The sequence below is a fragment of the Oreochromis niloticus genome, linkage group LG3, assembly GCF_001858045.2.
Source record: "Oreochromis niloticus isolate F11D_XX linkage group LG3, O_niloticus_UMD_NMBU, whole genome shotgun sequence".
In the NCBI taxonomy this organism is placed as follows: Eukaryota; Metazoa; Chordata; class Actinopteri; order Cichliformes; family Cichlidae; genus Oreochromis; species Oreochromis niloticus.
Genome location: NC_031967.2, coordinates 76,005,078 through 76,077,166, shown reverse-complemented (window position 1 = coordinate 76,077,166; position 72,089 = coordinate 76,005,078). Strand labels below are relative to the sequence as shown.

At 41.7% G+C, this 72,089-nt stretch overlaps 2 protein-coding genes and 4 long non-coding RNA genes across 7 annotated transcripts; 4 read left to right on the top strand and 2 right to left on the bottom strand.

Moving 5' to 3' along the window:
* Nucleotides 1-16,653: 16,653 nt before the first annotated feature.
* Nucleotides 16,654-17,046, top strand: LOC112846454 (uncharacterized). Its single transcript, XR_003219419.1, has 2 exons — nt 16,654-16,810; nt 16,912-17,046. It is a non-coding gene; the product is annotated as an uncharacterized LOC112846454 (long non-coding RNA).
* Nucleotides 16,730-17,548, bottom strand: LOC112846455 (uncharacterized). Its single transcript, XR_003219421.1, has 2 exons — nt 17,149-17,548; nt 16,730-17,030 (listed from the first exon to the last, which is right to left on the bottom strand). It is a non-coding gene; the product is annotated as an uncharacterized LOC112846455 (long non-coding RNA).
* Nucleotides 17,549-17,659: 111 nt separating this feature from the next.
* LOC112846453 (E3 ubiquitin-protein ligase TRIM39-like) lies at nt 17,660-18,406 on the top strand. Its single transcript, XM_025905978.1, has one exon. It carries the CDS (start codon nt 17,769-17,771, stop codon nt 18,318-18,320), a length of 552 nt encoding a protein of 183 aa, XP_025761763.1. The 5' UTR covers nt 17,660-17,768; the 3' UTR covers nt 18,321-18,406.
* Nucleotides 18,407-18,421: 15 nt separating this feature from the next.
* Nucleotides 18,422-37,810, bottom strand: LOC109199855 (uncharacterized). The gene is made up of 2 exons (XR_002060147.2): nt 37,493-37,810; nt 18,422-18,460 (listed from the first exon to the last, which is right to left on the bottom strand). It is a non-coding gene; the product is annotated as an uncharacterized LOC109199855 (long non-coding RNA).
* LOC109199859 (uncharacterized) lies at nt 29,881-31,208 on the top strand. 2 transcript variants are annotated; one of them, XR_002060150.2, is made up of 3 exons: nt 30,075-30,103; nt 30,357-30,577; nt 30,915-31,208. It is a non-coding gene; the product is annotated as an uncharacterized LOC109199859 (long non-coding RNA). The 2 variants fall into 2 exon arrangements; XR_003219422.1 differs by having other exon boundaries at nt 29,881-30,577.
* LOC100709018 (zinc-binding protein A33-like) lies at nt 34,888-37,135 on the top strand. The gene is made up of 2 exons (XM_019355180.2): nt 34,888-35,173; nt 35,275-37,135. The coding sequence occupies exon 2, from the start codon at nt 35,292-35,294 to the stop codon at nt 36,711-36,713; it is 1,422 nt and encodes a 473-aa protein (XP_019210725.1). The 5' UTR covers nt 34,888-35,173; nt 35,275-35,291; the 3' UTR covers nt 36,714-37,135.
* Nucleotides 37,811-72,089: the final 34,279 nt, after the last annotated feature.

Genomic DNA, 72,089 nt, shown 5'->3' with positions numbered 1-72,089 from the left:
TAAGAGTTCAAATAATAGTCTGCAAAAGCTTGTAACTGCAAAATTGTGTCTGCATAAGGGACAGTTTGTTCCAGGAGATAAGCGAGAGTTAGAAGATTAACAGGAAGCACCTGGCATCGAGACGGAGAAAATGTTCTTTTTAAATGTGTCAAAAGTCGTCAACAGAACATTTGTGGTTTTGAAACTTATGCATGTATTGTATCTGCTTTGACGCAAGAGGGGACGTCCAACCCTGGTGTTATAAAAACAACTGCTTGTGTAGTCTTGGGCGGAGATCTACAGCTGGCGTTGCAGTGTTCATCTCCCCACGCATGTGTTCATTAAAAATCATTGTTTGACCAACTCTTCTGGACCATTGTTGTTTTTGTGCTCATCCTCAATATTTGAACCCGCAACATTTTGGGGGCTCGTCCGCGTATTGAGGAGGGAATGAGTTTGGAGGTGTAGACGGAGAAATCCGGGGTCCGAGGCAGTCAGACAGGCAGGCATGATCCGGCAATCGAACTGAGTGGACAGGCGCCTTTATAAAAAGAGGTAGGCACAGGCCTGTTGATTTTATCCAAATTGTGCTGAATTGGATGACAAAATTAAATGTCTATTCAGTAAAATTGCCGGTGAATGTCTGTTTTGATTTTGGGGAAAGTCTCATTAGAATTGAAAGTTGAAGTAAGGATAATGAAACTTTGAAAATGACCGTACTGAGTTAAAGAAATAAGGAAATGAAAAGAGAAAGCAGAGAAATGTTTAACCCTCTGGGGTCCAGGGTATAATTGGCCGTTTTTACCTACTTTTTATTTTACCTCTATATTTCACCTTTAAAAACTGTTTACTTTGCCTTGTTTGGTATCTTTTTTTTCAGCACAACCTCATGTGTCTGAATTTACAGTTAGTTTTTCATTTTGACTAACTGTATTGGCACAATTGATATAAAATCAGACAAAAAACATAAAATCCGAGTAGGAAAAAAGTGATATTTGTTATTGTAAAAACCACAAACATGTTTAACGAATGATTTTCAGAACTTAAAATGAAAATATAAATAGTAAACTTTAAAAACCTATGTAGAATTTTTGAAACAACAAACTTATATGGAACTATTTGCCTAAAAATGCAGCCAATGCCTCAGGCGTTTTTTGTCCATCTATTTACAAGATGATCAGGTGTCACAAAAAGACTTCATACAAATCATTTGTACCATTCAAGAAAACAGTTCCTGTCCACCACAAGACACAGGGGCACACCACAGGCTTGAAACTTCCAGGGTGTGTCACTCCTGTTGTCCTCCTGGAGACAGCGCTTACATTTGAGTCTGCCTTTAGTGGCTTTCTGGACAGCATCTGTGTTTGTGAGAATAGGAACAGGAATGTGTTCAGCTCTCCTGCTGTGGGGAACACCTGTCTTGTCCATGCCACAAAGCTGACACACCAGCTCCACCATGAAATCTTTGTGTGCCATGGGCTGAACCTGCTTGGCACTGCACATCTCACGATGCATGATGAATGCATTTGTGGTCGCAATGTCTAAAAAATGCAGCAACATGGTCCTGTACCAGCGGGCAGTTTTTCTGTGAGTGGAATAATACTGAATGAGCTGGTCAGACAGGTCAACCCCACCCATATTTTTGTTATATGCCATGATTGGTGTGGGACAGGGGATTTTTCTCGTAGCCCAGTGTCCATCTCTATCCTTCACCTTTCTCCTCACCGTCTCCCATGAAAATGCAGGATGGATGGTGGAGCACACAGACACCTCCCGTGTGTCCATCCACTTCACAAAAACAAGTGGGCCCTCTCTGATCCATCTCACAGATCCCCTTGGACATTTTCTGTTCAGAGCATTTGCCCGGTCTTTGGGACACCCTTTTCTGTTTTCCCTGTAGGTGCCACATGCACCAAATCTCATGCTTGTCAGGTCCAGGAACAGTCTGGGACTTGTATAAAAATTGTCCATGTAAATATGGTACCCAGCACCAAGACAGGAAGGCTGAATAAGATTCATCACCACATCATAGGCCAGCCCATGCTCACTTGCAGTTTGATTCTTGCCAGTGTATATGGTAAAGCTGATGGTGTAACCACTTCTTGATTCAGCCAATATAAACATTTTCATCCCCCATTTAGTCGGTTTGTCTTTCATATATTGTGTCATCCCAGTTTTTGCTTTGGTTGCCACCATCCTTTCATCTACTGACAACTCCCTCCTTGGGTGGCAATAAGCCTGGCAGGCACTGAGGATCTCATCATATAGAGGCCTGATTCTAAAAAGCTTGTCATGGCCTGGTGTTCCCTTCTTTGCATCATTTTTTAGATCCTCCTCAGGATCACTGAGGTGGATGTTCCAAAATATGCTGCGGAACCTGTCTCTCGTCATCACTTTGGATGGAAGGGGCACAGACAAGATATGATTCTGCCTCCAGTAATCTCTGAGACTTGGAAGTGACACAAGTGACATGTAAATCAGGAGACCAAAAAACTGATAGAGATGTTCTGTCTCTACATCAGTCCACTTGTATTTTTTGCCTAAATGCTGATTTTTTTGTAGCATTTTTGTTTGTGTTTGCACAAATTGTACTGACAGTGTCAGTAGCAAAAAACAATAAGAAAAGATCTTTTAGGCTTTGCGGGCAAAGTGTCTCTATCTGGACTCCTGGTGTTCTCCGTGGCTGAAACCTGCTACATTCTGGGGTAATGTCAGCATCCCCCTCTGACTTCCAGGACTCAGAGCTGAGATGTGGCTCCGCTGCCTGAGGCAGTGGAGATCTGGACCTGGTGGGCGTGTCACGCCTTCCCTATCTCTCTGCAGACCTCCTACTAACACTCTGTGTAGATGTCAGAGGCTGCTCTTCCACTCCTTCTCTCTTTACCTCTTCTAGAACAAAAAGTGGATCGTCCACTTCATCGTCACACTCGTCACTCTCAGAGTCTGGCTCCGCATTTTCTTCCGACTCAAAAAAGAGTTTCAGTGCCTGATCCACATTTAGTAGCCGTCTCATTGTTTTGATACGTGACACGTCAAACAACAACAAATAAACAACTACAGAAGACACTAACTACACACTCCAAAACTGCTAAATATCCTAAATTTCTCAAATTTTCACAACTCAAAATCAATATCGCTGTCAATCGCTTGCCGCCGTAACTCCCACAATCTTCCCCTCAGCCTCAGCAACCAAATGTCGCATGGTTGCCATATCTTTTTTTGATTGGTTGATGTGGTTAATTTTTTCCACCAATAGGAAAGGGGATGCCGTGTTGTTGGGTGGGGTGTGGGTGGGGTGTGGGTGGGTGCGGATTCGTTTGCAATGGGAGCGCTGTCTTTAGAAAGTCCGATGTTTATTGGCTCGTCTTGCAGTAAACGTGACAGCAGTGCTCGCGAAAAAGTAAGCCGAATATAATTAATCATAACTCGGGTTAATCTTGGCCTATCGACACAATTTAAAAACTGGTATGTAGTTTGAAGTTTGCACTTTCAAGACAAATTGAAACGGAATCTCAGTGAGGCGCCGTCTTGCTGCTACGTCATCTTTAATCGCCGACATCATTTTGACGCGCCGGCGCATCCGTCGACCCCAGAGGGTTAAGAGAATATAGGATAATAGGTAATTGGTGAATTGTTTGTGACAGTAAAGTCTCAATTGAATATAAAGCCGGGCTTGGACATCAATAAAATTGCTTGTGTGATTTTGCGAGGTGTCTTCAAAGTAATTAAATTTTTTAGAACGGGACTCTGGGAGTCCTTAGAAGTGCATTGTTCGAGGGTGATGCCTCAAATTTGTTTGCGGACGCGCACATTTTCCTCTGGGAGGGATAGTCCAGTTGACAACTGTGGAGAACTGGGGACACTCCTAAATAGCTAGTGACTGGGTCACTTTACCGTCCGGGACGGTGGTTTGCGCTTTTTTGGCCAGCAAAGTTCGGAACTTGGGCGTGACACGCTTTTAAATTGAGTTACGGCACTAGATATCTGACCACAGTCCGGGACTGATACTGGTTAATTGATGACAAAAAACTTGGAGTTTATCCGTTGGACGGTTAATTTAAATTTGTCGAAATAGTGTAGGTGTTAAAATGTCAGGCCTGATAATGGTTGTAAATATAAGACGTCATTGTAATATAATGTAAGACATTTTATGTGGAGGAAGTCTGTAAGTTGGCAGTGACCTGCAGGGTTGTTGCTATTTTGAGGCTGTCTGTGTGTGTGTGAAAATGCAAATACGGAAGCTCTGAACTGCTTAAACCACCGTGGGTTTCACAAATACTGCTGCGAACATTGTTGAATGCGTGTATTTAAGACGCCGTTTATGTTTAGTAGAGGGCTATAAATAAAGTTTTGAGTTGTTGCAGTGGATTTATAGTAATTGACTGAGTTTTGATGTATATTGAGTCCACTGTACATACCTAAGACCAATATATCACTTTCAATAGTAACCTCTCTTCAGCAATAAATGCTGGTGTGTTTTAATTTTTTTTTTCCATTTTTTGTGTGTGCTGTGAGAATTATTAGAGGTTTCAATTGTTTTTCTTTCACTTGCTCTTTCTGATTCTGAAAAGCATGTCTGATGAGACAGAGTGCATTTGAGGTCGAGACAGACACACACACACAAACAGTAGTTAGACTCGTGTTTAGGTAAGAGTTCAAATAATAGTCTGCAAAAGCTTTTAACTGCAAAATTGTGTCTGCATAAGGGACAGTTTGTTCCAGGATATAAGCGAGAGTTAGAAGATTAACAGGAAGCACCTGGCATCGAGACGGAGAAAATGTTCTTTTTAAATGTGTCAAAAGTCGTCAACAGAAAATTTGTGGTTTTGAAACTTATGCATGTATTGTACCTGCTTTGACGCAAGAGGGGACGTCCAACCCTGGTGTTATAAAAACAACTACTTGTGTAGTCTTGGGCGGAGATCTACAGCTGGCGTTGCAGTGTTCATCTCCCCACACGTGTGTTCATTAAAAATCATTGTTTGACCAACTCTTCTGGACCATTGTTGTTTTTGTGCTCATCCTCAATATTTGAACCCACAACATTTTGGGGGCTCGTCCACGTATTGAGGAGGGAATGAGTTTGCTTTGCCTTGTTGCCACCTCACAACAGTGATATAGTATGATGCAGTCCCATATTAGATTCTTGATGAATGTGTGTTGTTGTTATTCAACCTGGTTCAATGTGCCCCTTTTTAACTTTTTGCACGCGCCCCTTTAAACGTCTCTGCACGGCCCTGGTCTTTGCTTACTTTGCCGTGCTGAATTGAAGCCTTGAGGAAATTGGGGGACTATGTACTTCCTCATTTGGACTTCATTGGGCACAGCCAGGAGAGGACCACATCTATAGCCAGGATTTACTCTTTCGCCTCTCTCAAATCATCTTCAGGACTGGTAGGAGACCTTTAGCAACAGCATAGAATAGACAGAAAATTGTGAGTGTTTTGTGATTTAATCTTAAAATTCATATTATCTGATTGAGCTGTAACTGTAAAATGAAAGAAAGTAAAATATCCTATGTGGATTTAAAGGCTAATATTGTGGACATTCTTCGGACATTTTTAATTCTTTGGAAAACAGTGGTGAAAACTTATGTATGAACTTTTAGTTCAGCATCATAAGTTCCCATGGTAAGCTACCCCAACAAGACGTCAACCACCTTAGTACTGCAGAAATCTCAAGGTTACCCTGGAGTTAGCTAAATCAGATGAAATCCTACTCCATGGTATAAACCCCAGGTCCAGTGAAAAGTCAGAGTGCGGCAAAAGTGACCAGTTTCCACAACACGTAAGTTAGCTTTGAGGCTGAGGGAGAGGTCTCTCTACAGCCCTGCCAGGGCCAACATGAGGAGGTGCATCAAACAGGCCAAGGAAGCCTACAGGAGGAGGATAGAGGGCCTTCTCACCAACAACAACCCCAGCCAGGTGTAGAGAGGAATCCAAGCCCTCACTAACTACGAATGACAGGGCCCCCTTCTCTCTTGCTCTTGACGAAGGCGGTCGCACTTTTCTCCTCTCCTCCTCTCCCTTAGCTTCCCTGCTTAGCCTCTTGTGTCCTTGTCTAGTCTTGTGTTTTTTGTATTACTTTTCCCTGGAACACTCTCACAGACTGTTCTCTAAAACCTAAAGAGGAATTATGGGTTTGATCAACTGGTCCCTGAATGCAATTGACACCCTTTTCTCAACGAGAAGTCTGGGCTTGGGTGAGCCTGAGTGCTGAAGATATCTACCTATTCGGAACCATGATAACAGGGTTCTTGCTGATCGGAGCTGGCTTGGCTCTGGCTTATCGAAGAATTAAGAAAGCGGAACCGGCTGTTGAAACCCCCAAAAGGCTGCCCGCTGGGATTGAAACGATGGGACGAGGCGTGAGTTCTCAAAACGGGCTCATTGAGTGCAGCACCGATAAGATCTTGGAGAAGCTTACGGCTGCCGTGAATACTCAGAACAAGATCTCTGAGTGCAAACTGGATTACATCTGGAGGGGCTCGCTCGGAATAACACCTCATACTTTGTGGATCCCCACAAAGCTGCATTCTCAGCTTTGTACTGTACACCCTGTACACCTATGAAAGCATACCAACCCACCCAACTAATGTCATCGTCAAGTATGCCGATGACACCACAGTGTTTGGGCTCATCTCTCATGGCGATGAGACAGCTGCAGAGCAGAAGTAGAAGTAGAGAACTTGTCCTGTTGGTTCTGTGATGAACTGAGCTGAAAAAGCAGGAGTCATCACAGGAATTATTAGAAAAATAGGGTTGCCATTTATTTAACTCAAAAATTATTTTTACAAAAAGTAATCATTTTGAGCTTGTAAAAGAGGTCAAAGAAACAAACTGAACTCAGGCAAAGGCCAGCAAATTTAACAAACCAAATGACTGCCTAAACAAATACAACTGACCTAAAAAGGAAATGACACACAAGGGCATATATAATGGCTGATCAGACCACCATGATACATGAGGGGTAACTAAACAAAACACACTCATAGAACACAAAATCAATATAGCACACTCTAGTTTGTTAATAAACTAAAGACCAAAGAAGAAACCAAAAATACTAAACCCTAAACTCAATATTTAACTAAGTACAAATACTTTGTTTATTAATCAAAGAAAATACACATTCTCCCCTTCAGCAGGAAGTGGTGGTGCGCTCCAAATATCCCTCTTTGTATTTCATTGCTCTGAACCCTGGCCACCACCTTTTGTCTGGCAACAACTTTTGAGTGTGGCCATGTGGGTTTGGCCATCACAATGCTCAGAAAATAACCTAAAGCTGAATGTCCTTAACACAAAAGAGCTCATACTGGACTGTGGAGACAAAGACAGATCCACTACCCTCTCATTATAATTGGAGATTAGGTGGAAACTGTCTGGATTGCAACCACATAAGCTAGCACAATACGTTTTTTTGCATATGAACTGGAGGAATTGTACTTATATTGTATGCATTCAGCCTGTCCTAGGTCACAGTTTCCTTTAGTGATAGGTCCAACAACACTGACGCACCGACGCTTGTATCAAGCTCACAGGGCGAAACCTGTATCGGTGCGTGCGTCGCTTTAAGAAAAAGTCACGCGATCGATACAGGTGCTGTATCGCTCATTGCCAATGCATCAAACTGTGTTTAAAAGGTACCACATCCGCATCTGTCAATGGAATGAGTCTCCACCAAAAACACAAAACAAAATTACTCTCGCAAAGATAAAAAAAATACATATCTCTCTATAACAAAATGGAGCCCGAAAGAAAAAAAAAAGTTTCTGGTGTGTGGGATCATTTCAATCGTTTAACTGCAAACAAGGTAACTGTTTGTCTGTCTTTGTTTCAGTGTAATCTATCAGAATAGGAAAAACAGCATTGTGACTTCCAGTGTAAATTATTTATTTCATTTCAAATCAAATCAAATCAAATCACTTTTATTGTCACGTTACATGTGCAGGTACGCTAATACAGTACAGGCGAGTGAAATTCTTGTGTGGGAGCTTCACAAGCTCCCAAGCACAAGCAACAGAGTTGTGCAAAAATACAATAACGTAAAACAAGCAAAATATAAGAATGGCTAAATCTGAGTGTAATAAATATATGTACAATATAAGAGTGTATGCATTACTGGATGTGTACACTAAATATGTTTTTGTTTTTTTTGTTTTTTTACGTGTGTGTGTGTGTGTGTGTATACATATTTTACAAATTAAATAGATTAAACAATAAAATAAAATATATAAAATATACAGAGGTTGGTAGTTGAGACATGTGCAAAACAAGTGGCATTTATATACAGTGTGGAGTGCATAATGTTGTTGAATGAGGGTGAGGTGTCTATGAAGTGTTCAGCAGTCTGATGGCCTGATGGAAAAAGCTGTCTCTCAGTCTGCTGGTACGGGACCGGATGCTGCAGAACCTCCTTCCTGATGGAAGTAGTCTGAACAGTTTATGACTGGGGTGACTGGAGTCCTTGATGATCCTCCCCGCTTTCCTCAGGCACAGGAAGCGGTTCATTTTATGCAGGTTAAATGTCGCATCTGTTCTGCAGAGCGTTCTTACACAAACAAAAGCACTTCCTCAATGTTAGGCATTACAGAGCGAAACATGAAAATGAGGAGACAAACACACCGAGAATGAACACAGATAGGCCTATATAGACATTGAGCTACTTTATCATCATTTTTTATTCATATGTGTTTTTTTATTATTATGAAATCAAGCATCTAGGAAGACTGTTCTGGACCAGACGGTTCTGAATTTTATTATAAAGGACTGATAACTCCTTAGTATTGTGGAGAGTGAGGGGTTCAGGGAGCTGGTTCAGGTCCTTGATCCATCATACGTTTTGCCAACCAGAAAGGTTTGTATAGATAATGTCTCATCAGGTAGCTGATGTTAAGTACTGCATACTGATTTAATTTTGTTTCATCTTCAGACCATGAAGGAATTGATAGCCAAAAAACATGCGGGGGAACTCGAATGAGTGAAAATGGAAGTACAGCAAGCTGTGGCAGTGAGTACAACAGCTGATATGTGGACCTCTTTGAACATGGAGGCTTACTTGGCTCTTATCTGTCACTACATTAATGAGAATATGCAGTTGTGTGCATCTGTGTTGGGTGTGAAACACTTTCCACAAAGTCACACTGCAGACAATTCAAAAAGGGCATGATGGATGACTGGGGCATCACAAATAAGGTAAGGTCTCTTGTGACCGACGCAGCACCAAACATGATTGCAGCAACAAGAACTCTCCAAATTCGACATTCAGTTTGCATTGCACACAAACTCAATTTATTAGTCAAGAAATCATGTGATCAAATCCCTGAACTTTCATCCATAAGACACAAATCTAGACAAATCCTATTATTCTTCAGATCCAGCACTACAGCCAAAGAAAAGCTTGCTCAAGTGCAGCAGCAGATGTGACGGCCCGTCTTGAAACTTATCAACGAGGTACCAACACGTTGGAACAGCACATATCAGATGCTGTCACAGCTATATGATGAGAAAGAACCAGTCTGGGTATCTCTTTCTTCTCTTCCAACAGATTTAACTCCACTTACGGCCGATGAGTGTTACATCGTAAAGGAAGCACTTCTTGTGCTGGCCCCTTTCCATCAGGCCACAGTGGAGTTGTCTGAGGAGAGGAGAGTTTCAGGATCAAAGGTCATCCCGATGATGAAAATGCTATATTGTGCACTTGAGCGGAACTCTTTACATCTATACACACAAGCAGCCACCCGTCTCCATGACCAACTTGGGCGTCATGTCACAGACACTGCTTCTAATCTGTCATTAAGTGTGTTGACCCTATCAACACTTTTAGACCCCAGATTTAAAACACTCACATTTTTTAGTTCCTCCAAGTGTAGTGAGGCTGTCAATCGCCTGAAAATGGAGTGTGCTGCAGTAATTGCCCGCACAACATCTGAGCCACAGCCTAGACCTTCATCAGAGCAGTCACCTGTCCCAGGCAAGTTCAGTATTATCAGCTTATTCATACATTTATTTTGATGCTAATGTGTACTAATTTGGGGTAGATGACAAAAACTAAAATGGCCATGCATTTTTATAATTTCAGAAAACCTGTGGCAGCAGCTCGATGAAGAAGTTGGCAGACAAACCAATAATGCAACAGCGGACTCCATTATTGAAGTCCAGCGCTACTTGGAGGAGAAAAACATTCCAAGATCAGAGGATCCTTTAATGTACTGCAGAACATCTTATCCAAACCTTTTCCACCTGGCTTTACAGTTTTTGTGCACCTGTGAAGTAGTCAGACTGGAACGTCAAGGAAGGTGGTAGAGAAGCAGACTACGCAGACATTTCAGATTTCCAGAGGTGAGCAATTTATTAACAGTGAACTTAACTTAATATCTAACTTAACAAACCCCCCCCCCAAATCAATTCAATTAACAAAACTCAACATAACATGGATCTGCTAACCTCCTCTCTCTTGCATCTGGTAGAGACTGGCTTTAAATAGGGCCATCAATTTCCCTCCAATTAGCCTAAAACTCTAAAACTCTACACAGATGATCTAAAAGACACAAAACCTCTTACACTTCTAATATGCACATTTACACAACTAAATGGCAGTATTAATGAAAAGAAAAACATTCAACAAATCCCTTTAAACCTTAACACAAACTAAAGGAAGCATCTCTATGGAAAAAGAAACCCCTCCACTTGGTTTGACCTGCTGATGTCATGTGTGACATCATCGGGATTTTCAAATGAGGAAATGCCAGGTGGGCGTTTTCCCACACCTGACCCTCATGAAGACTGAAAAGACAAACAAAGTAAGTATGAATAAATGACTTAATCTGTAACATAATAAAATATAAAGAAACGTAACTGAGTATTTGCCTTAATTTGCAGAATGTTTGATTTCCCGGCAAAAGAACGCTTACACAAAAAAACCCGGGATAGTGAGTGCAGCAATGTTACTTGACAAATAGCAAATCATAGCAAATAAATAGAAACAGAATAATGTGTATAATGTGCAAAAAGAAAAAAAAGGTCAACACATATGGGTCAAATGGAGAGCACTGCAACTGCTCATCCACTTTGTCACAGTACCCCAGCTTCATCTGTGCCCTGTAAGCGTGTGTTTTCCAAAGCTGGGGAAATAGTGTCAAAAAAACGCAATAGACTGAATGCAAAAACATTGGATGAACTTATTTTCCAGAATAAAAATTTATAATAAACTCTGAGTCAATTACATTTCAATGGGTAATATTACATTCACAGTACTTTCATTTTAATTTTCACTTAATGTCATTCACAATATATTTCAAAGATGTCTACAATATTTGAAATTTAAGAGATATAAAATGATTCCGTGTAAAGTACAATGCCTTACAGTGTATACAAGTATGACTAGGTATTTGAATCAGTGTCTGTTGTGAGTCTCAAGTAAGTTGCCTGCAATGATATTTAAGGTCCAGCAGGTGTCAGTATGGAGCAAAACAGCAAAACTGTGTCGACACAGTGTCGATACAGTTTGGGGAATGTGCTGAAATGCTTCACAAGGCCTCATCTACCCATCACTAGTTTCCCTCCACATATAGCTTTGCAAAAATTGCATAAAAGCACTTGCAGCTACAAAAAAAACAATATTGCAGAAACACGTTTTGCCGATCCGATCAGCTGTTCATAACACTTCCTACGTTGGAACAGACGTCAGCGTGAACTATCACATGTCCGCCATTACTATTGCAAAAACAGTAATTAGATTACTGTTACTTTCCCGTAAGCACGCTGCGTTACTGCGTTACTAAAACCGTGATTTTTTTTTGCGAGAGTGTCTCATGACAATGATGTAAGTGAGTGCGACGTTCATGGCAACAGCTGTGTGCAGATCAACAATGGATAATATATCGAGTGCGGGAGAGAGTATGAGCGTGCAGCGTTTAAAGCGTGGAAGTACTGACCTTACTTTGAGTTTGATTCCGTAAAAAGTGACAAAAACATTATCAATCAATCAATCAATCTTTATTTATAAAGCACTTTTCATACAAAAAAAAACTGTAGCACAAAGTGCTTTACATGGTGCCTGCTGTTCACTGCGTGGGAAGAAAACTTACTTTTACAGCGAAAAAAAACCCCCTTAACTTCCGAGCAAGCACCGAGTACGCTACCACAGAATGTGAAATTCACAGACAAACTCGCGGATTCTTCCACGGACTGCTGCGGCACACCTACACCAGGGCAAACATCCGCATGCTATACAGGTGAAAATAGAGCAACAGGACCGCTAGTCTTTGATTTTATTTATTTTCTGCTGTGTTTTACTTGCATCTATTTGAAAGACTGAGTGTAAACACAAAAACCTATTTTATTTTATGTGCTGGAATGTGCAGAAAATAGGTTTAAATCTTAAACAAATTTCTTCCAGTCAGAGAATGTTGCATATAATTTAATTTTTGCCTGATGCATAAAGTTAAAAGATTAAAACTAATGAAACAAGTTTTAAACAGAGACTTTTCCATTTGATTACATTTTGTATGATGGATTATGCAGAAAAAGTAGAATTGGGCTGAAAGATCTATTGCTTTATCACCTATTCAGGTTGTAAATCGTGTTTTTACAAAGTAACTAAGTAATTAATTACTTTTTAAAACAAGTAATCAGTAGAGTAACGGGATTACTCTTTGGGAGACGTAATCAGTAATTAGTTACTGATTACTTTTTTCAAATAACTTGACCAACACTGGTCCTGAGTAGCTTTACCTCTGCCCACATAGCTGTACCTCAGGGAGCATTTCACACCATTATTGAAGCTGGAGTAGCCTCCAAGGGTTCCATCTGAAATTCCCTGTCTTATATGGCTGGTCATGGAAAGGTCAAGTGCCATCTTGCAAGCAAGGAGGTAAAAAGGTGGTCAAAAAGAATCAAATATTACACCTTAGTCAGGTGTGCTCCTTCAGTTTAGGAATGGCTGTTAATAATGTTTAGTGACCACACTGAAAGTGTCACAATGATTTAAGTGTGCGGACAGCTTCTTGTTCTTCAAGTGTAAATTCCTTCCCATTTCCACCACTGTAGTGTTATTGTACTACAACTAATAAATGAATCTAGTGGTCCTACTTGTGATTAATTTAGGAAACAAGAGGACAGAGAGAAATTGCAGTAGTGTGGATCACAGATAGAATGACCAGTCACCCAACTAAGTGAACACACTTCACTTGACAAAAAACCGACTTCCCACCACCACTGTCATGTGTTAAAAAAACATAAATTACTGAACTTCAATAACTTAGTGAAACTTAAAAGAGTGTGTTTAATATATAAAGTCTTACACTCCCTTGCTCCACCACCACTAAAGCAGTTCATTAGGCATAACGAAGCTCAGACAGGACCACTCGAGCTACAATCCGAGGAGACTTGTTTATACCCCACAGACGGACAGCATTTGGGCAGAACGTCCTTTCTGTCAAGGGTGGCCATCTGTGGAACAGTCTTCCTCAACCCATTAGAGAAAGCTCTACATTCAGTTTGTTTAAGGCAAAGGTTAAAAACTGGTTATGGACAAATCAAGTGTGTGATCATGTATAGGTTGTATAGTTTTAATGTTTTATTTGGGAACAGAATGGTGTGTATGTGTAAGTTTGGTGATGGAGTTTTTATTATGAATGAATGATGAATTTTTATGAATTATTATGTCTATTTTTTATGTTTGAGGACAACAGATGGAAATTAGCCCTTGGCTATAATCTGGTATGTTTACATTCATGTAAGTTTTTTTTTTACATTTATGTTCATTAACATGCACTGTCCTAAATAAATAAATAAATAAATACCAGTGCACACAATTTTAATTCAAAGCCAGGAACAACCATCAACCATACAGTTTCATGTGTGCACACTGGCTGCCACAAAGATGTCCTGAAGACGGAAGAATCAGAGTTAAAATCACTAGCACAAGATTTTAAAAACCCCAAGAAAACTAAGCAAGCTATGTATCAAAAAAAAAAAAATTCAAACAGTCAAAACAATAGTGGATAATAATTGTTGCTTTCCAGGAAAGAGAGAAGCAAAGAACAATTAGATTTGATTCATACATCAGTATAACAAATATAAAAATATGTGAAGGTTTGTCATAAAATCACATCTGCTTCATAAATATAAACAATTCAAGTCTACACAGTCCATCAGTTAATCAGCTATACTAACTTATTTAGTCTGGAAGAGATCATTTTGTTCAAAGGCCCAGCTATCTGAGCCTCTCTCTCTTTGCTCTTCTAACACTGAGTGATCTTCCTGTTTTCAGCTCATCAAATTTCCGTAGCTCTTTCAGGTATAAGTCTCTGTCATGTCACATTTTCCCTGCTGCTTGTGCTTTGTAGAAGCCATCTGCTTTCTTTCACTCCCCCAGATCCACAACTTCATGCATAGCTAGTATGTCAGTCATTGCTATCTGGTAATTCTTTTTATGTTTTCTCCCACTGGGAGTAAACAGATGTTTTGGTTGTATGTTCTCACTGGATAAACCCTGTGCTAGCCACCTCCTTCATGAATTAATATGCACTAATGTGCAAAGTGTCATGAACATTGATCAGCAACCACTGATCAAAGACCACTGATCAATGGCCATGAGTACCATTCAGAGAGAGTTGGGGAATGGCTGCAATCACAGCATTGTAAGATGGTGAAAGATGTACCCTTGTACCCTCCTCAATTCAGAGATGGTCTTTCCCTTCTTATGGAAGTTTTCATTTAATAAAGCCTGCAGACAAACTGTGAGCGGTAGCAAACATCCTGTAATAAAGAACAAAACCAAGCTTGGTGAGAGAGCAGCCATCGCAGGGAACGTGACCGGTAGAGTCTCTCCTCAACCCTGCACATCCCTGGGTTTAAATACCTTCTACCGAAACATAAGGGATTGCACTGCTGTTTTAACACCTTTGGTCTTCCCCAAAGAAAGAGTTCACACTCTCTTGTTACCTTTTACAGTGGTTGATCTCCTTCTCTCTTCCCCCATCCTCAAAGAGAAACAAAAAGACTTCACTACCTGTGGAGTCTTCCAACATTGGTGCCAGGCTTCCTGTGTGAATGTCCCCATTTCCTTAACAGACCCCCACCATCTGTCTGACTGCTTGAATAGGGTGTGAGGTAGACACCCCAGTGGCACCAAAGCAGTATACAATAAAACAATGTGACCAATGTATAAATGAAAGAAATTCGAATACACCCTTTTCACATAAATGGCCTCCTTGACTTCCCGCTCAAACCAGCGTTCCTCCCTGTCCAGAATGTGTACATCCTCATCATTGAAAGGTTGTCCACTGCCTGTAGGTGTAAATTGACTGGCCAGAGTCCTGGCCTGATGAGGTGGCTCATCTGTGTTGTGCAATCCACTTCTCCAGAGGTTTTTTGGTTTCCCCGATGTATAAATCATGGCAATGTGCATCACATAGATGCAGATTCTCATACAAAACTTTGTGTACTGCTATGTTTCTTTTGGGAAGTTGGCTGCAGCTAATTGCTTACAGACTGTGGTTTTCTGAACAGCAGAGATCCATGTACATGCTCATTTTGGATTCTCCAATGCATAAAAAAAAGTTTCTGATCATGGATAGAATTTCTCATCTCTGGAGCAGATAAACGAACATGTGGACAGCAGCAGTTGTCCTTGTTTTCTCCAGGATGGTGTGGAGTTTTCTTTAGGTGCCTTCCCAACTTTGACAAATGTCCAGCTGGGATAACCACATTTGCTCCGGGCCTTCTTGATATGTTTTTCTGCTTTTCTGGCCGCTGTATCTGTGGGGATGGTGTTCACTCTGTGTTGGAGTGTCCTGATGAAATCCAGTTTGTGGCACAGTGGTTAGCACTGTTGCCGCACAGCAAGAAGGTCCTGAGTTCAATTCCACCATCAGGCCGGGGTCTTTCTGTGTGGAGTTTGCATGTTCTCCCCGTGTTTGCGTGGGTTCCCTCCGGGTACTCCGGCTTCCTCCCACCGTCCAAAGACATGCAGCTTGTGGGGATAGGTTAATTGGATAATTCAAATTGCCACTAGGTGTGAATGTGCGAGTGAATGTGAGTGCGAATGGTTGTCTGTCCCTGTGTGTTGGCCCTGTGACAGACTGGCGACCTGTCCAGGGTGTACCCCGCCTCTCGCCCTATGACAGCTGGGATAGGCTCCAGCGCCCCCCGCGACCCTGAAAAGGATAAGCGGAAGCGAATGGATGGATGGATGATAAGTGTATGTGTTGGTTTACTGTACACATCAACTTTTAAATGTCCCCTATTAGTGATGGAAATATCACAGTTTAGGAAGTCTACCCTGTCAAATGTTCCATATTCTCCTTGGTAAACCTGATTTGATGGTCCAAAAACTTAATATGATTAATGAATACCTGAAACAATGACAGGGAAGGGTTTCCCGTTAAGTGTCAACTCTCTATGAATGGTACTTGATCTCAGTTTGAAGGCTAGCAAACAGTATGTTGTTCCCAAGCATACTGATATGGGAGCCATGTTGTATGTGGTAATGTCCCCGATCTAATAACACCAGGAATGCAAAGCAGACACACACAAACTTAGATTTATAGTTATTATTTATTTAAGACAAGAAAATACAACACTGTTCAGGATGAAGCAACAGCATGTACAGGAGGAGGTGGATGAGACTCCGCCTCTGACCTTACACAAGTGCTGCGACAAACCAGGAAACAGGCTGTTCTTCTTTCTCAGTAAAGAGAGACGCACAGACGATCAGACGGAGTTCAGACCAAACTAGCAGCTTCCTCTGAGTGAGTCCAGCTACAGGAGAGAAAAGTGGAAAACTCCAACACTGCTGCTTCAAGCTGCTGACGCTCCACACACTGAATGTGAGTTTGAGCAAAAACACGACTCAAAGCAAGTTTCAGTGAAGGTCGTAGAGGAGGGAGGGGAGCCAGGACTGACTGTACTTCCTGTCTGCTGTTTTCAGCTTCACTCACAGACTCAATGGCTTCCAGATCAGAGGAGGATCTCTGCTGTCCGGTCTGTCAGGAGGTCTTCAGAGATCCTGTTCTTCTGTCATGTAGCCACAGCTTCTGTAAAGACTGTCTGAAGAGATGGTGGATCAAAAAACAGATATGTGAGTGTCCAGTTTGTAAGGAAATATCTTCAAAGGAAGAACCACCTTTAAATCGAGCTTTAAAGAACCTGTGTGAGTCGTTCTTACAGGAGAGAGATCAGAGAGCTTCAGAGGCTCTCTGCAGTCTGCACTCTGAGAAACTCAAACTCTTCTGTCTGGACCATCAGCAGCCAGTGTGTGTCGTCTGCAGAGACTCAGAAAAACACAACAAGCACAGATTCAGACCCATAGATGAAGCTGCACGACAACACAAGAAGGAACTTCAGGAAACTCTGGAGCCCTTAAAGAAGAAGTTAAAGGTTTGTGAAAAGGATGAACTGAAGTTTCATCAAACAGCAAAATACATTAAGGTCCAGGCCCGACACACAGAGAGGCAGATTAAGGAGCAGTTTAAGAAGCTTCACCAGTTTCTAGCAGAGGAAGAGGAGGCCAGGCTGGCTGCACTGAAGGAGGAAGAGGAGCAGAAGAGTGGGATGATGAAGGAGAAGATGGAGGCTCTGAGCAGAGTGATAGCAGCTCTTTCAGACACAGTCAGAGCCACAGAGGAGGAGCTGAGAGCTGAAGACGTCTCATTCCTGCACAACTACAAGGCTGCAGTGGAAAGAGTCCAGCGCTGCCCCCTGCTGGATGATCCACAGCTGCCCTCAGGAGCTCTGATAGACCAGCCCAAACACCTGGGCAACCTGACCTTCAACATCTGGAACAACATGAAGGACATGGTCTCCTACACTCCTCTCATTCTGGACCCAAATACTGCTTATCCACAACTCATCCTGTCTGAAGATCTGACCAGTGTGAGACGAGGAGGAGAGAGGCAGCAGCTTCCTGATAATCCAGAGAGGTTTGACTATTACTTCTCTGTCCTGGGCTCTGAGGGCTTTAAGTCAGGGACTCACAGCTGGGATGTTGAGGTTGGAGATGGTACAGGGTGGTTACTAGGTGTGTTAGCAGAGCCTGTGCAGAGGAAGGGAAACATACAGTCTGGATTGTGGGGAATATTCTTCTATCAAGATAAATACTCAGCACGCTCACCATCAGCTCCTCTAACTGCTCTCTCAGTACAGAAGAAGTTCCAGAGGATCAGAGTGAATCTGGACTGGAACAGAGGAAAGCTGTCGTTCTCTGATCCTGATACTAAAACACACATACACACCTTCACACACACTTTCACTCACACGATGTTTCCATACATTCAAACTGGTGGTAAAGTGAACGTGTGTCCGTTGAAGGTGTCAGTGTCAGTGGAGCAGATGAGTTGAGGATGATGATATTTCTAATGTTGTTTCCTGTCAGTGAATTGAAGCTGTTAAACTGCAGCTGTCCTCCTGCTGCCTCGTTGTTCCAAAGCTCTTTGTTTCTCTTTTAGTTCTCACTGTTTCTTTCTGTTTCTGCTGTCCACCTTTTCACATGGAAAATCATTTCACTGTTTCTCACTGAATGACTCCCCAAACTAGATTTGAAATTCTATCAAGTTTCTAATCATTACAAGTGATTCATGTTTCTATTTGATGTGTGTAAATGGAGATGATTTAGTTTGCTGGGATATGGACTGACATGTGTTGAATGGGAGGAGCAGTTTGTTGTTGTCTTCTTGTCTGTTTATGACAACAATAAATATGTTGTTGAAACTATGATTGATGTTTAACTCCATATATGAAATGTTTCTGATCTTTGAATTCTGTTTGATTAAAGCCTTTCTTCATGACACAAATGAGATTTCAGTGTATTAATAGAACTAAATAAGATCAGAGTTGAAAGGCTGCAGTATTATGTACGTGCTTCACTGTCAGTATCTTCAGGGGGATTCAAAGGGAAACATCAAACTGCTGTAATGAGATAAACTAGTGTAGAGAAAAATATCTGAACTTTATTTTGTATCAAAGCAGAGTGTGTCATCCAGTGTTGGGGTTGAAAAATTATAAATTATCAAATAGCCCTGCGACAGACTGGCGACCTGTCCAGGGTGTACCCTGCCTCTCGCCCTATGACAGCTGGGATAGGCTCCAGCGTTCCCCGCAACCCTGAAAAAGATAAGCGGAAGTGAATGGATGGATGTTTATAAAATAAATAAAGCTGTGTTTTATTGTTTTAATATATACGCGATGCAAATTTGCTCATAAATGGGTTTGCGCTTCATGTTTTCAGAGTCAAGAGCTTCATTCAGTGTTATTGTTTGGATTTGAAATATTGCAGGTACATAGAGTGCAGAGGGTTTCGCAGCATGCTTACACATACACCAATAATGGCTTTCTATAAGTCTCTGGGTCACAGAGTCCAAACAAGATGTCCTGAACTGGGCCTTATAATCAACTGTAGGATAACATTCGACAATTAAGGCTACAGAGGGTGTGTTTTTGTGTCCATGTTTCTCTTATTTCAGGAAAAGGAACTGATAGGAGGTCGAGGGACTGAATGGACTTGGATTGAACAGGTAAGATTCGCAGCAGACGGCCACGTTGGTGTTGGGAGAAGATAGCCATAATAATCTTTTGTTATTGTCACAGTACATAAGCTGTATGGCCTGATGAGGGTCATCTTTTCTGTGAAGCAGTTTGCCGGTTCACAGAAAAGTCCAGTGCTGTAAAACTTCTCATTTCAACTGCCAAAGCAAATTAAATCTTTTTAAACAAAAAATATTTCTTCTTAAATATTTGAACACAACAACAGTGAAATAGAGAGAAATAGGAACTAAGCATGGTGCGACTGGAGTCGTGTGTGTGAAGACTGATTTCAGCAGGAGTGGAGAGAGGGAAGAGTAGAGTGAACAGGTATTGTTTAGAAGGGTTCAGGAAATCTGAGCTGGCAGCAATCGTTTCAGAGTGTCGGGTCAGAACACTTAGAGGAACAAACAGGCAGAGTCCAGGAATAAAGTTGTCATTCTTTATATTTCAAGAATGGCCCCATGGGTGGGCGAGAGTGTGGGGTGTGAGTGTGTGTGGTTTGGTCTTATGAACACAAACACTGTCAGTTGTGCGGCTGCCGTTTGTCTCTGAACTGAAGCTGCATGTGTGCACATGAGCCAGCTTCAAACTTGGCAGTTTTGTGTCTGGATTAATGCAGGAAGATGTTCTTGTGTTTAAGTTTAAATATTTGAAATACTGTATTTGTGTTTCTGATAATATCTGTGAATACTGGATTACTATACATCAGAGAGAACTGTGTTTTTCCACATTATTACTTCTGTTTTTATTTGCTAATGTCAGAAATTATTTTTGAGAATAATAAAAGAAATGTTTGAAAAGAAACAATGTAAACAATTATGGACAAATAATATATGATCACGTCTTGATGCATTCTCAATCATCCAGGAAAGTAAATCTCCAAAAGTTGAATCTGTTCATCTGGACGTAGCGTTTTGTGGGAGAAACGTTTCGTCACTCATCCAAGTGACTTCTTCAGTCTCAGCTGACTGCAGGTTTCCCCAAACCTTATAAACAGTACATTTGCATAATGACTGAAACCAGCCCACTGAAGGAACAATGGGCTGTGAGGTCAGTTCCTTAATCATAATTATGCAAATTCCCATGACCATTGATCAACAATCACTGACCAAAACCCACTGATCAAAGAACACTGATCAATGGCCATGAGTACCATTCACAGAGAGTTGGGGAATGGCTGCAATCACAGCATTGTAAGATGGCGAAAGATGTACCCTTAGGCCCCCTCCTCGATTCAGAGATGGTCTTTCCCTTTTCACATAAATGGCCTCCTTGACTTCCCGCTCAAACCAGCGTTCTTCCCTGTCCAGGATGTGTACATCCTCATCATTGAAAGAGTGTTTATAAGGTTTGGGGAAACCTGCAGTCAGCTGAGACTGAAGAAGTCACTTGGATGAGTGACGAAACATTTCTCCCACAAAACGTTACATCCAGATGAACAGATTCAACTTTTGGAGAAATATATGATCACATTTCTAAAAAAAATCAAGCTACTGTAATGAGAAAAACCATTTGGGCTGAGCACAATTATCTGTAGTTTGTTTCCATTGAGGAACACTTCTGCATTACATAGACAGGCTTTTTTGTCCTGACAACTCCTGTGTGAATGTAGATGAACATCAAAGTGTCAGATAGAGATACAGCACATGTAGCTGTACAAGAGATTACTTATACTCACTGTAGAGGATCCACAGGGACACCTGATGACAACGTTTAGAATCAGCAGCTTATTTAAACCATTTACTAGCCACAAACATGAGGTCATGACCTGAAATAGTTTTCCAAAAGTCTTGAAGGAGTTCCCAGAGACGCTGAGCACTTGTTGGCCCTTTTGCCTTCACTCTGCGGTCCATCACATCCCAAAACATCTCAACTGGATTTAGGTCAGGTGACTGTGGAGGTCAGGCCATCTGGAAAATAAGTCTCACTATCTGTTTAACATCTCCCATGAAGTTACAATGCCCCACTATTTCTGTGTGTGTGTATAGAACACATTTGTGGTGCTATCCTTTATGTATATATGTGTATATGTAAAGCGCTTTGAGGGTCTCGAAAAACGCTATATAAATGCAATCCATCATTATTATTATTATGACACAAAAGTGACATTACTAAAACATGTTATCAATACATAAAATAAAGAAATATCAATCACAATCCCCAACAGTGTCACCAGCAAAGCACTTCCACACCATCACACCTCCTCCTTTATGCTTCACAGTGGGAACCATGCATGTAGAGGTCATCTGTCCACCTTTTCTGTTTCGCCCAAAGACGCGGCAGGGAGAACCAAAGATCTCAAATTTGGACTAATCAGCCAAAAACTACAGATTTCCACTGATCTAGCGTCCATTCCTTGCGTTTCTTGGCCCAAAACAAATCCCCCCCCCCGCTGAAAAAAAAGTGCACATGTGAAACTTTGGTGTTAAGTGATGTGGCTGAAAAGTTTGAGTGCGCCTAACTTTTGTGATGGTGCGCCTAAGAAAAAAAGTTAGGTGCACCAGTGCAACCATGGAAAAAAGTTAGTCTAGAGCTCTGCGTCTGCTTGTTGCTTTTCCTTAGTAGTGGTTTCTTAGCAGCTGTTTGACCATAAAGGCCTGATTCACAGAGTCTCCTCTGAACAATTGATGTAGAGATGTGTCTGCTACTGGAACTCTGTGTGCCATTTACCTGGGCTCTAATCAGAGGTGCTCTTACCTTGTGATTTCTGAGCCTGGTGACTTGGTTGAATTTATCCTCAGCAGCAGAGTTGACTCTTGGTCTTTCTTTCCTGGGGCGGTCCTCATGTGAGCCAGTTTTTGTGGTAGCACTTGGTAGCATGGTTTTTGCGACTGCATTTGGAGACACATTCAAAGTTTCAACAATTTTCCGGACTGACTGACCTTCAGTTCTTAAAGTAATGATGGACTGTAGTTTCTCTCTCTCTTGGGGCAGGGATAGCTCAATAGGTAGAGCAGCTGCCTCATGACTGGAAGGTTATGGGTTCAACTCTACTGAACGGCTACCCTGAGGTACCCCTGAGCAAGGTACCATCCCTACACACTGCTCCCCGGGCGCTGCATTGGTGGCTGCCCACTGCTTCACTAGGTGAATGGGTTAAATGCAGAGGAGCAATTTCCCTACGGGGACTATCACATACGCATTATTATCTCTTTACTTAGCTGATTGGTTCTTGCCATAATATGAATCCTAAGACTTGTCAAATAGGCTTGTTAGCTGTGTACCAACCTGACTTCTGCGCAATACAACTCATGGTTCCAACCCCATTAAGAAGGCAAGAAATTCCACAAATAAAGCCTGACAAGGCCCACCTGTGTAGGGAAAACCATTTCAGGTGACTACATCATGAAGGTCACTGAGACAAGGTGAAGGGGTTCAGGAATCTAAAAAATATATATAACATATAACATCGACTAACAGGTGTGATGAGATGAGTGAGTGCACTTCCTGTCAGGAGAATAATGGTAGTTCAAGCCAGAATGGTACACAGGATAAAGCTCAGACCTTTGTTAACCGTGTAGATTAAGTTTTGGTTGGAGGTGGAGACAACGCTCAGCAGCAGCTGGCTTCAAAGTAAAACAGGAAACTCACAAACTGTTTTACAAACACAAACTCAGGGATACGAACAGAGCATGAGGGGGAGAATACAGGTTGGAGTAATAAACCACTGAACACCAGAATCAAACCCTGAGAACTAATACAAAATCAGAAGAAACTAGAAAATAATAACAATAAACTCAAAGCAATGTGTCACCGACCCAGGACCATGACACAAAGTGGGCGACAGAGCATTTAGTTTCGGCTTCTCTGACCTTCACATACTGATCTGTTCACTACGATCATAACACCTCTATTCATATTATATTTTGTAGTGCTCATTATTCATTTTTCATTGTTTTTATTGCTTTAAAGAGAGTGCAATGTTTTACTACTTTAATGTAACACCATCCACTCATTTTGACGCTATGTGGCACCGAACAGATGAAGGTGGCTGATGTCCACAGCTGTGCAAACACATGTGTGAGAGTGAAAGAGACATAGGAGAGTTCACCTATAACATGAGGAGACATGTTACAGCAGCCAGAGAGCACAGAAATGGATGATTCTGTCTTCCAGCAAGAATCAGAGGACATGAGTGGACAGAACAACTTTTCCTAATCTATGAGTAATGATTTTAACATTTCTGTATTTGATTTGATTTGATTTAAAATTTTGGACGGGTTGGGTCGGGAGTTCTCTCACTCAATGCCTCTAGATCAAAAAGTATATAATTCCCATTTAACATGTGTGTATGTGTGGCAACGCAAGGGAGTGATGATGAGAGGGTAAAAAGGGAAAGCAATCATGATGCATGCACACTAGGGTGGTGGTGTGGTGACTGCAAGCTCAAAAGCTTTACTGTTTCAAGGAAAAACCTGACAGCACCACCCAGTCACGCCCACTTTAGGCTTTCAGCTTCTGAATAAGAGAAACAAAAGTTTTGAATATATCCAAAACATGAAAAGAGTCGTCCTCTTCACCCTCTGTAGTTACTGTAGAAACACACCGGTGATATGCAGCTTCAAAATGACCTCCTTCCAGTGCTGCGACACAAAAATAAGAATTTACAAATCATACAGAAACAAAATGTCCAAAACAAAAGAATGAACCGAATCTGCAGTTTAAAGCAAACAAACTATCTATTCAGTCTACCAGTATTGTGGATTGTGCTATAAAATGAAAAACTCCATGCATTCAAAACACATTAACAAATTAACATTAACAACATTATTTTTCAAGGGAACTTAAAACCCGAGTAATAAACAAAGATTAATGCTAACTAGTGCCCATCACATTATACAGGGAGTGCAGAATTATTAGGCAAGTTGTATTTTTGAGGAATAATTTTATTATTGAACAACAACCATGTTCTCAATGAACCCAAAAAACTCATTAATATCAAAGCTGAATGTTTTTGGAAATAGTTTTTAGTTTGTTTGTAGTTTTAGCTATTTTAGGGGGATATCTGTGTGTGCAGGTGACTATTACTGTGCATAATTATTAGGCAACTTAACAAAAAACAAATATATACCCATTTCAATTATTTATTTCTACCAGTGAAACCAATATAACATCTCCACATTCACAAATATACATTTCTGACATTCAAAAACAAAACAAAAACAAATCAGCGACCAATATAGCCACCTTTCTTTGCAAGGACACTCAAAAGCCTGCCATCCATGGATTCTGTCAGTGTTTTGATCTGTTCACCATCAACATTGCGTGCAGCAGCAACCACAGCCTCCCAGACACTGTTCAGAGAGGTGTACTGTTTTCCCTCCTTGTAAATCTCACATTTGATGATGGACCACAGGTTCTCAATGGGGTTCAGATCAGGTGAACAAGGAGGTCATGTCATTAGTTTTTCTTCTTTTATACCCTTTCTTCCCAGCCACGCTGTGGAGTACTTGGACGCGTGTGATGGAGCATTGTCCTGCATGAAAATCATGTTTTTCTTGAAGGATGCAGACTTCTTCCTGTACCACTGCTTGAAGAAGGTGTCTTCCAGAAACTGGCAGTAGGACTGGGAGTTGAGCTTGACTCCATCCTCAACCCGAAAAGGCCCCACAAGCTCATCTTTGATGATACCAGCCCAAACCAGTACTCCACCTCCACCTTGCTGGCATCTGAGTCGGACTGGAGCTCTCTGCCCTTTACCAATCCAGCCACGGGCCCATCCATCTGGCCCATCAAGACTCACTCTCATTTCATCAGTCCATAAAACCTTAGAAAAATCAGTCTTGAGATATTTCTTGGCCCAGTCTTGACGTTTCAGCTTGTGTGTCTTGTTCAGTGGTGGTCGTCTTTCAGCCTTTCTTACCTTGGCCATGTCTCTGAGTATTGCACACCTTGTGCTTTTGGGCACTCCAGTGATGTTGCAGCTCTGAAATATGGCCAAACTGGTGGCAAGTGGCATCTTGGCAGCTGCACGCTTGACTTTTCTCAGTTCATGGGCAGTTATTTTGCGCCTTGGTTTTTCCACACGCTTCTTGCGACCCTGTTGACTATTTTGAATGAAACGCTTGATTGTTCGATGATCACGCTTCAGAAGCTTTGCAATTTTAAGACTGCTGCATCCCTCTGCAAGATATCTCACTATTTTTGACTTTTCTGAGCCTGTCAAGTCCTTCTTTTGACCCATTTTGCCAAAGGAAAGGAAGTTGCCTAATAATTATGCACACCTGATATAGGGTGTTGATGTCATTAGACCACACCCCTTCTCATTACAGAGATGCACATCACCTAATATGCTTAATTGGTAGTAGGCTTTCGAGCCTATACAGCTTGGAGTAAGACAACATGCATGAAGAGGATGATGTGGACAAAATACTCATTTGCCTAATAATTCTGCACTCCCTGTAGAGTTGGGCACTCCCTTAACCACAAGCAAAGCAGAATAAACAAAGTGAAAAAAGGGGAAGGGCAAAGCAGCAGCTCTTCTGTAACACAGCCCAGAGTAGCAGTAGTGGTCCAGCTGAAAAAAAATAAATTAAGTGCAAACCAGGTATCTAGAATGTGCAAAAAATTGTGCAAAGCCCTGTTAAAACATTTACACTGACCATTTCCAGTCAGATGATGGAGGTGTGATCAGGCCTCACTGAAAGTAGAAACCTATATTTAATAGTCTTTTGTGCATTACTGCATGCTTTGGATAGAACTGTTCCCTCTTTGGAAGGCCATGACAGAAACTGTATCCCATTTACTAAACCCATAAATACTCATCAGCCTATATTCTCTCAGACCAGGGCCAACAGTTTGTATTCTCTGTATTTAAAGGAGCCGTCAGATAATGGAATTTCTGGAAGAAAAAGACTTCACAACACCATCCCTAAAACTACCCAACCTGACAGAAAGGATGAACCATTAAGGTAAAGATTGTTTCATATGTTGTTCGGCTCAGAGATTATTAAACCTCCGTCAGGGCCGGCGTACAATCACAGATTATGTAATAGACTTTTGGACCGCAGCTGCAGAGGCAGGCTGGCCGGGTTAAGCCCTTCAGTTTACCTCTGTTCCCTGAATGAAGCTATGAAAGATCAAATGGCCTCACCTGACAAGCCAGCCACCTTTGAGGAGTTAGCCTCTCTCTCCCTTTGTATTGATAATTGTCTGAGGGAGAGAGAGGGACAAAAGAGTTATAGTTACATATGTTCTCGTGTGATTCACAAGCCCTGTCTTCTTCTCTCGGTGTCATTAATTGTCAACCAGGTCACTCACTTATTTCAGGCTCTTGTTGATTCATGCTGTGAAAATAACCCCTTGATTTGTATCTGGCTAGTGAGTTAAATATACCTCTCCTGCCCCTAGATTGCCCTTTTCTGGCCTGTGCTAACGGTAACCATAGAGAGACACTGCTTTTCTTCATCATATGTTCTTGGTTCAGGGTTCAGGGGTGGCTGCTATTTATCATGACCTCCATCCAAGAGGTTTTCAATAACAGTAAAGCCCTGTCACTTCCACCATTCCACGACTGCACCATAGAACTCCTTCTCGGTGCCAATCTACCCACCAGTCACCAGTACAATCTGTCAAAACTAGAATGAGTTACCATGGAAAACTTCAATGGGTGCAGGCTTCGTTTTTGTAGGGGAAAAGGATGACTTGCTGTGCCCCTGACTTCCAGGGGCAAATGTGTACAAATGTGTACAATACGATCCAGAAACGTAATGTGACACGTACAAACCTTTGTTACTTTTAAAGATTTGGAAGCACCTGCTTCAATTTACACACAAACCCTTTCATACATCTGGACCAACTGCCTGTTACGCCATGATCACGTTGCATGCTTACGTAGGAGTTTGAAACACGGCCCACGTCATCGCTACTTGCGCCCGCATATTGCATAAAAAATAAAATAAAACAATGGATCTAATATGAACGCAATATGATATTTAAAAAGAAAAAAAAACATCTTTATGGGAGGTGTATTCTGTGCTGCTGGGAGAATGTCTTGGACTGCCCCTCCCGGTGTGTATGTGTGTGTGTGTGTGTGTGTGTGTGAGCAGAGGGAGGGACAAAAAGGAGAGTCAAAATGTGCGAGTCACCGATGAGAAATGACAGATGAAAGCATGGAAATATAATAATAACGACTTCAGCTGACAAGAGTGCCTGACAACCCAGTTGTAAGTAAGCTGTTAAGACTCTACTGTACACTCTGTTCGCCGCCTCCAAATCAATAAACTTCTGATGGAGCAGCGATTCAAGGCAGCATTTCAGTCTCTCGCTAGTAAATTTGACCCAGACAGTAAAGCTAGTTAGGAGTCAGACAGGGTACCCAACGTATTAGCCAGAGGTCTTTTTACTACGGTTTGGAGGGGCGGATCTGGCGAGGTAGCAAGACAGTACAAACATGTGGAGGGATTGGCTGTGTTAGTTCAGAGAGAGTTATTTAGAAAGAAAACTATTTTCACTAGCAGCCCAAAACCAATGTGTCCACTTGTGTCCACATTTTAATTTTGTTAAATGAGAAGAAAATTATTATTAAAATCGTTGTTAATAAGAAACAAGTTTCTGGAAGAAAAAAGGTCTTAGTACATTAGTGCACTTTATAAGTTCCTGAATATTTTTTTTTTTTTTACTTATAGACCAAATCCCCTTTACAATTACACAGACTGATGATGAACAACCTCCAGGCCCCTTGTGTGAAGTATCAGGTAATAATGTCATGTTTAGTTTGTGTGTGTGTGTGTGTGTGTGTGTGTATGTATGTGTATATATCTGTATGTGAGGAAAAGGAACCTTTTTAGATAAGTTATATGTAGCCTTTTTATGTTGTAATCATTTTTCTAGACAGCCTCCACCACTCTGGCATCTGTCCTCCAACCCACTATTTGCAACCATCACGATGCCCCGGCCAGCTACCGTCTCCTTTCGCCTCTCCAGTCCAACACACCAACCTACACAACTATGCAACCTCCCCAGCAAATGGAGTCTGCAGTCAATGCCTTCAATAATGAAGGTGTGCTTTGATTAAATATGTTTCATCATAAGTGCATTGTAATTGTAATAAAAACATCATCAAAACACTGATTTTATATTGTTAAATATTATCTTATTGTGATTATTTCTTTTAGATTCAAGAGAGTCTGTGAGGCAATTCCAGAGAGTCTATTAAAATGCAAGTTGTAAAATTCTGTCCTTTGTCAATTTACATAGGATTTATTTTATATCTGAAAGGGATAAACTTGTAAACAGTTTGAGATGATTGAACTATTTGAACTTGAAAGTAAAATGTGAAGCCATAACTCATGGATATATTTGTTTTTCTCATCATTAATTATCCGGTTTATCACAAGCCAGTATTCTCTGTTTTATTGTTCTTTTCAACAGATGCAGCCTTTCAAAAACTGGTAACCATTGTGACAGAGCTGACCAGAGAAGTCAGGGACCTTCCTGAGGAGTTAAGCCTTCCACCAATCCTGCAGCAATGAACTGCTTGATGCTGGGGTTTTCCCTCTGGATTAGCCTTTGCACAATACGTGAACAATGCAGAAGCATTCTTACCGGAAACAAATTTTTAAAAAGGAAAAAAAAGAGAACTTAAGACATTTTCCAGTTTGGTTAAACTGCTTAAAATGGCATGCTGGTGTATGTTCTGCTGCAATGTACAACAGCAGGCTGTCATGGGAAGATCCAACAAATAGGAATTGAAATACATGCGGCTATTCAAATTAGCCAAACCGTGGGATGTAAGGAGCTCTCTGATTGGTTGGACAGACACAGGCTGTCTGCTTGGATTTTTGTAGCTCATGGCTTCGCCCTGTTAAGAAGCGTGTGTGCTTGTACAAAGGCCGTTCAGCCTCGGGATTTACACTTATCTTCACAGATATGTGAAGAATGAAGGGACCCTGCAGCGAAACGGAGAGCCCAACCTCTGACTGAGTGCCTGTTTTCTCAGTCTGACCTGTTGAAGGTAACGTGCTAACATGGCTAATGCTAGCATCACCGCACGTAGCCCCGTTATTTTAAGGTCAATTTAGCTCATGAAAGTTTTACGTCGCAGCTGTACGAGCTCGCTACGTGTTTTGTAAGCTGCTGTGCTCTTCACAAATAAAGCTGGAAGCAGCTCAGACTATTAGAACCGGCACTGAGCCCTGTTACATTTATACAGTGTTAGAGCAATGGCTGCAACCTACAGCCTTTAAACTAGCGATTAAAATGCTGACAGTAAACTCGTTAGTCCAGATGTTACCACATTACTTTATGATACTTAGAGTTAAAACAACTGAGACAGGCTGATTAAAATAACAGCTGTCAGTTCTCTCATTCAATCTATCAAGACTGAAGATCACACTACTGATTTCAGTTCATTTAATATGCGCATGTGTAACGGGTGTATTAAAAAATAATTTATATTTCACCAAAGATCCATCCTGCAGTGTTATTTTGGATTGTCAGTATTGGTTATGTATATGTGTTTATTTATATATATGTTTATTTTCTGTATTTATATTTTGGGAGCGTTTATTTTGTTTGTGTGACCTTTGACTTCCCACGAAGTCACTTCCTGTAGCTGCGCGCTATTTTCCTCAGTCGCCTAGAGGCCCTGCTGAGGAGAGGTGAGCGTACGCTAGTGTTCTCAGCAACAGAGCGAATAAACACAGTTAAAGTAACTAAAAGTAATTCAAACACTGCTCGTTCCCTTTGTGCATTTTGTCTCACAGTTCTGTTAGATGTTTCAGTGTGAATTATTGTTTCTCTGTCGAGTACAGCACTTTATTGTAACATGCTAGTTAGCCATTCTCAGATGAGAGCATAGGAGCATGCAGGTGGCTTCTCATGTGGTTCGCTATCCTTCTCTCTCCCTTGAAGGTGTTCATGCAGAAGTCCAGTAAAGTGAAGTTGCTGTACTGTTTTATTTTTATTTTAAACAGTTCTCGGAGAATAAATCCACCCAGCTGGCAAAGTGAGAGCTGACTCCTCTGGTCATTCGCACAACACAACGCAGAGAACTAGCGGCACTCAGAGTTTAAGGCCAGACTGGCTACACATGCACAGATTCATTCTCAACTGGACATAAATGATGATCAAAGGTTGTATATATGATGAATTCATCAAATCCCAGCCTCTAACACAGTGCGCTGAATCTTAGCTTTGAATGTCCAGTATATTAAGCATTCACTGAACCTACAGTATCTACACCTGTGTGGTAAAGACACAGATAATGAAGTTTAATTATTAATACAACATACATCATGAGAAACAAAGCTGAAAATGATTCAGTTTAGTACTTTTCTCTGTATGCTCTGTGATTATAAAGGCCTTAAATTCTGTGATATATACTGTAAATGATTTTCACAGAGGTCTTAAAGTACTTAAATCACTGCTGATAGTCTGGTTGTTTATATTTTCATGTTTTTGTGTCTGTAGGGCTGTTTGATGACGATTTGGACTCCTCTGGGAGATGAGGACACACCCACATCTGTTCCATACTGTAGCCATGAATAGTGTTACAGCTGTGAGTCAGCTTTGGGCCATCAGATGCACACACTGGAAAACCAGCACCTGGACTTCATGCAGGAGAGACAGCCTAATCCAGCAACTAATCCAGAAGTTAATCCCTGAGCAAACAGGAAAGGGAAATGGTGTTACGATGTACAAGGTGGACTCAAGCGCTGGACTCGAGGGATGATGCAAGAAAATTTATTAAAGAACAATGTCCAATGAGTGTATATACAAAGATGCGGGGCAGTGCTATTTACAAGGGGTGCGGGGCAGTGCTGCTAGGTACAAAAGGTGAGGGGGGCAGGGCTCCGGGGAGAATCCAGGGGAACACGCTCGTCTCTCTCCACACAATCCAAACACGAACCTACTCGCCCACTCGTCGTTCAGGGAACACCAGGGAAACAGTCCAGGGAGTCTGTACACAAAGAAACGCTTGTTAGATTCCAAACACACACTGCAGGGGAAAACACTTGCTTAGACGCTCGACTTTCACTGACGCGATTCTCACAACGATCCAGCGAAGAACAGCCGTTGCTTCCTGGCTTAAATATCATCCACACTGATGAGGCACAGGTGTTCCTTCCTCCGAGGGCGTGGGCCAAGGACGTGAACCCATAATGAGTTCAGCCCTGGCAAGAGAGAGAGAGAGAACTAGATAGAAAGAGGGAGAGACAGCTGATCAGCGAACCTCCAGGCCGTGACAAATGGATTTTGAAATCCAGTTTATTAAAGTGCAATTGGAAAAAGGATTTTGAAATGCATTTTATTAAATTGGAATTCAAAAATGAATTTACAAATGCAGAATTTATTCTACAATTCATTATTTAAGCACAGAAATCTTTATTTCGATGCGCGTGGCTCTTGTGGTCCTCCATATGACTCAGCAGGTGGGGGTAAATGCAGTTTCTGAGTTTGACTTCGCCTAAGGAATGCAGAAATGGCTCCGCTAGGGCTGCACGATTAATCGTTAGAAAATCGCGATCTCGATTCATACTTATGTGCGATCTCATTTCCAAATGACAACGATTTAAAAAAGAACAAAAAAAAAAACACGACGATTGTACCGCATTTTGATCCGGGACGTAATCTGCATTAAAACAAGCGCTCACTCTTCCTGTTCAACAAATGACAAGGGCGGAGCCTTATACCACGTGATACAGAAGCTGTGCCGTGATGCTCAAATTGGCAGGAAAAAACAACGGAGAACACGTCAGGGATGACGAGGAAGTGACAGGAGAAAATCCGTCCCGGTCAACCACCCAAACATCAATAACGGGGACCTTATACAGCGCTTCCCTATACACGTCGAACTCCCGCAGGCACAAAGAAATTACGGAGGCTGTTACTTATCACCTGACCAAAGATATGGCTCCCATCAACACTGTGCAAAACGAGGGATTTAGGAAAATGATCAACACCCTAGACTAGGGGTCGGCAACCTGCGGCTCCGGAGCCGCATGCGGATCTTTAGTCCTTCTGCTGCTCCGCGTGGTTTGGAGAAATAAATAATTTTTTGTAAGTAATTAGCTAAAGTCTATTTTATTTATGTTGGTTCTTTTTTAACTTGTAGTTCTAAATTGGAAGATTATTGTGATATTGAAATATAAATATAAAATTATTTCTATTAGTTTTTGATCGTTTTTGAGCGGCGCTGCAGTCCACGCCCCGCCACAGATATTAACCAGGTAAAATACATACTTAGGCAGAATTTTGCAAAGTTCAAAATGTGTTAATTACATAAATAATTACATAAATAAAATGTAATTTTCTCTGTAGCACTTCATGCATTTAAGCAACACACCTTAGTTGTTCACACAAAGCATAAACGTAAAAAAAACCCCAATATATACAGTGTTATGTTCATTTTAGATGTCAAAAAGTATTTGCGGCTCCCAGAGTTTTCTTTTGCGTGGAAATCGCGTCCAAATGGCTCTTTGGGTGTAAAAGGTTGCTGACCCCTGCCCTCGACAAACGCTACACAGTGCCCTCCTGCAACTACTTTTCTATTGTTGCACTACCTGCTTGATACACGCAGTATCAAGCAACGGTGGAGACGCAATTTCAAGCAGTACAACATTTTGCGGCAACGACAAAATGTGAGGCATTTATTGTTTTTATGTTTATTTATTGTTTTTATGTTCAGTTTCAACTGTTACGAAGTTGATGTGCAGTTAATAAGTGCAATAAATATTTATATTGGAAAAGAAAATCGTGAGAGAATCGTGATCTCAATTCTAAGCAAAAAAATCGTGATTCTCATTTTATGCAAAATCGTGCAGCCCTAGGCTCCGCTATGCTCCGGATGGGGGGTGCAGGATGCCCGATATCCAACCCGATCCTGGAGTAAACTACAAACAATGAGTTGTAAATAAGTCATTTAACAAAAAACGTCTTCATAGGATAATATATTTTTCTTGATGCAAAAATGTGTATTGTTATTTTGTTAATTACATAATGCCCAATCCTTAATGTTATGGGATATAATGAACATGGTAAGCTGAAAGAAAATGTCTAACATATATGGTAATCCTGTTTTTAGATAATACACAATTGTCCTTTTTGCAGGTTTCAGTATTGATTGATTAATTTGCAGTGGTTTAGTATTGAATGAAATACCTATTAAGTCCTCTTTATTTTTGACCATGATGTAATTGTTATTTCAATATTAACCATGGGTGCAAATGTTGTGGAAAATAAACACTAGAATTCCAAGATCTTTTCATTATTAACTGAGGGTGCCAAAGTGATGTAAAATCAATGTCAAATTAGAAGATTGATCCGATATCCAACTCTAACATTGTTTCAATATTAATTGAGGATGCAAAAGTGATGTAAAATCAATGTCAGATTTCAGTGTTAATTGAATGGAATTGCCTGATATTGATTTAACATCATGTCAGTGTCTTCTTGCTATCTATGTAAGTACAGGTCATTCCACATGAATCCATCCAGTACCTTGCACCTGACCAACAAACATCTGCCTGAAAAACTTCCAGCGGAAAGTTTAAAACAACATTTCTTACAAACTCAAATTGATCAAACTGTGCTTCAGGCAATAAAAAAGGAGGGCTTAAAGTCAAAGGTTAAGGTTAGGTTGTCAGACAGAATGTGATGTTGGTGTTGGTCTGATGGAAAAGTAGCTGCTGTTACAGTAACTCAGGGGTGGGCAACTCCAGGCATCAAGGGCCGATGTCCTGCAGATTTTAGATGTGTTGTTGATCCAATACTTCTGATTTAAACGGCTAAATTACCTCCTTAACGTCTCTTGAAGTTCTCCTGGAGCCTGGTAATGAACTATTCATATAAGTCAGGTGTGTAGATGCAGGTTGACATCTAAAACATGCAGGACACTGGTCCTTGAGACCTGGAGGTGCCCACCCCTGCAGTAACTGCTGGTTGTTCAATGAGAGGAGCAAAAAACTCACATTTACAATCCGTTTCATTTTTATAGGTCTGTAACAAAGTAAATCCACCTCATCACCACCTGTTTGTGTGACTGCATTACACTCCCAGTGCTGGGAAATCTGACAAATAACCAGAACAAAGTCTGAAATAAAAGCTGCCAAACAGCTGCATGACTGAGACACACTTTATTTTCTGAGCTTCAGAAAAGTTTTTCTGACCTGCAATAAACATCTGTGCTCTGCTTTCACACTCACGTTTTTGGAGATAAAATATCTTTTAGGAGCAGGCCTACGCCTCCAAACACTATCTACACAAACATATCTATATATGATCCCCCAGTTATACAAGCTGTTTGTTCTCATTTTCCTGCCCCACCCTTCTTCCCCTTTGAAATCCTTTCACTTCTCATAAGTACATGGGGATCTACCAGGCCCAGGCCCACTGCCAGTCCCCTACAAGGCTTTTCCCAAATCGTAGCTCAGAGATTCTAAGAGATTCACCTTTGTCTACTAAAAATGCTGTCAAACCTAAAATGAGGATGTGGGCCCAGCTAAGTGAAATAAGTGGAAGTTTAATGAAGCTCCGCCTTCTCATGTCACTCACCTGAGAGAAATGAGGAAACAGGCTGTTCTTCTTTCTCAGTAAAGAGAGACGCACAGACGATCAGACGGAGTTCAGACCAAACTAGCAGCTTCCTCTGAGTGAGTCCAGCTACAGGAGAGAAAAGTGGAAAACTCCAACACTGCTGCTTCAAGCTGCTGACGCTCCACACACTGAATGTGAGTTTGAGCAAAAACACGACTCAAAGGAAGTTTCAGTGAAGGTAGTAGAGGAGGGAGGGGAGCCAGGACTGACTGTACTGCCTGTCTGCTGTTTTCAGCTTCACTCACAGACTCAATGGCTTCCAGATCAGAGGAGGATCTCTGCTGTCCGGTCTGTCAGGAGGTCTTTAGAGATCCTGTTATTCTGTCATGTAGCCACAGCTTCTGTAAAGACTGTCTGAAGAGATGGTGGAGAGAGAGAACAACACACGAGTGTCCAGTTTGTAAGGAAATATCTTCAAAGGATGAACCACCTTTAAATCGAGCTTTAAAGAACCTGTGTAAGTCGTTCTTACAGGAGAGAGATCAGAGAGCTTCAGAGGCTCTCTGCAGTCTGCACTCTGAGAAACTCAAACTCTTCTGTGTGGACCATCAGCAGCCAGCGTGTGTCGTCTGCAGAGACTCACAAAATCACACCAATCACAGATTCAGACCCATCGATGAAGCTGCACGACAACACAAGAAGGAACTTCAGGAAACTCTGGAGCCCTTAAAGAAGAAGTTAAAGGTTTGTGAAGAAATTCAAGCGAAGTTTGATCAAACAGCAAAATACATTAAGGTCCAGGCCCGACACACAGAGAGGCAGATTAAGGAGCAGTTTAAGAAGCTTCAGCAGTTTCTAGCAGAGGAAGAGGAGGCCAGGCTGGCTGCACTGAAGGAGGAAGAGGAGCAGAAGAGTGGGATGATGAAGGAGAAGATGGAGGCTCTGAGCAGAGAGATAGCAGCTCTTTCAGACACAGTCAGAGCCACAGAGGAGGAGCTGAGAGCTGAAGACGTCTCATTCCTGCACAACTACAAGGCTGCAGTGGAAAGAGTCCAGCGCTGCCCCCTGCTGGATGATCCACAGCTGCCCTCGGCAGCTCTGATAGACCAGGCCAAACACCTGGGCAACCTGACCTTCAACATCTGGAACAACATGAAGGACATCGTCTCCTACACTCCTCTCATTCTGGACCCAAACACTGCTCATCCAGAACTCATCTTGTCTGAAGATCTGACCAGTGTGAGATATGGAGGAGAGAGGCAGCAGCTTCCTGATAATCCAGAGAGGTTTGATTATTACATTTCTGTCCTGGGCTCTGAGGGCTTTAAGTCAGGGACTCACAGCTGGGATGTCGAGGTTGGAAATAATACAAGCTGGATGCTTGGTGTGGTAGAAGAGTCTATTCAGAGGAAGGGAAACACAGAGTTTGGATTTTGGGGTGTAATGTTCAGTTTAGGTAAATACTCAACACGCTCACCATCAGCAGGATTCAATAATCTCTCAGTACAGAAGAAGTTCCAGAGGATCAGAGTGAATCTGGACTGGAACAGAGGAAAGCTGTCGTTTTCTGATCCTGATACTAACACACACATACACACCTTCACACACACTTTCTTTCACAGGATGTTTCCATTTATTCAAACTGGGGATGATGTCAAGGTTTTTCCGGTGACAATGACGGTGTCAGTGTCAGCGTTAGTAGAGCAGGTCAGTTCAGGATGGTTTTTTTTCTAATGTGCTTTCCTGTCAGTGCTGCATGTAACCAAAACCCCAAATATTTGGAAGATATTATTGTTTAGCTTTTTGTCCTTTTTTACATTGTGCTCTAAAGCTTCTGTGACTATAGGTTATTCAGTTCAAAATTTTAAGTTTATTTGTAATGCATGACAGCAGTAAGCTACAGCACAAATGGTGGTATAAAATCTCTTTTGCATTGTTTATTATTTTATATGGGTACATGCTGTATTAATTATTTTTCTGTTCTTTTTGAGTTCCCTGGCCTCCGCTCCAGTCTTTCTTGGTTTGAGTGAAAGAGGAGGTTAAGGGTGGAGCTGGTTTACAAGCAGAAGCCAATAAAATGGACTGAACCATCTACTGCGATCATGCAGGGGGGGAATGGCGTTCTTCTTAAATACACACACACACACACACACACACACACAACCCCGTTCAGCTATCTTAGTGAGGACCCTCATTGACATAATGCTTTCCTTGGCCCCTTACCCTAACCCTAACCATTAAAAATGAATGCCTAACCCTAACCCTTACCCTAAACCTAACCATAACCTAATTGTAACCCTGACACTAAAACCCCATTTTGAGCCTCAAAAATGCCTTTAAATGCCTTCAAAAATGTGAGGACCGGGTTGTGTGTCCTCACAAGTGACTGCCGGTTCTCACAATTATAGTAGAATGCAGATTTCGGTCCTCACAAGGATAGCTAGACAGCAACACACACACACACACACTTTCTGTGTGTTCCTGGCTTTTTGGTCCCTAATAGCGCTGTCCACCTTTTCACATGGAAAATCATTTCACTGTTTCTCACTGAATGACTCCCCAAACTAGATTTTAAATTCTATCAAGTTTCTAATCATTACAAGTGATTCATGTTTCTATTTGATGTGTGTAAATGGAGATGATTTAGTTTGCTGGGATATGGACTGACATGTGTTGAATGGGAGGAGCAGTTTGTTGTTGTCTTCTTGTCTGTTTATGACAACAATAAATATATTGTTGAAACAATGATTCATGTTTAACTCCATATATGAAATGTTTCTGATATTTGAATTCTGTTTGATTAAAGACTTTCTTCATGACACAAATGAGATTTCAGTGTATCAGTAGAACTAAATAAGATCAGAGTTGAAAGGCTGGAGTATTATGTACATGCTTCACTGTCAGTATCTTCCATTTGTGAACAAGGACATAAATATTTGCCAAAAACAAATGATTCTGCCTATTCCAAATATTCCTCCTGCCAATAATTGAATGAAGAAAAAATCAGTCAATTTCAAAGTTTCATTAAAACAAACAGTTCAAAGCAGGAAATGTGTTTGTTCACAGCACCAACAAAGCAAGTGTTTACAAATAAAGTTGCTCCACCATTTTCCTCCGTGCTGTCCAAACACTGTCAGAAGATTTAGACCCCACTGTATGCCGAAGAAAAATCATCCCTTTGTAAATTAGTGTGTGTGTATTGTGAGATTATTCTGTTATCATATGTTACCTTATATATGTAATCAAAGTAGTTGAATTATGATACTGCTGTAGATCATATTATACCCCTTAATATAGAGTGTGTGATCAGTATGTAGTTTTAGTTTGCATTATACTTCTGACTTAAAAAAGTGTGAAAATCATTAGATCTATTGGATTGACCTGTATTACTCGACACTGTTGAATGGGTTACATGGTTTCTTGACATTTCATACTGCTGAATCATGAAGAGAATGTTGTGTGCAGGAGACCTTCTGTCTAGAATAGAAGAGAAGACCACGTTCCATACCCCCACCTTTATAGAGAGCAGAAAGACAGGGAGCCGAGGTCATAACTTAGGCGCCGTGTGAGAGAAAGAATGTGAATGTTTAGGCTTTTACGACTAGGTGGGGGCCACTAGGGGCTATAAAAGGCTGAGTAACCCGTCACCATTTTGAGACTTGCGGTGACCCTCTGCAGGCAGGTCTCCCCATCATGATGGTTCTTATGCTCTTAAGTGTTGAATTATATGGAAATAAAATATTGTTGATTGAGCATTTATACACCGAGTATTGTCCTTCCTTCAGCCCAAAGATTAAAAGAATTGGGAGATTTTAACAGTATCTACCTGTTTAAACTTTTTTGTGAGTACAGAAAATTGGCATGCTACTATACTTGTGGGGACCAAACAGACACTTATGAGGACAAAGTCCCGTCCTCATGAGTTTGAAGGTATTTTTGAGAATCAGAATGTGGTTTTAGTGTCAGGGTTAGAGTTAGGTTATGGTTAGATTTAGGCTCAGGGTTACATTAGAGAATTAAAAGAGTGACAATTCAGAGCTCGGGCACTACATCATCATCCATCTTATATATTTGTGGAAATTTGCTGCCATCTCCTGGAGAAATACAGGCAATAAAAATCCGAGGAGCGTCGCAGAGTAAGATCCATAAATTTGATCCATCAAGAAACCCATTCTACTCTTAGGGCCAAGCATCAATTCAGGTGAAAGGGGAAAAAATAGGCAGGATTTGAAGTGTGCTATGACCAGCTGCTCTAAGCACTTTGTAATGATGGGGGTGCAGACTACTGGGCGGTAGTCATTGAGGCTTGATGGGTTGGAGTTTTTGGGTATCGGGACAATGGAGGTGGATTTGAAGCAGGCTGGTACCACAGCGTGGGCCAAGGACAGGTTGAATATGTCTGTCAGCACTCCTGCAAGCTCCCCAGAACACACTCTGAGAACACGCAGACCTGCATGTCTGGTTTAGTTGAAGCTGTTGGATTCCCTCACTCAAAACTAGCATAAAAGTTGTTGAGCTCGTTGAGGAAGGAGACATCAGAGGATGCAGGGAAGGGTTTGGTGGTCCTGTAGTCTGTAATGGTCTGGAGTCCTTGCCACATGCGTCGGAGGTTGGAGTTGGAGGTGTTCTTCTACCTTCTTTTTGTAATGGTGTTTGGCCTTTTTGATACCCCTCTTTAGCTTAGCCCTGGCTATATTGTAGGCCTGTGTATCTCCTGACCTGAAGGCGGAGTTGCGGTGCTTCAGGAGGAGATGAACATCCCGGTTCATCCAAGGCTTCTGGTTGGGGTACATGATCTGTTTATGGGTGGTGACACTGGCTGTAGTTTTGAAGATGTAATCCAGTTCAGATAAGGCGTACTGGTCCATATCTGTGTGAGTAAACGTATTCCAGTCTGTGTTTTTGAATCTGTCCTGGAGCAGATCGAATATGATAATGAAACATTCAAGTACTCAAACATTTATCTATTCATGTAAACAATAATTCAGCAATACTTATGGTAAGTAACCATTGACATTCAAAATACAATAAATCATAACCATTTTAAAACGACGTGCAAATAAGCAACAAAATACAAATGCAAGTTCAGTGTGCTTAATTTCTCCACACTATAGGCCTATTCGTGAGAGAGAACTGCACCAAAAGTTACCCTCTAGGTTACTTTAAACTCATAGTGAACGGACAAAAAAAAAAAAAAACTAGCTTTAGAGCGGCTAATGAACACGTTTCTCACCGTTGCTCTGTTTCACAAAGCCAAACATAGTGGTATCAGAACTGCTGTAGCTATCTGGATGAAGCATGAGTGGTTAGCCTGTGAGAGACCAAGCTAGCATTAGCATGACCACAACGGTAAGTCTGTAAAAGCTTTTTTCGATCCGAATAAGACTAGTCTTACTGATGTTACTTCTCTCCTTCATCCAGCCACTCTGAACTTCCAGCAGGTAAGTAAGCTGGCTTTTCTTTTTCCCAAAATCTGGGTTTTCATCACTTTTGTCTCTGCAGGACCACACACCTTCCTGGCGGCATGCCAAGATGGTGAAGGGAGTAGACGCTCTCTACCGACCTAATTACTATTTTTCACTAGCAGGGACCATTTCCTTGGTAACGATGGGCAATGAGGGATGAGGAAGTGTGATTAGTGCTGCGGTTTGGGGAAGGCCTTGAAGGGGACTGGCGACGACTCTCGGGCCGGGCAGATCCCCCTGTACTAACGAGAAATAAAGGGAGGAAAGGAAGAGGGGAGAGGACAGGAGAAGAGAGGGAAAAAAAAAGGGGGAGGGGGGCATGAAAATGAGAACAGCGGGTATTGGAGAAGGGGTTTTTTTATAGCCTGAGGCCAGAGGGGGCATGAAGGAGGAGTGGTCCCGCTCCTGAAATTCAGATGATATCTCCACTGAGAAACTCCCTATAAAACTTTCATCTTTCCATAAGCAGGTCCTCTTAGCGTGGGCCCTCATTTATAAACACAACGTTTCACAACACAAATACTTCATCTGGAACAACAGAGAAATTTTATTTAAAAATAAATCATTTTTCCTGGAACTTGGGTCCAAAATGGGATCCTATTGATGGCTCGGCTGGTTAATAAAGAGGGACAACTACTTACAACGAATTTCTTGCACTATATAATTTTCCAGTCAGTGTTCGGGAATTCTTATTGGTGCTTGGTACCCTCGGGTATTTAATGTGATATACAAAACACTGACAGCTCAATATCTACCTCAGTCACTCTCCCTGATCCAGGTGCTGGAACAGTGGGAAGAAAATAACTCAAAGAGAGAAGAGATTAATTTAATGCTATTTTTGAAAATATCAACTGGGATAAGGTGTGGCTTGCTCCTTTTAGATATTGTATCACCAACAAAATAAGAGAATTAGATTTAAAAATACTACATAGGAATGAGGTTTTTGATGAATGAGGTTTTTGCAAATGAAGATCCAAATAGTGCATATGATGCATTCCTATCAACTGGAATTTCACCATATGAAAAACATTGTCCTTTTTTGAAAATCACTAGAAAGCATCACAGATCAAATAAGCCATGGATCACAAAGTGGATAGAAGATGCATGTAAAAAGAAAAATAATCTATATAAGAGATTCATAAAACAGAGGACAAAAGATGCTGAAATAAAGTACAAGTTATATAAAAGTAGACTAGTAAATATTATAAGAACAAGTAAGAAAGAATATTACCACACATTATTGGAGCAAAGTAGAAGTAATACACAAGAAACATGAAGGTTATTAAATAGTATAATCAAAAAGGGTTCAAAAAATAAGAATTATCCAGACTATTTAAAAAAAGATAAAGATATTGTGCTTGATAAAACTAAAGACATTGCAAATGAATTTAATATTTTCTTTGTAGTTGTTGGCTTTAATTTATCAAAAGAAATTCCAGATTCAAGAAATAATAACGACCTAAATAAACATATTACTCAGAATTTGTCCTCCATGTTTATTGGTCCTGTGAGTCATAGAGAAATAATTAACATTGTGAAAACATTTATAAATAAAAAGTCCAGTGACTGTTTTGGTATTGACATGATATTAGCTAAAAGTATTATAGAATATATAGTGCAACCTTTCGCATACATTTGTAATCTGTCCTTTTCGAACTGGTATGTTTCCCTCACAAATGAAAACAGCAAAAGTTATTCCAATCCATAAAAACTGAGAGAGATGTCAATTTACCAATTACAGGCCAATATCACTACTCCCACAGTTCTCAAAAATTTTAGAAAAGTTATTTGTTAATAGATTTGATTAATATATTGAGAAGCATAATCTCCTAAGTGATAACCAATATGGCTTTAGAGTGAAAAGGTCCACTTCGATGGCAGTGATGGAACTTGTCGAAGGGATATCTAATGCAATAGATAATAAGGAATATACTGTTGGTGTTTTTATAGACTTTTATAGACTAGAAAGGAGTTTGATACAATTGATCATTCTATATTAATGAATAAACTAGAGAGATATGGTATAAGAGGGATAGCATACAAGTGGATGAAAAGTTACCTGGATGACAGATATCAATATGTTGAAATCAATAAAGTAAAATCTAATCAGTTGAACGTAACTTGTGGTGTTCCTCAGGGCTCTCTGCTGGGCCCTAAATTATTCATATTATATATATAAATGACATATGTAGTGTTTCCAAACTGTTAAAATGTGTATTGTTTGCTGATGATACCACTCTGTATGTCACGGTCCTGGGTCGGTTCGACCCAGCATTTTGAGTTCCTTAGGTTTTGGTTTATCTTTGCATTATAGATTGGTTCTTATTCTTTGGTGATACTGTTTTGATTATAATTATATCCTGATTCTTTAGCCGTCCGATGATGAAGATGATGATGATTATTATTTCTGGTTTAGGTTTTGTTATTTGTTCTCCTAGTGTTAAGTCCGTGCTCCCCCTGTTCTGTGTGATCCCTACCTGTGTATCCCCTCTGTGTAAAGCCCGCGTCTCTGAGTCGGTGTCTTCGCGTGTGTTTTGAGTTTCCTGTTTTATTGTGAAGATCTGTCTTATGCCAGTATGTTCAGTTTGCGTTTCCCCCTCCTCGTCTTGTCAATCACAATCAGCTGTGCCTCCCGCCTGTGTATAGTTTCCTCGTTCCCTTCTGTGTATTTATTGTGCGTGTTCACTTGTGTTAGTTGCTAGTCCGTCTGTGTTACTTCCATGCGTGTTCCTCCTAGAGTCATCCGTTCAGGTTCGTTCTGTTAGTCACTCCCAGTTTAGGTCACCTTTAGGTTTTGTTTTGCTCGCCATGTTTCTGTTTGTGCCACCGTTGTGTTAATAAAAGCTCGCTCACATCCAAGCCAGTGCCTGCGTCTGGATCCTGTCTCTCACTCACCACACGTCTGCCCCCGCAGCCGTGACAGTACGGACTAGCCACTATGGATCCAGCGACACTGGATTCTTCCGAGGAGCTCCGCGGTGATATAATTTACTCCGTGGAGAAACTGATCAACCTTTGGCTTACTTTTGAGGAGAGTGAACTGCGCCAAGCTATAGCTCACCGGCTACAGCGTCTGGTCTCCGGTCTCCCCTGGTTGCTCTCTTCACTTCACCCGCTCTTTCAGGATTTCATTGTGAACGAGCTCCATCTTCACCCAGCCGCTACTGACCGCCTGCTCAGCTCGACGGAGGATGTGCGACCCGCACCGCCGGATGTGGAGTTACCCGGCCCGTCGGAGCTGACTTCGAGCAGAAAGCGACGACTGCGCCGCCGGCGCGTCACCCCACAGCCGGATGTTGGGACTTCAGATATGTGGTGAGTGGAAAAGACGCTTTTTCTGTTTCCTCGGACTTAGCGACAGTTTATTCAGGGACCGTTTTCTATGCAGCCGATGAGGATAATGGTGTTTTCCCTGGCTCACCTGCTACTGTTGCCAATAAGACTGTATTTCCTGAGACCTTAGCTGCTTTAGAGACGGTTACTCTCTCCAGGGCCTCCCCAGAGGCTGGGTTACAGCCCTCAGCCCACTCTGGACCCCTGGAGGCTAAGAACCCAGCTAAGGACTGCACCTGGCTGTCGCTGCCTGAGCAGGATCAGTGCTCTGCCCAGCTGCAGTCTGCTCTGTGTTTGCCAGAGGCCCGTGCGCCTGCTGATTTTGTTTCGTCCCGGCCAGAGGCCCGTGCGCCTGCTGGTTTTGTTTCGTCCCGGCCAGAGGCCCGTGCGCCTGCTGGTTCTGTTCTGTCCCTGCCAGAGGTCTCTGCACCTGCTGGTTCTGTTCCGTCTCTGCCAGAGGTCCCCGCACCTGCTGGTTCTGTTCCGTCTCTGCCAGAGGTCTCCGCACCTGCTGGTTCTGTTCCGTCTCTGCCAGAGGTCCCCGCACCTGCTGGTTCTGTCCTGTGTGTGCCAGGGGCTCCAGCGCCCACTAGGGGGCCCGAGGAGCCCGTCCAGATTCCTGCCTCGTCAGCTGGAGGGCCCGAGGAGCCCGTCCAGCCTTCTGCCTCGTCAGCTGGAGGTTCAGGAGAACCTAGCCAGCTTCCTGCCTCGTCAGCTGGAGGGCCTGAGGAGCCCGTCCAGTCTTCTGCCTCGTCAGCTGGAGGGCCCGAGGAGCCCGTCCAGCCGCCAGCTGCAGCCTCATCATCCTCGCCAGCTGCAGCCTCATCATCCTCGCCAGCTGCAGCCTCCGAGTCTTCATCCTCGCCAGCTGCAGCCTCTTCATCCTCGCCAGCTGCAGCCTCCGAGTCTTCATCCTCGCCTGGTCCAGCTCCGGCTTCATCAGCGTCGCCTGCAGCAGCCTCCTCATCAGCTTCGTCAGCGTCGCCTGGTCCAGCTTCAGTGTTCTCAGTGTCGCCTGGTCCAGCTTCAGCGTCCTCAGCGTCGCCTGCAGCAGCCTCTGCTTCAGCTTCACCCGCTTCGCCTGGTCCGGCCTCCGCTTCAGCCTCGCTTGCAGCAGTCTTCTCATCAGCCTCCGCTTCAACTGCAGCATCTACATCACCGCCTGCAGCATCTACGTCACCGCCTGCAGCATCCACATCATCGCCTGCAACAGTCCCGCTGCCGTCAGGTTCCGTCTCTGTGTCTTCATCCACGCCTGGTCCAGCCTCTGCTTCGCCGTCGCCTGGTCCAGCCTCTGCTTCGGATTCGCCCGTCCAGCCCTCTGCTTCGGATTCGCCCGTCCAGCCCTCTGCCTCGTCTGCTGGGGCCCGAGGAGCCCGTCCAGCAACCTGCCTTGTCAGCCGGGGGGCCCGAGGAGCCCGTCCAGGCTCAGGCTTCGTCAGTGGGTGGGTCTGAGGAGCCCGTCCAGCACTATGCCTTGTCAGCTGGGGGTCTTGGAGGACCCAGCCAGCACATCCTCATGTCTACTGACGGTTCCGAGGGGACCGTTCAGCCACCACCTGCAACCTCCACATCGTCGCCTGCAGCGCCCGCATCCTCGCCTGCAGCTGCAGCATCCTCGCCTGCAGCACCCTCACCTGCAGCAGCACCCTCGCCTGCAGCAGCACCCTTGCCTGCAGCCGTCTTCTCATCAGCAGCTTCATCCATGCCGCCTGCAGCCGCCTCCTCGTCAGCTGCATCAGCGCCGCCTGCAGCAGCAGCAGCTCCATTCATGCCGCCTGCAGCAGCTTCAGCAGCTCCATTCACGCCGCCAGCAGCAGCTTCATCATCCACGCCTGGTCCTGCAGCAGCCTCGTCCGGTCCAGCCTCTGCCTCGGCCTCGTCCGGTGCTGCAGGGATCACGCCACCTTCAGGTCCCAAACTGCCGCCTCGACATCATCGGTCATTTGTCAGGCTGCTTGTTGGGCATCATCACCACCGTGGCCGGCCTCCGGACTTCCGTAGCCTCCCCCGCCTTCCGCGTGGACGACCACCTGAACGCCGCCACTGCCTTCCGCGTGGCCGGCCTCCGGGCTTGCGCGCGGTCGGCCCCCATAACTATTCCCACACCGCCGCCGTTGCCGTCCGCACGGCCGCCCCCGGCACTGTTTGTCCGTCGTCGCCGTTGCCGTTCACGCGGCCGGCCTCCGGACCTGCCCCACTGCCGCTGCCTTTCGCACGGTCAGCCTCCAGAACTGAACTGTTTTGGCCTCCTGCAGTATCGGCCTCCGGGTCGGCCCCCTGAACTGTTTCTGTATCTGTTTTCCTTGACCATCGGGGTTTTTGGACTCTGTCCCTCCGTCCTGGTCCCCCGCCGCCCGCCCTGGTCGGGTTGTTTTCTGTTTTGGTCGGTTTTTGTGTTTCTGTTGGGCTGTCTGGAGCCGGCCCTTGAGGGGGGGTACTGTCACGGTCCTGGGTCGGTTCGACCCAGCATTTTGAGTTCCTTAGGTTTTGGTTTATCTTTGCATTATGGATTGGTTCTTATTCTTTGGTGATACTGTTTTGATTATAATTATATCCTGATTCTTTAGCCGTCCGATGATGATGATGATGATGATTATTATTTCTGGTTTAGGTTTTGTTATTTGTTCTCCTAGTGTTAAGTCCGTGCTCCCCCTGTTCTGTGTGATCCCTACCTGTGTATCCCCTCTGTGTAAAGCCCGCGTCTCTGAGTCGGTGTCTTCGAGTTTGAGTTTCCTGTTTTATTGTGAAGATCTGTCTTATGCCAGTATGTTCAGTTTGCGTTTCCCCCTCCTCGTCTTGTCAATCACAATCAGCTGTGCCTCCCGCCTGTGTATAGTTTCCTCGTTCCCTTCTGTGTATTTATTGTGCGTGTTCACTTGTGTTAGTTGCTAGTCCGTCTGTGTTACTTCCATGCGTGTTCCTCCTAGAGTCATCCGTTCAGGTTCGTTCTGTTAGTCACTCCCAGTTTAGGTCACCTTTAGGTTTTGTTTTGCTCGCCATGTTTCTGTTTGTGCCACCGTTGTGTTAATAAAAGCTCGCTCACATCCAAGCCAGTGCCTGCGTCTGGATCCTGTCTCTCACTCACCACACGTCTGCCCCCGCAGCCGTGACACTGTATTGCTCAGGTAAAAACCTAGAACAACTTCTGACTACCGTGGAAAAGGAGTTAAATATATTAAAAAACTGGTTTGATATAAATAAGTTATCGTTAAATATAAACAAAACTAAATGTATTACTTTTGGCACAAGACAAATGAAAAACTGTATCTAAAATCAGGGTTAATGGAATTGAAATTGAAAGAGTGTACGAAAATAGATTTCTTGGAGTGATAATTATTGATAAGCTGAGCTGGAAGTCTCATATAAACCACGTGAAAACAAAAATGTCAAAAACCATTGCTATTCTCTACAAAACAAAGTACGTCCTGAACAAGAAATCATTATACACACTTTATCATACTCTGTTGCTTCCATATATGACTTATTGTCTAGAGATATGGGTAATGCATATAAAACAAATACTCTTCCTATTTTCAAGTTACAAAAAAGAGCTATAAGAATTATAAATCAATCAAACTATATATCTGTGAAGGTTCTCAGTCATCCAGGTCATCGTAGTCTAAGGAGCTTGGAAAGAAAAGCGTCTTGACTTCTTTAAGTTGCTTGAAGACGTTTCACTTCTCATTCGAGAAGCTTCTTCAGTTCTAAGGGTCAAATGTTGGAGAGTCTCAGATTTAAGCTCTGTGGGAGTAACCCACCGAGAGGGACAATGGACCCCATAATGATGCTCTACCTAATCGCCTGAGCCAAGGTGTGAAAACTGGTGTAGGTCACAATCAGCCAGGGTTTCGGGTGAGCTCATTGTGAAACCTAGCCCCACCCTATCATGTGATTTCCTGAGGTCAGATGGCCCAGGGTGTGAGTGGGCAGTAAGGCGTCTGGGAAGGGATCTCAACACTGGATTACAGATGGCAGACAGTTGGTGCCGTAAACCACCGCCTCTGTTCAAAGATGGTCGCTCACAGTGGACATAGATGGCTTCTTTTGAAAGAGGAGTACAAGAAGTAAAAAATAAATCAGACATTACAACCAGTTACTCAGTACTTGAGTAGTCTTTTCACCAACTACTTTTTTACTCTGACTTGAGTAATTTTTTGGACGACTACTTTTCACTTTTACTTGAATAATAATATTTTAAAGTAATGCTACTCTTACTTGAGTACAATTTTTGGATACTTGACCCACCTCTGCTAGGGACACACCAAAAAGTTGCTCGGCATGGGTGCTGTAACATAAGACTGGCATCCAACTAACCACAGCTAAAAAGAAATTTAGATGAAACTTACCAGGAGTCTGGGACACATTTCATCAAGTTTAGATGAGTTGAGTTCTTTCATGCTGAAAGGTCTGTCTGTATCTGCTCACACTGAAGTCACCACATTTTAAAGCTGTTCTTTTGTACTGCTTTTAAGCGAAAAATGCTTTGTATGTGAGGCCACGGGTGTTCATTCTCTTCAGTTCTAGCAGAGACAGTTGCCTCTGCCATGTTTTCATGTGTTTCTTCTTTCTTGGGCCACTCTGCCCGCCATAGTATATAACTGGTCATGTGACTGCATAGCTACATCTGATAGGTGAAAGAGTTACAGGAAACTCCACTGGCGGCATGATCCATTATTAGTAGTATTATCTAATTTGTGAAATATATATATATATTTTAAAGTAACTAGTCAAATGTTGCCAAATATAGCGGAGTAAAAGTAAAGTTTCTTCTTAACAAATGTACTCAAGTAATAGTAAAAAGTATGGTGCAATAAAGGTACTTTTAGAAGTACTTGAAAAAAAACTGAATAAATGTAACAGAGTAAATGTAACTTGTTACTGTCCACCTCTGGAAGCTACAATATGTTAAACATAAGAACACCACTGTCAAAGCTCCTTCAAATGTCCTTATCTACTCTACAGCAAGTCAAAGCCAGCAAAAAAAGACAAAGACATAATCATGTAATAGGTATGTATACATGACATGTGGTTAGATTAGCAATATACAAATATGCTAATTGAGCCTTTAGAACACAAACCTACCAAAATGTTACTAAAATATGGTTCTATACTCTTAAAGTCAACAAGTACTCACAGACAATGCTTTCGAAGGCATAAACAAGAAAAAGGATCGCAGCAGATGATGTTTCAAAGGATCCTATCTACCTGCGTCACGTAGGAACGGGCAGGACGGAAATGAGCGGCTGTGAAATTGGACAGCCTTTTAGCCTTCGTTCAAGTCCGCGCTTACTTCTGTGTTTTTCCAGTTGCTAGCGCCACAGCGTGAAAACTTTAAAATGGACCCAGAAATGTCGCTCCGTTTTTTTTACATTTTTAATTCTCGAGAAGCTAGAAAATATGTATCATTGTCACCGGTATGTTTTGTACTTTAGGCTCATCAGAGACAATCATATCCAGGTAAAATAATTTTCTTTAATCTACACACATTTAGGAATTACTTAGCTAGTTTCATGGATAATTTCAGTGACTGAATTATTGCCAGTCATTCGTACATATTTACTGTATTATATAAAATATATAGACTAAATCTCTTTGAAACTTATGGAATCTAATCTTTTGGTTTCTTTTTTTACATACAAGTATTATACTAATAATATAGCATCCACCATCTCCTGCTTGCATATTTCTGAAAACATCTTAGTGGTGTGGCAGCCGTCGATTATGTATATGCATATATATATATATATATATATATATATATATATATATATATGTGTGTGTGTGTGTGTGTGTGTGTATATATATATATATATATATATATATATATAAGGGGTGCAACAATACACAAAATTCATGGTTCGGTTCGGTTCAATACTTTGGTGTCACGGTTCATGCCTTTTTTAATTTGTAATTTATTAAGATTATAAATATTTCTTTTAACTCAAAAATACAGTTTTTAAATTAAATGTTGCTGAAACAACAAAATAATAAAAGAATAAAAGAGTTTGGAAACAAGTTTATTACAGAGAAATGTCCTTTTCCAAAATAAAAGCTATGCTATACCCTTCTTCTGGGGTAAATTCTCAGGAGCATATTGAACATATCAGGTCCCCATAAAATGAACCACTCTCTGATGGACCTCACCTCACACTCATCTTCTGGAGTGCTAGCACTTAGCTACATATACAACAAAAACAACTTAAATAAAAAACATGTATTGCACAGAAATGCCTTCCTAAATATATTTTTAAACATTTGAAATGTTCTAAAAACAAGGTATCAACCACATACAGTTCTGCATTGTTTGGGAATCCCTGACTGTATTTTCTATTCTTGGCAGAATATAAAACAAACACACCCAATTCCTGACATGAAAATTTTTTTAGAACCATGTTCTATGGTGTACAGAAAACACATGAAAACTTAAATCTGGTAAAGCTATACTTCACATATTTTCTGTTGTGCAGACTTGGCACCGTGTAAAAAAAACAAAAAAAAAAAACACCATGTAAAAATAAAAAATAAATAAAATAAATACAAATAAAAGCTATTCTATACCCTTCTTCTGGGGTATATTCTCAGCAGCGTATATAACAAATCAGGTACCCATAAAATAAATCACTCTTCAATGGACCTCCCCTAACACTCATCTTCTGGAGTGCTAGCACTTAGCTGCATATGCAGCATAAACAACTTAAATAAAAGGTCCACTTAAATACAAACCAAAACATAGTTTACTCAATTTCCATGTTCTTCTTCAGAAAAATTAGGATGTCCACATGTTCTGCTGACAGTACAGATCTGCTTGCTGTGACAATGTCACCTGCTGTGGAAAACACCCTCTCACTTGGGACAGAGGTTCCAGGTACAACCAAATAACACTGTGCCAACTTGGAAAGATGAGGGTACAAGCTGTGATGTTCCTTCCACCATCTCAGTGGGTTATCATCTGTGGGAATGCAGTCTGCTAACCTGTACAAGTTAATTTCCTCCTCTGCCACTTCGGCTGCAGACCTGGTCCTTGGCTCCTGTGCCATGAACAGTTCTCCAAACCACTCCTTCATGGCCGACTTTTTCTCTGGTGGAGATGCTGATGGTGAATCTGAAGAGTTTGCTGCTTGAGTCTCTGCGGAGGTCGCAGTTTCTGTGGTGCCTGTGGCTTGGTCCTGAGGAAATATAAACAACCAAACTGTTAACTGTATTTGTTTAAATAATATTTATAAATCAAGCAGTAGCAAAATAAAATTTCAAAAATGAAAAAAAGAATACCTACTTGTTCAATGCTCAGGGCAAGTTCTGTGGTGAGTGCTCCATAGACTCTCAGCTGAGTGACATCATCCAAGTGTCGCAGGGACTTGAATCGAGGATCTAAAGCTGTGCACTTGTTTAGGTAATTCTGAAGGGCAGGATCAGCGTATCTCTGCTCCAGGTCCTCCCTGATGTTTTTTTTTACATCTCTCACTGCTTGGCTGTCATCATCAGACTGCGCCATAGAGTTCAGGATGTTCATTTTAAGTGGCAGGATCATGGATGCTGTTGGAGATGACGCTTCACACATCATGACTGTCACAGTTTTTAGGGTTTTCATGACTGTCACAAGATTTTCAGCCAGTGCATGTTCTTCCTGAGTTAGATTCTGAATGTTCTTCATACTCTTCTTCACAGTATTGTCAGCCATAGCAGCATACACTGCAGCTTGCTGTTCAAGGTATCTTTCCATCATATCATGAGAGGAGTTCCACCTAGTTGGAACATCTTGAATCAGTTTTTTTTCACTAAGCTGCAGCAGTTGCTGTTTTTTCTTAAACACATTGCATCCTGTTGTGCTTCTGTGAAAGAAGGAGACAATTCTTCTCATCTTTGCCAGGAGATGGGAAACCTTCTGCACTGCCATTCCTTTCTGAGCAGCTATATTAATAGTATGTGCAAAACATCCGATATGTGGCCCCAGTCCAGCAGCTGTGACGGTATTAACTATGTTCTTAGCATTGTCAGTAGTTACAGGTATTGTCACATTTGGTCGCACTAACTTCCAATCTTTCACAGCTTCAGAGAGACCTTTAGCTAAGTCGTCAGTGGCGTGACTTTCGACCAGGCATGTCTGCAAAACACAGTTTTTCATCTGCCATTCCGGATCAATGTAATGTGCGGTGACAGTGAGGTAGCTCTGCATAGCTCTTGACGTCCAGCCGTCTGAGGTCAAAGCAACAGCGGGTGCTGCTGACACTGCCGTCTCTAATTTAGCTTTTGTCTCCACCGATATTGCAGGAACTGTAATATCGGTGAAATAGGTTCGTGAAGGAATACTGTAACGAGGCTCAAGTACTCTCAGCATTTCCTGAAACCCGGTGTTTTCTACAACAGAAAAGGGTCGCATGTCGACAGCAATAAAAGTAGCAATTGCCCTGTCGATTTCTTTTGCCCTCTTAGAATCATGCACTAACGGCTGTCTAAATGACTCCGGCAAAGTTTGTAGCATGCATGTTTGTTGTTATTTTTGTCTGCCTTCACTTGTCATTGCACTAAGGCAGGGGTCGGCAACCCGCGGCTCCGGAGCCGCATGCGGCTCTTTAGCCCTTATTTTGCGGCTCCGGGTGGTTTGGGAAAATAAATTAGAAGTATTTAGCTGAAGTGCCTATTATTTGTGTTTAGTTCTTTTTTTTTAACTTGTAGTTCTAAATTGGAAGATTATTGTGATTTTGAAATATAAAAATAAAATTATATCTTATTATTTTTTTCATCGCTCAAAATAAGCGTCACACTCGCGGAAGCCGGTGTACCCGCCGAAACGCCGTGCATTTATCGAGACTTTCAACCCCAGATAGGCCAATTATGGATCTTCGGATCCACATTATGTCGGCAGCTGTTCTCCACCGTTAACTATGTTAAAGACAAACACCGTTCACGCCTGACAGATGACAGCTTACAGTCCTGCGTAAAGATGAAAGCCCCGATTTGGAGACGCTGTGCGCCGTGCTCCAAAAGCCTTGACCTGAAAAGGGTGGCGGCTCACAACAGTTTTTGTTTGCTACATGGATCATTTTAGTTCAGCTGGGTGTCTTTCCTTTTGTTATATTTCTTTAAGAGTTCAAAATGTGTTAATTACATAAATAAAATGTAATTTTCTCTGTAGCACTTCATGGATTTCATAAGCAACACACCTTAGTTGCTCTGTGGATTCTTTTAAAAAGCAGTTAAAAACTTTTCTGTTCAAACAAGCCTTTTGTAGATCTACGTATTTTATATTCTTTACATTATTTACATTTGATCTTTTACATTGTGTATAATGTCTATTGATTGTATTGTTTATTTTAATATTTGTGTATAGCGCTTTGTGACTGCCTGTCTGTGAAAAGCGCTTAATAAATAAACTTTACTTACTTACTTTAGTTGTTCACACAAAGCATAAAGGTAAAAGAAACAATATATACAGTGTTATCTTCATTTTAGATTTCAAAAAGTATTTGTGGCTCCCAGTGTTTTCTTTTGCGTGGAAACCGGGTCCAAGTGGCTCTTTGGGTGTTAAAGGTTGCAGACCCCTGCACTAGGGTGATGTCGGCGTAAATGTGCATTCATATTTGTTGTGTTCCCACCGATGTAATTAACCATGGAGTGGCACATCCGACATACTGTTGTAGTGTTGTCCACAACGCGCTTACCATCAGGGTCATACTTCACACGAAAGCCAAAAAAGTTCGAAACGCCAGATTTCAATGACGGTGGAGGAGGTTCAACTTCGGGAGGCATTGAGGCAGTTGCCATGTTGCAATGAGCTTAACTTCTGTCTTGCTAGCTTGATTGAATGCATGTGGGCGGCGCTCAGTGGATCTGCACTCGACAATGCAGCCTAGGCGGAGTAGTCGAACGCAGATACCCTAAGCTCTCAACACAGACAGCATCGTCAGAAAAAAAGTTGCTAAAATAAATATAAAACTTTGTATCGTTCAATACATATGCGTACCGAACCGAAAGCAATGTATCGAACGGTTCAATATCGATACATGTATTGTTGCACCCCTAATATATATATATCATTAAGATAAAAATATTATTCTTTTATTATGTTGGCACTACTAAATTTATATACATATATATATGTAAGCTTTATATGTAAAAGATACCTGTCTTTGAGTGAAGATTTAAGGTGATAGGAAATATAAATAAATGCAACTTGAATTTTTACTGAAGCTCAGTATTTGACAGAGTTCAAGTTCACTGCTGTAATAACTAATAATGATAAATATAATAACTATAACATTGACCATATTATATTTACATTACTAAAGTGAGATGACTTTAGTCTCATGAACAACATAAGCTAATTGTTATTTACTAGCTAATCTTAAAATGACTGTTCAGTACAGAAATTAAGCCCAACAATCATGTTTTACAGTCCTGTGGTCTCAGCCTCAGATACTCAACTAATCAAAGTGATGTCATAAAAAAATGAATGAACAAAAAACCATTTTTTTGCGCTCATCTCCCCTCCGGATGGTTTATGCTCAAAAGTGTTTGTATGGAATAATAAGAATTGTATGGAATAAAGAGATTGTTGATTGAGCATTTATACACCGAGTGTTGTCCTTCCTTCAGCCCAAGGATTAAAGAATTGAGAATTTAACACTAGACAACCTGAGCAGTGTGATGAAGGCTAGACAATCCCATTTCACAAGCCTTGCACATCTGGCCTTCTCGGTCATTCGGAGGATGGAGCCCACGTGACGGCAAAGGCCGCGTCCTCCGATGACTGCAGACCCTGAATTTGGACATAGCCAGGGAAGACAAGAAGTAACATAAGGGACACAAGGGAGGCACAGTAACAACTAATCACTAGGAATCCTTAACAAATTACCAGAAACTGAATTGATGAATATTAAAAATCACAAAACACAATCACGGAGTTAGTGGACTTGGGACAATGACCGTGGTTTTATGGTTTACTTCTCTTTAAGATTAATGACTGACTCTACCACTATGTGGAGACCCTTGGTTGTCAATTTGTCTCAATAGCAACTGATTTTGGCTAAAAAAAAAATCGAGTAATTTTAAAAAGTAATTAAAGCAGTTATAAAATTTGTACACGAATTGTGAAATAATTATTGTGTGCAGTCCAAGTTACACAAAATTAAAACTAAGGGTTGAAGTGTAAAAGAGATCCTCTGGCTTATGCCCATCCAAACGTTGAATAAAAGGGCTTAACATCCAGCCTTGTTATGGTTTTTATGGTACGTGACACGGAGTGCTACAGAGTTTATCAATATTTGACTTTGCTAATAGTTCTGCTTAATTCTAATCAAAGGATGAAGCACAGGGTCAAATGAGTATAAAAGAGCCATGTTGGATTATAATTTCCAAGGACTTATCCTGTTGGACATATTAAACCCCGATTCTTTTGTCCCCATGACAGAACAGAGAAAACCGACTCATAGTGTGTTAAAATATTGATATTTCTTTTTATTCAATCATCTTCCGGAAGAGAGAGACCCCTGCACAGCTCAAACGCCAGTTGCAAGAGCTCTAACATTAGAATCATAAACTGTGCCTCATATAGGTTTTATTTTGGTACTTTACACGTCACACAGTCTCAAACACTGCTTATATGGAAAGTTCCTCTTTTCTGTGTCATATCTATTAATATGCCTGTGCACTAAAACTTCCTGTTTTTCAGTCTGGCTGAGCACTTAGTTTGTGAGTCAAAGGTGGCCTTGCTCTACAAGCCTTCATTACTAAAGTACATAAAACAATCTAATGAGCAGATACACATTAAAAAATAATTCTTTTTCCTAACAGACATCAACAAAGAACAGAAAGGAGTGCATTGTTAGGGCTGGATGTGCTGCTCCGTTCTCTCAAGGTCAGTATTAGACATTAGCATTCACTCAATGTAGATTAATTAGATAAGTGTATTTCAAGTGATGGGATTAGTGATTATTATTTAATTCAGCTTTTACTTTGCCTTTGTAAAATTGCTTCAATAAAATATCCTGCATTTAAAATCTAAATTGTGAACATTCCCATTTTAAACCTTTAATGAAACAGTAAAGGTAAAACTTGTGTATAAGTAGAGCATAGTTAAGGGTTCTTACAGGTTACTGTAGCCTTCAAAATAACTTAAGCCCCACGCCCCCGGTACCGGGGACAAAAAGGAGGAGATCACGTTTATTCGGTTATAACACGGGGTGAGAAATATAAGTCCAGACATATGTGGTATCCACAGAAACCTCTAAATCTCAGCTAAAATGTCATGTAAACCATTTCTACAACCACCGAACACACCGAAAACAAGCCATGATTAAACAAGCAGTTACGTAAATGCGCAGAAGACCACTAAACAAATAAAACCAACAAGAAATTCTTCAAACTTCATGTAACTGGCTGGTTAGCTTCCAGAGCTATTACTGACTCCAAACACCAAGTTTCACCACGCTCTGACCAAAATTCACTGAATGAGCTGCAAAAGAAGACCACAAAAACACACAGCGGCGCAAATGCGCTAAGACAGAAATTGGCTTACCTTCCCGATTTCCTCCATTATTTTTGCCGGTAGCCGGTAGCCACATGATTATCAGTAGTTACCACGCCTACCTAGCCGCATCAGAGCCATTTTCCATCAACAACCTCCATTTTAGACCCACCTACCTACAGACACGTGACTGGACAGACGCCAGACGCAGTAAATTTGGGCCCACGTGGGTTTTGGCATTGCATCGTCTGATTAGTTGAAGTGACGTGAACGTGGTATCGGTACTGTGATTCTATTGGCTTAAACGATTAAAAAGAGGTGTCAATCGTGCAAATTGACCAAAAGAAGCCAAAGTTACAGCCCCTCAGATTTTAAAGGGCCAGAGGCCAATTAAACGCTCCATGCGCACGGCAGAAAAGGGCCATTACCATGTAAATGTGTGGTTAATTCTTCAAAAATATATAATTAAAAAAAGCATTTTTAGGCCTGTTAATAAAATTAATTAATTTCTGCTCTTAAATACCTAAAAAAAGAATCAACTGGCATGGTGTCCAATTGTGTGCCAAAATTGGACATTTTTGTACAATGTCTGGATATTCATGTATTGACAGTGCTGTAATTTTTCACTCTTTCACTTTAGAAACATAAATCTTTGCGCACATGATGTTTATAAGTTGGTTACTGAATTTCTGGAATGGAATTTGACCTGAAGCATATTTTTAAAAGGGTTATATGCTAAAAATGTAAAATAAAAATTAGGCGAGGATAAAATCTACTTACATTTTCTGTGTTCCAGTCTCAGCAACTTTGACACAGTAATATCTGCTTCAATATTTACACCTCTGATGAAATTTCACAAGTGTTAGCTTTATTTTGATACCAAGATTGTAAGGACAATTGCAGAGAAATAATCAATTAAATTTGGGCATTGCATTTTCAAGCAGAAAGCTCAGAAACACCCTTGGGGCTTAAGAGGTTAACAGATTGTTGAGGCATATTTTTGAGTCATTAAACTTTAAACTATTGCTTTAATGTCAGGTGAGTTTTCCATTTTCTAATGTTCCACCAAGATTATACAATACACCATTTTAATAAATAAATATATAGATAGATTTTAGCCTTTTCATGTGATTAAATATTTTACATTTTACCCTTACACCGTAACATCTATTATAAAAACACCAGAAACCCCATGCTCAGTGATTGCCACACTCCCTTAACCCATGGCCTTTGAACCTTTAAATTGTGTCCGGACAACTGACACCCTGGAGAGGACACAGACAAGTGAGTAATCACATCTCAACTAGTGATGGGATTTCCGGCTCTTTTTAGAGAACCGGCTCTTTCGGCTCGGCTCACTAAAAAGAGCCGGATCTTTCGGCTCCTAACCGGCTCTTCAGGTTGTTTTGTTGCTTTAATTAATTAATTATCAACAACAATATAAAACTAGAAAGCGAAAATTTCAGAAGAAATTTTATGTGTGCCTATGCCGCTGCTAATCACTGTAGTTGCCATTCATACGGCTACAGAGAGCAAAACTCAGAAGAGCAGCCATTCTCCACCATGAACTATGGTAAAAACAAACACCGCTCACGCTTCACAGATGACAGCTTACAGTTTTGTGTAAAGGTGAAGTTACTTTGTACAGCGCCGATTTGCAGACGCTGTGCACACAGGTTCATGAGCAGAAGTCCCATTGTACCACGGCAGACCCGACAATGTTTGCATGAACACGCTTTGAAGCATTACATTATGGACCACTTTTCACACATGCATTCACTTTTTGTTTTTTGTTATTTTTACACAGTGTTCTGAATTATGAACAATGGTCTACAGCCAATCTTGTGTATTATTATACAAACTTTGGTTGTGAGATTCAGATAACTATTTAATAAAAGCTAAATATTTTATATGAGAGTAAGAAAGAAAAGTATATCTTTGTGTCCACCTTTCTCTGTTAATGCCCTAGCTGCCCCCACCCCCCGGCAAAAGCTTTGCTAGATCCGCCCCTGCACAGTTACCAGCTGTCAGCTACACAAAAACAACTCATAACTTCCCTTCAACTCATTCATGTCACCTAAAGTGTAAACCTGTTTCTCCATCACCAGTTCAGCTCTGATGATTCAGTAAGGACATCTCCTGATTTCATCTTCATGCTCCAGCAAACATCAGCTGATACTAGAAATTAAAATCAAAAGAATTCTAACAACAGCTGATCAAGCTTAAACGTGCTGCTGTTGTTTAGCGCGATAAATAAGAGCGAACAGCCGATCATTGATCAGTTTCATGATTGACGTTTCAACACGCGAGAGAATGACAGGGGAGGCTTCGTAACGACAGAATAAATCATAATGTTTTCTCTGAATGTGGGACGATTCCGTTTGTACGGCACGGCAACTCTATGAACTAACCCTAATGAATAAAATAAAGTCCAATGTCAGTAACTTAGTGCGCACACAGCTGTATATAAACTCCCGTGGCAGTACGATTGTAAAAGGTCAACGAAAATAAATTACACCTAAACTCGGTTTATATCTGACCCAAATAGAGTGCAGGTCATAACTTCTTACCTGAAATTCAGTTCACCTCACGCTCCTGCCTTCGCTTTCCCTGATCCACGATTGACCTCCGCGTTAGCAAACACCGGTCGATCGGCGGTCGCGGCATGTCCTTTCTGTCATACACCGGTGGATAGCTGCCCACTGTTGTAGCTCCGCATTATAGCACCACCAAACAACTCAGTTATTTTTTCCACATCCAGCTGTAACTCCGATTCTGTGCGAGCATTTGCGAGAGACCGGGGAGGTGAAAGGAGAGAGAGAGTCCCCTCGCTGTGCATTTGCAGCCAAGTGCGGCAGCTAGCTAGGTAGCCGGCTAGCTGTCAGGCAGGACCGAGGTCGTCAGAGCACTGTCGCTAATATGATAAAACAAGCAGATATTTGAAGTTTACACACCTACATTCTCGCCTGAAAATATCTTAAAAGTTGATTTTGTGACCTAGAAACACTAATAAAAGACATATAAAACGAAGTGGTGGCCGCCATTGTTTAACTCGGCAGAGGTGTGCTATGAATTGTGGGATATGGAGTTTTCCACCAAGCATAGAAGCCATTGTGTTTACCGTAACTATTCAATGGTTCGCGCAACCTTAAAACCTCCAATGGTTCCTGAAAGCAGCGAGGATGTGCGCGCCATTGATATTGTCATCATTACGGTATCCAAATAAGGGTAGACAGGCTGTACCACTCCCGGCATACCACTAGAGAGAGCCAACACACCACAAATGAAGTTTGAAATTTGTTTCAATGGGACCAAAAGTTGGCGCCCACACACCACAAATGAAGTCTGTTTATTTGGCGCCAAAAGATGAATTGGCCTAAATTTGCACTAAAATATTAATATTTAAAAAACTATAAAAGTCATAAACACCAAAAGTCATGACATAATAGTCCAGCTCCAGCCGCACAAAATGATCTAACATATGTAACCCTAATGTCAAAACTGTTCGGCAGAGGAGCGCGGGAAAATTTTCACTAAAATATTAATATTTAAAAAACTATAAAATTCATAAACACCAAAAGTCATAGCACACCATTCCAGATCCGGCCGCACAAAATGAGGTAACATATATGAAGCTTGTCTCAAAACTGCGGGGCGAGATTCGCTGCAAAATTTCAGGCGGAAACTGGAGAATAATAATAATAACTAGAAAGCGAAAATTTCAGAAGAAATTTTATGTGTGCCTATGCCGCTGCGAATCAGTGTAGTTTGACATTCATACGGCTACAGAGAGCAAAACTCAGAAGAGCAGCCATTCTCCACCGTGAACTATGGTAAAAACAAACACCGCTCGCGCCTCACAGATGACAGCTTACAGTTTTGGGTAAAGATGAAGTGACTTTGCACAGCCCCGATTTGCAGATGCTGTGCACACAGGTTCATGAGCAGAAGTCCCATTGTACCACGGCAGACCCGACAATGTTTGCATGAACACTCTTTGAAGCATTACGTTATGGACCACTTTTCACACATGCTTGGTGTACCCACACAGCCGGCTGTAGCTTTTCAACTGACAGCCCGACACACACCCAAAAAACAGCCGAAAGAGCACAGACTTTACGCCCGTGGGTCCACCTCCCCTGCAGCGGCACTGCAGACCACGCCCCGCCACACACATCAAACACGTAAAATAAATATTTATGCACTTTTGCATTTACTTTTTGTTTTTTGTTATTTTTACACAGTAAATGATTAACAATGGTCTACAGCCAATCTTGTGTATTATTATACAAACTTTGGTTGTAAGATGCAGATAACTATTTAATAAAAAGCTAAATATTTTATACGAGAGTAAGAAAGAAAAGTATATCTTTGTGTCCCCCTTTCCCTGTTAATGCCCTACCTGGCCCCCTGGCAAAAGCTTTGCTAGATCCGCCCCTGCACAGTTACCAGCTGTCAGCTACACAAAAAAGGAGCTTGGTCTTTGTCTCTCAGAAACAACTCATAACTTCCCTTCAACTCATTCATGTCACCTAAAGTGTAAACCTGTTTCTCCATCACCAGTTCAGCTCTGATGATTCAGTAAGGACATCTCCTGATTTCATCTTCATGCTCCAGCAAACATCAGCTGATACTAGAAATTAAAATCAAAAGAATTCTAACAACAGCTGATCAAGCTTAAACGTGCTGCTGTTGTTTAGTGCGATAAATAAGAGCGAACAGCCGATCATTGATCAGTTTCATGATTGACGTTTCAACACGCGAGAGAATGACAGGGGAGGCTTCATAACGACAGAATAAATCATAATGTTTTCTTTGAATGTGGGACGATTCCGTTTGTACGGCACGGCAACTCTATGAACTAACCCTAATGAATAAAATAAAGTCCAACGTCAGTAACTTAGTGCGCACACAGCTGTATATAAACTCCCGTGGCAGTACGATTGTAAAAGGTCAACGAAAATAAATTACACCTAAACTCGGTTTATATCTGACCCAAATAGAGTGCAGTTCATAACTTCTTACCTGAAATTCAGTTCACCTCAAGCTCCTGCCTTCAGTTTCCAGCATCATCGGCCCATATAAACGAAAGTCCAGCTAAAACACATACTGTCGGCGAGCGACCGGGTGCTGACACGAGTTTCACCCGCCTCAATATAAGCCAAGCCTGGGTGCTTTTTCACGAAGGGTCGCTAGCGGTGCTAGCTAACTATGCTAGCGGCGCTAGCTAGCTAGCCGGCTATCAGCAACACATAAGAGAACTGCTGCTAAATAAACTACACCTAAACTCGGTTTATATCTGACCCAAATAGAGTGCAGGTCATAACTTCTTACCTGAAATTCAGTTCACCTCACGCTCCTGCCTTCGCTTTCCCTGATCCACGATTGACCTCCGCATTAGCAAACACCGGTCGATCGGCGGTCGCGGCATGTCCTTTCTGTCATACACCGGTGGATAGCTGCCCAGTGTTGTAGCTCCGCGTTATAGCACCACCAAACAACTCAGTTATTTTTTCCACATCCAGCTGTAACTCCGATTCTATGTGAGCATTTGCGAGAGACCAGGGAGGTGAAACGACAGAGAGAGTCCCCTCGCTATCCATTTGCAGCCAAGTGCGGCAGCTAGCTAGGTAGCCGGCTAGCTGTCAGGCAGGACCGACGTAGTCAGAGCACTGTCGCTAAATATGGGATGTCTTGATAAAACAAGCAGATATTTGAAGTTTACACACCTACATTCTCGCCTGAAAATATCTTAAAAGCTTATTTTGTGACCTAGAAACACGAATAAAAGACATATAAAACGAAGTGGTGGCCGCCATTGTTTAACTCGGCAGAGGTGTGCTATGAATTGTGGGATATGGAGTTTTCCACCAAGCATAGAAGCCATTGTGTTTACCGTAACTATTGAATGGTTCGCGCAACCTTAAAGCCTCCAATGGTTCCTGAAAGCAGCGAGGCTGTGCGCGCCATTGATATTGTCATCATTATGGTATCCAAATAAGGGTAGACAGGCTGTACCACTCCTGGCATACCACTAGAGAGAACCAACACACCACAAATGAAGTTTGAAATTTGTTTCAATGGGACCAAAAGATGGCGCCAACACACCACAAATGAAGTCTGTTTATTTGGCGCCAAAAGATGAATTGGCCTAAATTTGCACTAAAATATTAATATTTAAAAAACTATAAAAGTCATAAACACCAAAAGTCATGACATAATAGTCCAGCTCCAGCCGCACAAAATGATCTAACATATGTAACCCTAATGTCAAAACTAATCGGCAGAGGAGCGCGGGAAAATTTTCACTAAAATATTAATATTTAAAAAACTATAAAATTCATAAACACCAAAAGTCATAGCACACCATTCCAGATCCGGCCGCACAAAATGAGGTAACATATATGAAGCTTGTCTCAAAACTGCGGGGCGAGATTCGCTGCAAAATTTCAGGCGGAAACTGGAGAATAATAATAATAATAATAATAAATCCGAGGAATAGTAATATGTGTGCCTCTTGGCATAGGCACACATAACTAGAAAGCGAAAATTTCAGAAGAAATTTTATGTGTGCCTATGCCGCTGGTAATCAGTGTAGTTTGCCATTCATACAGCTACAGAGAGCAAAACTCAGCAGAGCAGCCATTCTCCACCATGAACTATGGTAAAAACAAACACCGCTCGCGCCTCACAGATGACAGCTTACAGTTTTGGGTAAAGATGAAGTGACTTCGTACAGCCCCAATTTGCAGACGCTGTGCACACAGGTTCATGAGCAGAAGTCCCATTGTACCACGGCAGATCCGACAATGTTTGCATGAACACGCTTTGAAGCATTACGTTATGGACCACTTTTCACACATGGTTGGTGTACCCAAACAGCCGGCTGTAGCTTTTCAACTCACAGCCCGACACACACCCAAAAACAGCCGAGAGAGCACAGACTACGCCCGAGAGGCGTGATTGCAGGTGCCGCTCAGGTGGGTCCACCTCCCCTGCAGCGGCACTGCAGACCACGCCCCGCCACACACATCAAACACGTAAAATAAATATTTATGCACTTTTGCATTCACTTTTTGTTTTTTGTTATTTTTACACAGTGTTCTGAATGATGAACAATGGTCTACAGCCAATCTTGTGTATTATTATACAAACTTTGGTTGTAAGATTCAGATAACTATTTAATAAAAGCTAAATATTTTATATGAGAGTAAGAAAGAAAAGTATATCTTTGTGTCCACCTTTCTCTGTTAATGCCCTACCTGGCCCCCTGGCAAAAGCTTTGCTAGATCCGCCCCTGCACAGTTACCAGCTGTCAGCTACACAAAAAAAGGAGCTTGGTGTATATTCCTCTCTCAGAAACCGTTCATAATTTCCCTTCAACTCATTCATGTCACCTAAGGGTAAACCTGTTTCTCCATCACCAGTTCAGCTCTGATGATTCAGTAAGGACATCTGGTTTGGAACAGCCGTTTTTACAGCTGTGGCTGCAGCAAACATCAGCTGATACTAGAAATTAAAAGCAAATGAATTCTAACAACAGCTGATCAAGCTTAAACATGCTGCTGTTGTTTAGCGCGATAAACAAACAAGAGAGAAAAGCCGATCATTGATCAGTTTCATGACTGAAGTTTCAACAGGCGAGAGAATGACAGGGGAGGCTGTCATAAAGTTCAACATCGGTAACATCGGTAACTTAGCGCGCACACAGCTGTATAGAAACTCCCTCGTGCTAGCTAGCACGCAGTACAAGTTATTGTAAGTGATTGAAAAAGTCAGCACAACGAAAATAAACTACACCTAAACTCGGTTTATATCTGACCCAAATAGAGTGCAGGTCATAACTTCTTACCTGAAATTCAGTTCACCTCACGCTCCTGCCTTCGCTTTCCCTGATCCACGATTGACCTCCGCGTTAGCAAACACCGGTCAGCCTCACCGCCTTTTATGTCTCGTTCGCGGCATGTCCTTTCTGTCACACACCGGTGGATAGCTGCCCTCTGTTGTAGCTCCACCACCAAACAACTCAGTTATTTTTTCCACATCGACATCAGCTGATACTAGAAATTAGAAGCAAATGAATTCTAACAACAGCTGATCAAGCTTAAACGTGCAGCTGTTGTTTAGGCGATAAACAAACAAGAGCGAAAAGCCGATCATTGATCAGTTTCATGATTGAAGTTGCAACAGGCAGAGAATGACAGGGGAGGCTTCGTAACGACAGAATAAATCGTAATATTTTCTCTGAATGTGGCACGATTCCGTTTGTACGGCAACTCTACGAACGAACCCTTATGAATAAAATAAAGTCCAACGTCAGTAACTTAGCGCGCACACAGCTGTATACAAACTCCCGTCGTGCTAGCTAGCACGCAGTACGATTGTAAAAAGTCAGCACAATGAAAACAAACTACACCTAAACTCGGTTTATATCTGACCCAAATAGAGTGCAGGTCATAACTTCTTACCTGAAATTCAGTTCACCTCACGCTCCTGCCTTCGCTTTCCCTGATCCACGATTGACCTCCGCGTTAGCAAATACCGGTCGATCAGCGGTCGCGGCATGTCCTTTCTGTCATACACCGGTGGATAGCTGCCCACTGTTGTAGCTCCGCATTATAGCACCACCAAACAACTCAGTTATTTTTTCCACATCCAGCTGTAACTCCGATTCTGTGCGAGCATTTGCGAGAGACCGGGGAGGTGAAAGGAGAGAGAGAGTCCCCTCGCTGTGCATTTGCAGCCAAGTGCGGCAGCTAGCTAGGTAGCCGGCTAGCTGTCAGGCAGGACCGAGGTCGTCAGAGCACTGTCGCTAATATGATAAAACAAGCAGATATTTGAAGTTTACACACCTACATTCTCGCCTGAAAATATCTTAAAAGTTGATTTTGTGACCTAGAAACACTAATAAAAGACATGTAAAACGAAGTGGTGGCCGCCATTGTTTAACTCGGCAGAGGTTTGCTATGAATTGTGGGATATGGAGTTTTCCACCAAGCATAGAAGCCATTGTGTTTACCGTAACTATTCAATGGTTCGCGCAACCTTAAAACCTCCAATGGTTCCTGAAAGCAGCGAGGCTGTGCGCGCCATTGATATTGTCATCATTACGGTATCCAAATAAGGGTAGACAGGCTGTACCACTCCCGGCATACCACTAGAGAGAGCCAACACACCACAAATGAAGTCTGTTTATTTGGCGCCAAAAGATGAATTGGCCTAAATTTGCAGTAAAATATTAATATTTAAAAAACTATAAAAGTCATAAACACCAAAAGTCATGACATAATAGTCCAGCTCCAGCCGCACAAAATGATCTAACATATGTAACCCTAATGTCAAAACTGTTCGGCAGAGGAGCGCGGGAAAATTTTCACTAAAATATTAATATTTAAAAAACTATAAAATTCATAAACACCAAAAGTCATAGCACACCATTCCAGATCTGGCCGCACAAAATGAGGTAACATATATGAAGCTTGTCTCAAAACTGCGGGGCGAGTTTCGCTGCAAAATTTCAGGCGGAAACTGGAGAATAATAATAATAATAACTAGAAAGCGAAAATTTCAGAAGAAATTTTATGTGTGCCTATGCCGCTGGTAATCAGTGTAGTTTGCCATTCATACAGCTACAGAGAGCAAAACTCAGCAGAGCAGCCATTCTCCACCATGAACTATGGTAAAAACAAACACCACTCACGCTTCACAGATAACAGGTTACAGTTTTGTGTAAAGATGAAGTTACTTTGTACAGCGCCGATTTGCAGACGCTGTGCACACAGGTTCATGAGCAGAAGTCCCATTGTACCACGGCAGATCCGACAATGTTTGCATGAATACGCTTTGAAGCATTACGTTATGGACCACTTTTCACACATGGTTGGTTTACCCAAACAGCCGGCTGTAGCTTTTCAACTCACAGCCCGACACACACCCAAAAAACAGCTGAGAGAGCACAGACTACGCCCGAGAGGCGTGATTGCAGGTGCCGCTCAGGTGGGTCCACCTCCCCTGCAGCGGCACTGCAGACCACGCCCCGCCACACACATCAAACACGTAAAATAAATATTTATGCACTTTTGCATTCACTTTTTGTTTTTTGTTATTTTTACACAGTGTTCTGAATGATGAACAATGGTCTACAGCCAATCTTGTGTATTATTATACAAACTTTGGTTGTAAGATTCAGATAACTATTTAATAAAAGCTAAATATTTTATATGAGAGTAAGAAAGAAAAGTATATCTTTGTGTCCACCTTTCTCTGTTAATGCCCTACCTGGCCCCCTGGCAAAAGCTTTGCTAGATCCGCCCCTGCACAGTTACCAGCTGTCAGCTACACAAAAAAAGGAGCTTGGTGTATATTCCTCTCTCAGAAACAGTTCATAATTTCCCTTCAACTCATTCATGTCACCTAAGGGTAAACCTGTTTCTCCATCACCAGTTCAGCTCTGATGATTCAGTAAGGACATCTGGTTTGGAACAGCCGTTTTTACAGCTGTGGCTGCAGCAAACATCAGCTGATACTAGAAATTAAAAGCAAATGAATTCTAACAACAGCTGATCAAGCTTAAACGTGCTGCTGTTGTTTAGCCGATAAACAAACAAGAGAGAAAAGCCGATCATTGATCAGTTTCATGACTGAAGTTTCAACAGGCGAGAGAATGACAGGGGAGGCTGTCATAAAGTTCAACATCGGTAACATCGGTAACTTAGCGTGCACACAGCTGTATACAAACTCCGTTGTGCTAGCTAGCACGCAGTACGAGTTATTGTAAGTGATTGAAAAAGTCAGCACAATGAAAATAAAACTACACCTAAACTCGGTTTATATCTGACCCAAATAGAGTGCAGGTCATAACTTCTTACCTGAAAGTCAGTTCACCTCACGCTCCTGCCTTCGCTTTCCCTGATCCACGATTGACCTCCGCGTTAGCAAACACCGGTCAATCGGCGGTAGCCTCACCGCCTTGTATGTCTCGTTCGCGGCATGTCCTTTCTGTCACACACCGGTGGATAGCTGCCCTCTGATGTAGCTCCACCACCAAACAACTCAGTTATTTTTTCCACATCGACCAGCATCATCGGCCCATATAAATGAAAAATAAGTCCAGCTAAGACACAGACCCTTGCCGAGCGATCGGGCGATGAAACAAATTTTAGCCACCTCACTATCAGCCAAGCCTGGGTGGTTTTTCACGAAGGGTCGCTAGCAGCGCTAGCTGGCTAAGCTAGCGGCGCTAGCTAGCTAGCCGGCTATCAGCAACACGTAAGAGAAATGTTGCTAAATAAACTACACCTAAACTCGGTTTATATCTGACCCAAATAGAGTGCAGGTCATAACTTCTTACCTGAAATTCAGTTCACCTCACGCTCCTGCCTTCGCTTTCCCTGATCCACGATTGACCTCCGCGTTAGCAAACACCGGTCGATCGGCGGTCGCGGCATGTCCTTTCTGTCATACACCGGTGGATAGCTGCCCACTGTTGTAGCTCCGCATTATAGCACCACCAAACAACTCAGTTATTTTTTCCACATCCAGCTGTAACTCCGATTCTGTGCGAGCATTTGCGAGAGACCGGGGAGGTGAAAGGAGAGAGAGAGTCCCCTCGCTGTGCATTTGCAGCCAAGTGCGGCAGCTAGCTAGGTAGCCGGCTAGCTGTCAGGCAGGACCGAGGTCGTCAGAGCACTGTCGCTAATATGATAAAACAAGCAGATATTTGAAGTTTACACACCTACATTCTCGCCTGAAAATATCTTAAAAGTTTATTTTGTGACCTAGAAACACTAATAAAAGACATATAAAACGAAGTGGTGGCCGCCATTGTTTAACGCGGGAGAGGTGTGCTATGAATTGTGGGATATGGAGTTTTCCACCAAGCATAGAAGCCATTGTGTTTACCGTAACTATTCAATGGTTCGCGCAACCTTAAACCTCCAATGGTTCCTGAAAGCAGCGAGGCTGTGCGCGCCATTGATATTGTCATCATTACGGTATCCAAATAAGGGTAGACAGGCTGTACCACTCCCGGCATACCACTAGAGAGAGCCAACACACCACAAATGAAGTTTGAAATTTGTTTCAATGGGACCAAAAGATGGCGCCAACACACCACAAATGAAGTCTGTTTATTTGGCGCCAAAAGATGAATTGGCCTAAATTTGGACTAAAATCTAAATATTTCAAAAACTATAAAAGTCATAAACACCAAAAGTGACACCATACTAGTCCAGCTTCAGCCGCACAAAATGATGTAACATATGTAACCCTATTGTCAAAACTGTTTGGCAGAGGAGCGCGGGAAAATTTTCACTAAAATATTAATATTAAAAAAACTATAAAAGTCATAAACACCAAAAGTCATAGCACACCATTCCAGATCCAGCCGCACAAGATGAGGTAACATATATGAAGCTTGTCTCAAAACTGCGGGGCGAGATACGCTGCAAAATTTCAGGCGGAAAAAGGAAAATAATAATAATAAGAATAATAAATCCGAGGAATAGTAATATGTGTGCCTCTTGGCATAGGCACACATAATAATAATAAATCCGAGGAATAGTAATATGTGTGCCTCTTGGCATAGGCACACATAATTATGCACAAAAGGGATTAGTAATGTAAAAAAACGTGGTTTTCTTTATGTATGTTTATATATGAATATTTATGGGGGCCCCTAGAGACGAAACACGTACAAACTCCAAAGCACTTAGAAATTCCAAAGCACGTACAAACTCCAAAACACATTTCTAGAGTTAACTGAACTTCCAAAACAGAGCTACCTAGATCACTTAAATTACACAATCGAATTCATATGTCTATTGTTTTTGTATTAATACACAAACACTCATACATATATATATATATACATATATATATATATATATATATATATATATATATATATATATGTTCAAATAATTAAAAAAAAAAAAAAAAAAACTTCATTTACCTGTTACTACTAGAGATGGCACGATACCACTTTTTTATGTCCGATACCGATATCATAAATTTGGATATCTGCCGATACCGATATGAATCCGATATAGTGTGTTTTTTAATCAATAAAACTGTTTTTTTAATATCTTGCTGCATTTTGTATAAGTTCATACTCAAGTTTAAGTAAACAACAACACTAAAGCTATTCTGTTATACCTGTATGTAAAAAATACACTGCGCCCAAAATATTTCATAGTTCAGCAACACTGATCAATCTAATAAACTTAAACCTGCTCCATCCTCCCTATTCTGGTATTTTAAAGAGTACTTAGCAGAAATATTAAGCAACCTAACTAATAGGGTTGCAAACTCCCAGCAAAAAAAATAAATAGAGAATCACCCCCCACCCTCCACCTCATGATGCTTAATCGATGTAATCAACTTTAATTTGATACAGTGTGAAAAAAAAATGCACAGAAATAAATTATTTTTCAAGAATAATTAAATAGACTCAACATCTTTCTTCAACAGAACTGCAGACTGCATAGATGGTACTTTCCCAAAGGAAAAAGTAGTATAGCTTACTAGGGTATATTAGACTTAACAGTTACTATATACAGTAATGGACTTCTATACATTTTACATCAGATTAAAACTTTGGGTGTAAGATTCAGATAATTATTTATTAAAAGCGAGACATTTTAAATGAGAATAAGAAAGAAAAGTATGTCTTTGTGCCCCCTTTTCCCTGTTCATGCCCTATCGGCCCCCCTGGCTAAACTTTGCTAGATCCGCCCCTGCACAGTTACCAGCTGTCAGCTACGTAGAAAAGGATCCTGGTGTAGAAAATAATATTAAATAAATTCTAACAACAGCTTATCAAGGTTAAACGTGCTGCTGTTGTTCAGCCGCTGGTTTCCTCTTTCTGGTGTAAAGTGGACCAAAAACAAAGAAGAGAGACGGACTCGCGACAGAAAAGCCGATCAGCTGATCATTAAGCAGTTTTACGATTGAAGTAGGAGCAGGAAGGTGAGGGAGAAGAGGCAGTCGCTCCATACATCGGTTGTTAAGCTTAACGTGGGAATGCTTTACAAACATTCAGAGATGAACTTACACACTTGCTTTACTTCTCTCTGGGATAACTTCCTCGGAGATGAAATGCTGGTTTGGTAGCGAGGCTACAAATACACACAGCCGCTCTATCACGTGACGCACACTGCTCCGACATGCTACGGTTATGAGCCGAGTTACGTCGTGTCGCAAGTTTTGTGAGGTGTTTTTTTGATATTTAATGGATCGGATTACATTTTTTATTTCTCGCCGATATCCGATCCAGTAATTTAGGTCAGTATCGGACCGATACCGATACGTAATATCGGATCGGTCCATCTCTAGTTACTACCACACACCCAATCCGATTGTTGGTACTTCCTGGCTTGTGTAGCCACTAGGTAACAAAAGCTCAACACGGCCCCTAGCATCCTGGAGCACTTCCGTTGTATTTTGGAGTTTGTACGTGCTCCGGAGTTTGTACGTGTTTTGGAGTGTGTACGTGCTTTGTCTCTAGGGGCCACTGTAAATATACTTTTATTTATTCACTCCACATAAAATGTAATAAATAAATTATAAAATACAGAAACCAACTATTTACATTTCATACATTTCAACTTTTAACTACTTAAATTTTCAGCTTTTTCCTTTTAAACAAATTTAAAGTGAAACAACACAAAACACTGCAAACCACAACACAATAAAATATAAATTAAAATATGGAATAAAAAGGGGGAAAAAAGAACGCCCAGATCTTTAAGTAAGGGAAAGGTTGGCATTTAGAAATATTAATATCACACTAAACTGACTGCGTTTTATCTTCCCATTGCACTGGTGGGTGGACAGTTCTTAGGTGCCTGTGCATGTTGTTTGTGGAGCCGGCTCTATATGATATCCTTTTCTTGTAGACTCTACACTCTGCCTTTGTTTTGTCAATAAGATTGAAATGGTTCCAGACTTTGCTTCTTTTCTTGGTGTCACTCATTTTCTTTACTGTACCGTTCCAATGTGACGGTGTTGTCTCTTGTTGTTGCTCCCAGCTCTCTTTCTTTCCCTCTCCCTCCTGCTCTTGTTGTGTGCTACTGCTGTTGCGAGTGTAACTACCGCCCCGCCCCCTCAGCTCAGCGCTGAGCAGAGGAGGGGGCAAACGCAAGGCTCTGTTTGCTCTGCTCAGCACAAACACAAGGGTGACTTGCAGCGTGAAGCGAAAAAAAGTGAAAGAGAGGGCAGGAGAAAGAAAAAAAAAAACCCCGGGAGCCGGCTCGCATCGTTCACTTCAAAGATCCGGCTCTAAGAGCCATTTCGTTCGCGACCGACCCATCACTAATCTCAACAGCAACTTTTTGCACCAACCTTTACCTCTAGACTTTGCACACACTTTTGCCTGTGTGTGCAAATGTTTTCCTTAATAGTAGACAATATTTGCTCCAAGTAAAAAAATTTTTCCTCCTCAGAGAGAACCACCACAGTTCTTGATGCAGAGCTAATTATCAAAATATTCAATAAATAATTCAACTTCTGGTGAGCAAATGTTATGATGTGCAAATCTATGCTTAAAGAGTGATGCTAAATAAAGGGCTAGTTTAAGTGCCATTAATAAAGAGCAAAAGTGCTCCTAAAGTGATGTACAAGTCCTCTTCTTCAGAAAAAGACGTAACACTTTGACAGAATGGGCTAGATACCCAGAAGAAATAAATCCGCGTTAAACATGGAGCTCCAAGGTGCAAATTGAATTACAGTATATTTTTTTTACAATTCATCTTGGATTTGTCTCTTGTTGTGACTTGTTTTACAGCTGCTGCCAGATTTGAAACACACCCATGTTACAGGAAAGCACCTCACATGACTCACCTCAAA

Coding starts and splice junctions, on each gene's coding strand:
- LOC112846453 (XM_025905978.1), top strand. CDS start 17,769: ATGAAGGACATGGTCTCCTACACTCCTCTCATTCTGGACCCAAATACT.
- LOC100709018 (XM_019355180.2), top strand. CDS start 35,292: ATGGCTTCCAGATCAGAGGAGGATCTCTGCTGTCCGGTCTGTCAGGAG.